At 24.1% G+C, this 72,089-nt stretch overlaps 1 protein-coding gene and 6 non-coding genes across 7 annotated transcripts; 5 read left to right on the top strand and 2 right to left on the bottom strand.

Annotated features, from left to right (window-relative positions):
• The first annotated feature begins 12,798 nt into the window (after positions 1 to 12,798).
• Positions 12,799 to 12,871, top strand: Trnar-ccu (transfer RNA arginine (anticodon CCU)). The gene has a single exon. It is a non-coding gene; the product is annotated as a tRNA-Arg (tRNA).
• Positions 12,872 to 29,922: 17,051 nt separating this feature from the next.
• On the top strand, positions 29,923 to 29,995 carry Trnar-ccu (transfer RNA arginine (anticodon CCU)). The gene has a single exon. It is a non-coding gene; the product is annotated as a tRNA-Arg (tRNA).
• Positions 29,996 to 32,339: 2,344 nt separating this feature from the next.
• Positions 32,340 to 32,412, top strand: Trnar-ccu (transfer RNA arginine (anticodon CCU)). The gene has a single exon. It is a non-coding gene; the product is annotated as a tRNA-Arg (tRNA).
• An 8,830-nt stretch (positions 32,413 to 41,242) lies between these two features.
• Positions 41,243 to 41,315, top strand: Trnar-ccu (transfer RNA arginine (anticodon CCU)). The gene has a single exon. It is a non-coding gene; the product is annotated as a tRNA-Arg (tRNA).
• Positions 41,316 to 51,215: 9,900 nt separating this feature from the next.
• Trnar-ccu (transfer RNA arginine (anticodon CCU)) lies at positions 51,216 to 51,288 on the top strand. The gene has a single exon. It is a non-coding gene; the product is annotated as a tRNA-Arg (tRNA).
• Positions 51,289 to 58,569: 7,281 nt separating this feature from the next.
• LOC145831274 (uncharacterized) lies at positions 58,570 to 61,644 on the bottom strand. The gene is made up of 3 exons (XM_082938461.1): positions 61,572 to 61,644; positions 61,142 to 61,210; positions 58,570 to 60,966 (listed from the first exon to the last, which is right to left on the bottom strand). Exons 1-3 carry the CDS (start codon positions 61,614 to 61,616, stop codon positions 59,962 to 59,964), a joined length of 1,119 nt encoding a protein of 372 aa, XP_082794587.1. The 5' UTR covers positions 61,617 to 61,644; the 3' UTR covers positions 58,570 to 59,961.
• Positions 61,645 to 67,565: 5,921 nt separating this feature from the next.
• Positions 67,566 to 67,638, bottom strand: Trnar-ccu (transfer RNA arginine (anticodon CCU)). Its single transcript has one exon. It is a non-coding gene; the product is annotated as a tRNA-Arg (tRNA).
• Between the last annotated feature and the right edge of the window lie 4,451 nt (positions 67,639 to 72,089).

Raw genomic sequence — 72,089 nt, 5'->3', positions numbered from 1 at the left:
CTTACAAAAACTTCGAAGTCGTAGAACTGCATAACGTTACTCACTTTATCACATTATCGTATTTTGTTTTTTGTTGTATATAAATATCTATTCCATTAAAATTGATTTCTTTACGTTAGCTTAGTAGTAAGATCAAGACATAAAAAATAATGAGCGTTCCATTTGAACTTTTTATAATATCATATATATATATATATATATATATAAATTGATAGTTCATGTCGTCCAAAGGCTTATCGATGGAGGACATAAAACGCATGACGCGGTCACAAACAAAGGCAAAGGGCCAAATCAAACATTTACCTAACCAAACTACGACCGAGCCACCGGTCAGTGGTTATAGGGCCACGCGGTCATCTGACAAAAATACGATTCTAGTGTTTAAATAAATTATTCAGTTCTTCTAAATTTATTTCAAAATAAAGTTTTGCAGTGGTATAACTACCAGTAATCTACAATCAAAATAAACTTAAAAATCACTACATATGGCAATATATATATATTAAAAATTAGAAAACTAATTGGGCGTGTTAATTGTATTTGAATAAAGTTAATTAGTTTGCTTTTAGAGTATAAAATCTTTAACAGAAATTAATTAAAAAGAACAAAAATATGTCACAAAAACATAAGAATAAGTACAACAGACATAATAAATTTTGTAGAGCACTTTGCTTCGGCATTTCCAGTTTTTAAGTAGTTTTTTGTTTTATGTCTGCATTTGTTCATGAGTTTCTTCTGTTGATACCGTTCCATTCTCTTCTAAAATTGTTAGGGTCTCTGTTAAACATAGTTTGCAAGTGTCTTTTCTTCCTTTGGTTTTTTGAATTTGTTTGAGTAGTGTTTAAATATATCAAGTGTATATAAAGTTAAAAAATAAGACCACGCCGGAACTCGAACCCGTAGTTTCCTGATTAGGAGTCAGACGCCTTATCCATTGGGCCACGCGGTCACCAGAAAGAACTGAATCTACAGTGGATTTGAAGTAGGCTATTTTTAAGCTAACTGAGATAATTTTTCTGCTCAGTCAAGCGTTTCTAGGTTTCCGTAGCTAATCACAAATAAACACAACAAAATAAAACAGAAAACTTGTAAGCCTCAAAAAGAATAACTAGATTTAATTATAGTAAGAGGTAATGACACTTCTAAAACAATTATTGTACACTTTTACATTTTTAAGGTGCCGAGTAAATCTCTTTTATACTATTTATATAATTAATAGTAATCATGCTGTTTTTTTTTTTAAATCTTATTTCATATAATATTGTTTACACAAATAAAAAATACTATTTGATAAAGTAAACAAATAAGTTAACCGTGTTAACAATTCAACTTTTATTTTGCTTAAATAAATAGAGTTACTTAAAATATTTTACTTTACCAAACAGGGTCTATTGGAAACAAATAGATGTTTAATATGCTCGAAGGGACACTTTTGCATAAAGGGTCACTTTTTCACGAAGGGACATGTTTGCCCAAAGACACTTTTGCACGGGTTGATTTTTTTTCTACAAACTTTAACTTTATTATTTGTTTACTAATACTAATACCCTTAGCCCTTTGGTTAGTGTTGTTTTTTAACTTGTTTTTAATTATTTTTTTTTGACTAATTATTTTAATTAGTTATATTTTTTGGTAGCCCTAGTTTTTATACTCGGTCGGAAACTTTGTTGTTTTTTTTGTTAACATTTTTATTAATTTCTCGCTTTTCTTTTCACAGTTTTATTTTTTATTTATTATCTCTATTTTTTTACTCTTGTGTAAAAATTAAAACAGAACTAATGTATAATATCTATTGCGCAAAATTCAAAACTTTTACCAACCTACCATTTTATAAGTGCAATTTACATAATTGGAAAGTTTTGCTACCAAATAGTTTGAAAAATAACTTAACATTTACGTGATTATTGACAGATTTTAAAAGCTATTGATATATCTGATTTATTTATTTAAAAAAAATTGATACGTTTATTTGTTTTAAAACAATTAATAAAAATTTACATTTTTATAATAAAAACTTCTCCTAAATAACGAAACTTAATAGATATATTATTATTAAAATACAAGAAACTAGGAAAAAAACAAAACAACTACCCTTGAAAATACAACAAAATAAGAATACTAAAAAGAAAAAAATATTATTTGCTGCAAAAAAATACACGTATCTCTAAAGGGCCCAACTCAAAATACAATCCATTTTTTTAAATTAAATGCAAGTTTTTTATCATAAAAATAATCTTAGTTAGCTTTAAATATAAGTACAATAATTCGATTTAAAATTTGTACTATTTTCAAAAAATGCAAAAAATGCTAATCGAGCCAAATATTTCATACACATAATACATTAATGTTGCTTTGTCTTTTAAAGATACTTTACTACTTTAAAAACACTAATCATTAGATTTCACTGTCGTTATAAAACACAAATTGTTTTTTGGATGTTGTAAATATAATTTTACCGTATAAAAAGAAATACTAATTAAAATCTTATTTGCATAAAAGCAGTACAATTATTCTAGACACATCTTTATTATTCAAAACGTAAAATATAAAACTAAAAACCAGTAGATAAAAAGTTTTTAAGTCGTAACACTTTAAGGCTCGTACAAATAGTTATAGTTTAAGAAAACATTCTATTTTCATATAAACTTGTTAAAAAGGATTTTGAAAATTTACTAAGATAAAAATATATATTCTAAAATAAGAATTTTATTGTTTTATTTTAGCTGTAATATAAAAGAATTAAGAATATTGTAAACCAATTGATAAAAGTTTACTGATATAAAAACTATTAGTTGAAATAAAATAAAAACATTTTCCAAAATTTTGTAATATAAATACTCAGAGTTATGTATGCATTATTTTTTTATTTTAAATAACATCGATAATTAAACATATAAAAGTTCTATTCTCTATAATAGAAATGCCTTTAACACTGAATGCTCTTTTCAGTAACGAGAAACTTTTGTAATTAGGAGATTTATTTATCATACACGTTATCATCTGCGTCACTATTGACGTCATTATCACCATTGGCGTCTGTTTCAGAAATATCAAAATCACCGTAACCCAAATCTTTGTATAGATCTTTTAACTTTTTATAAGTAGCACTTAGCCAACCACTTTCTTTAATAAGACTTACAAGCAAGCTGTTTTCTGGCGATGGCATTTTTACCAGGTTTTCATGATCGAGAATTTGAACTAATATCTCGGCATTTGTCTGAATGTGCTGGAGTTTACACTTTACAAGGAGCTTTAGAGCCACAAAATTTTTGTTTTTAAACAAATTAATTGTTGAAAAAGGATCGTCGCTAGAAATTGAACTTTCATTATAAGCAGAATCTTCACAGCTCGATGCAAAAGCTTCTTTTATCAAGGACACTTTTTTTTCTAGCCTGGCCTGCTTTTTAATTTGAAACAACATTTTGGGCGGAATTTTCCCAAAATCTCTACTTTCTTTAATAATACTGTCTTTATAACTGATAGGTTGATTATTTAAAAATAAATTAAATTTATCATCTTTATCATTATATTTATTGCCGCTATCTTTAATGTTTTTATTATCGCTACAGCCTAAAGCTAAAGGAAAATCAATTAAGAAATCATTGTCATAACTTTCATTATGGTTATAAGAATTAACATTATCATCTTCAACATTGTTTACATGTTCACTCATACCTTCATCTTGTGTACTATTCCCAACAGTATCCTTATAAAAACCACCTTCATCATTACTGCTACCATCAATACTGTATTCTGTACTTTCATCATTATCATCACTACCACCTGTGTAATAATCTTCTGAAACGTTGGATTCAGTAATTTTATCTTTACTGCTGTTATCACTGTAACCATCTTTGCATGTACTGCTACTTCCAACACTATCCTTATTATCATTTTCATCAATGTTACTACTTTCATGATCACTATATTCAGTGTCTTCATCATTATTGCCACCATTGTTATCATCACCACTACTTTCGTCACTACTACTTTCGTGACTCTTATGATCATCATCATCGTTGTCTCCATCACTAATGTATTCAGTATGTTCACTATAGTCATCACTACTACTATCACCCTTATCTGAACTACTGTCCTCACTGCTGGAATCTTCTTCGAGGAAATCCAACTTTGTTTTGAGGTGAGAAATAAGTTTTGTTTTTTCTTCAACATTTATAGTGAGAGTTGCTATTTCTCTCTTATCTTTTTCAACACTTTTAGTAATATCTTTAATTTCTTCTCTGATCTGTATTCTTTCATATTCTTTAGAGCTAGACTCAATAAAATTGGTCAAATCTTCAAGTTCTCTTTTAATTTGAGAAAACCTTTGAGAAGGTGATAGTATACAAACATTTTTATCATTCCAATTCCTTGCCCAATGAGACAGGTTTTTTAATTGATTTTTTATATAACCAAACTTTTCTGATAAGAAAACCTTTTTTGCAGTTATATTTTTTACTGCTGAAGACTCATTTTTACTAACTTTGTTTGTACAAAACATGTTTGGGTCCATTTTTATGTTTTAAAAGTTTTTATAAATTCTGTTAAAGTAATTATTTTATTTAAGTAATAGCAATGTTACTAAATAGTAAATAAAATATCAAGCTTCATATGATGCCAAAAAAATTGAAACTTTAGCTTAGTTTTTTCATTTATTAACAATTATATTAATTTATTTTATAAAAATTAAAATAGCTAGTTTAAAAAACATCCATAAAACTAAAAAGCTGTAAACATTATCACATAATATAAAAAAAAATGTAATTGGTTTGTAGCCATCTAATATAGCCTGAATTATTTGAAGCTACGTGGATAATAATAATTTTGCCTTAAAAGATTAAACAAATTAATTAGTTTTATAAAATCAAATGAACAACATTCATTCCACATAGTTAAGTAGTTTTTTAGTTTGAAATACAATTCTCAGGTTATTTCAGAAGAATATTGAAGGAAATTGAACATTGATTGTTAATTACAGTCCTCTACACTAAAATATAAAAAATGTTTTTTTAAGTTTCCATAAATAATTGCAAAATAAAAATAATTTTTCTATAAGAGTCATATTGAATTAGTGTTTCTAAAGGTATACATCTTTTCATGAAAATTTTAAGATGTAACACCTTTTTGTTATAGGTTCGAAACAATTCTTGTGTAATTTTTAAGACTATATTTAAGTCTATACAACTATAATAATTAACACATATTAATGAAGTTTTTAAACATAATTGTTATTTTGTATCTTTACAAAATTATAGTTATGCTAAAAAAACTTTAAATATATTTAAAAAGTTGAGAGTTTTTACTAAATAAAATTTTTAAAGCTAATTTATTATTTAATTAAAAAAAAAACAGTTATATAATTGAGCAATTCTTTGTAAGCCACAAAGTTGTAATAGAACAAATATCTTTTAAAGAAATTTATTATTAATACCATTAATAAAGTGCTTTTTTTGTGATAAGTAAAAGTTTTTCGCAGTTGTATTTTTTACTGCTGAAGACTCACTCTTACTAACTTTGTTTTTACAAAACATGTTTCGATCCATTTTTATGTTTATAATAGTATTCATAAAATCTGTTTAAATCTCTTTTATAATAAATAAATTGCCATGTTACTAAATATTAAATAAAAATAACAAACATCCATTATTCAAAAATTGAAATTTTAGCTTAGTTTCTTCATTTATTACCAACTTTATCATTTTATTTCATAAAAATTAAAATAGTTGGTTAAAAAAATATTCATAAAACAATATAGCTGTAAACATTGAATTGTGTTATTGATTTTTAGCCAAATAATTTGGAAACGGGTCTAAATTGCACAAAGACAACATTGCACGAAGAAAATTTTTGCACCAAGGGTCAGTTTACACAAGTTACATTTTAGCACAAGAGTAAAAAAATACAAAAAAAAAAAGCTAGAAAAAAGTATTAACTAAAGAAAACTAGTAATTAAAAAAAAAGTTACTGAGCGAGGGTAAGGTTTAGGGGTTAAAGTGATAGTAAATATATAAATTAGAAAATTATTAATAAAAATTATAATAAAAACAAAAGAAAAAAAAACTACCGACAGTGGGTAAGGATTAGGGGTAACAGTGATAGTAAATTAAAAAATATAAATTTAGAAAAATAATAATAAATAAAATTAGAAAAAAAAATTTTACCCTGCAAAAGTATTTTCAAGCGATACTGTACATTTATTCAATCTTGTCCCCTTGTACAATTTTGTACGCTTGTGCAACTATAAACGAAATAATACAGCCTGAATTATTTGAAGCTCTGTGGGTGATAATTTGGCCTGAAAAGTTTAAACAATAAAATATTGATAAGATAATTAGTTATCTAAATTTAAACAATAACTTAAATTTTAATGCATATTTACTTTTAGTTTTATAACATCAAATGTATAGCATTGGTTGTTTAACTAAATGGTATTTTTTAGTTTAAAATACAATACTTTGCTTATTTGAGAAGAATTTTAAATACAATATCTGTCAACTGTTCTTTACAGTTCTCCACACGGAAAAATGAAAATTTTTCTTTTTTAAATTTCAGCAAATAAATACAAACTAAAAGTAATTTTTTCATAGGATCATATAAAGTTTGTGTTTCTAAAGGTATACATCTTTTCATGATAATTTCAAGGTTTAAAACTTTTTTTATAAGTTCAAAACAGTTCTTGTGTTATTTTTAACACTATATTGATAGTAAATTGTAATAAAGTCTGTACAACCATAAAAATTAATATGTAACAAGGAAGTTTTTATATATAATTAATATTTTGTACTTTTACATAATTATAGTCATGTTAAAATAAAATTTTAAATACAAAACACTTTAAATTACTTTAAACAGGTGACCTCTTTTACTAAAAAGTTAAAATTATTAAGCTAATTCAATATTTAATTTCAAATAAGTCAATTTATTTAATTGAGCAATCCTTGGTAAGCCACAGTGTTGTAATAAACTTTAAATGAATAGCTTTTTAAGAAACAATACGACTAGTGAAGTTCTTTAACAAAAACTATTTAAATGCATCATAATATGAATTAAATAAGTTAATGTTAATCGCTTTACATATAACATGATTACTTTTTGCCCCTAAATCTAACTAAAGTAAAATAATAATAATAAATTGTACACTTTAAATGTATTTTTTACCTAAGAATTAACTAATTACATGGGTTAACTCTTTGACTAAAGTTAAACCTGTCTTAATTTGAAGCTAAAATTTACTGAAAGACTTTATATAAAAAAATTATGGACTGAAAAAACTGAGGCTATCTCTACGACACGACTACATGACGCGCCAATTGTATCTATAACATACTTTGAGTATTTACACAATATAACTTTAATTTTTAATAGTATCTTACTCATGTTTTACTGTTTCCAGGAACATGTTTTATAATGAGAATTTGAAACTGTCTGCTTAACTAGTGATCTACTAAATCAAACATTTAAGATCCGGCCAGATTCGGATCTGTTTTTTAAATTATAATCAGGTCAGATTCGGATCCAAATCCTAAATGTTTTAAGTTTAACGTAGTTTCAATAGATAAATGTTAATTAAAAAAAAAGAATCTTTTTTAAAGTTTAAGAAAATTCTATTGTCTATATTTTTTTTGCAGAATTTTTAACCTGATTCCTAAATTTAAGGTATCCAAGTTATTTGGCCACCCTTCATAAAAAATAAAAACAACAGTAGATACAGCATACACTTAAAATACTGTTGCTTCTAAAGTTTTTAAACTGTCTTGAAAGACTAAAATCTTGTAACCTAAAACTAGCCAGATTTATCCTCATTTTTTAATATCCTAGAAAGTATTCCCCTTTTTTACAAACTTTCACCTTATTTATTTAAAAAAAAAATAAATGTAAAATATAAATTCTTATAAATTTATGTTTTTCAAACTTATGTTGTGACAATTTGTCAAAATGTAAAAAGCGATAACAACAGATATAAAATAAAATTAACCTAGCTTTTAAAATCAAGTTTTTTAATAAGGTTGGTCACGTAAAACAAAATAAGTAATAATAAAGTATTATTACTGGTGGATTTCATTCTCAATTAATATCTGAAAAAATTGTAAAGTTTTAATTTTTTTTAAAACTACCAAGAGCTTTTTATAAAAAATGTTTAACTAGGCATTGGTGTCCTGAGTTTCAAAAATGTTTTTACAAGTTAAAAGAAATGAGAGTTATGGTGAGTGTACTTAGTTTACTGAGTTTGTGGCTGCCATTCTTTTTTAATATGAAGATTATCATAAAAAAACACTTTATATGTATAATGTTTATATATATATATATATAGAACAAAGTATTTAAAGTATGAGGTTACTATAACTTAATAAGCAGCAGTATTTTAACAAAAATTTTGATTTTCACAAAAATTTTTATACTACTATTAACTATTTTTAATCTAAACCAGGGCTAAAAACAAGTTTGTTTTGTAAAATAATAATATTAAAGAAATCATTGAACAATTGGTGCCTCTTAAACTTATAGTAACCAAAAATCAAATGAGCTGAGCTGTATTTGTAGAGTTTTTACGTTGTTTAACATATTAACAAAAGAAAATTAATTAAATTAAAATTGTAACGAATTTTTAAGTACTTAAATTTAAATATATGTTTCAGATTAGAAAAACATTATAAGTTTATAAACAGAAATAATTTAATGAGTCAGTAGAAGAATATAATCTTCAAGAAACTTTAAATTAACAATTAGGTATTTTTACTTAAATGGATGTATGTAATTTATACGGATGATTGAATTCACTAACCTTTTATTAGTTTGTTTCGCTTGACTAATATCATATATTTTAAATATTAAAAACGCAATAATATAAGTATATAAAACTAAACGAAGCTAACCACAGAAAACAAAGTCTTTCCAAACTAACTCCGACTAAATCTCAGCTAATATCCGGAGTAATTCAGTATTTCTTGAAAGTTAGGATCTAGCAAGATTCAAATCCAAGCAAAGAATGGCCGAATCCGGTAGATCACTACAGGGGTGCCTTTTGTTTTTTCAAAAATTTTTTCAGGTTTCCAAATTTCTTCCAGGTTTTTAAAAGTACACATTTATGGATATATTTTTAGTTTAAAGTTAAGTCAAAGGTAAGAAACAGTGATAAAAAGTATAAAAACACTGAAAAGATATTGTAAAGCTACTTTAAAGTTGTTTTCTAATAAAAAATTTTTGATGATGACAAATTTTATTTATTTATTTGATAGATATTTTGAGTCAAATTGAAATTTTACTACTGAACATGTAAAATTGTTAAGATTCAAGGTCTTTCCAGGTTTTTTAATTGTTTTTAATCAAAATTCCAGGGTTTTTTAAAATTTCTCAAATTCCAGGTTTTTCCAGGTTATTTTTGCCTAAATTGTCAAGTTCCAGAATTTTCTAGGTTTCTTCCAGGTTTCCATATAAAGTGGCAATCCTGTCACTAGTTCATACATATAGGTTTAAAAAATTTTCATAATTGATGACTTTTTCAAACAGGGTGGCCACTAGTTTTTGATAAAAATTTTCAAGGTTTTTAGAATTTTTCCAAGATGTTTTACAGTATTTTTTTAGTCTATTTTTAGTTTAGAGTTAAGTTTAAGGTTAAAAACTATGTTAAAGAAAATATCAAGTTAAAAAAAAACTAAATGATATTTTTGTATGATAAATAACATTAAGTAAACAGAGTTATAATTTAGTTACTTATAGTTTGTCAAGCTACAAATATTATACAAAAAGCATTTTTCAATATTACAACAAACGTAAAAAAAAAATAAATATATTAAAACAAAATTAATTTTTTCATTATTTCATCTCCAGTAATTGAGATCTCTCTATTTGTTTTCTTAAAACCAAAGAATAAAAAAATAATGAATAAATACTAACTAACTTATATTTTTCTATTTTAATGTACAATTATTGAACTTAATACTCATTTTAAAAAACTATAAACTAAATTGTACAAATTTGATGGAAAACTTAAAGTTATTAAGTACTAAACTACAAACATCTTAAAACTACTTTTGCTTATAAAGTAACATAAGAAAAAGTTGAACTTATTAGCTTAGGTATACAACATTTTTACCAATCTTAAGCTATATAGTTAGCTTATTTTACTTAATTATTTGAATTTGAAATAACCTCTAAAAAACAATTTAGTTTGAGTTTTTGAACAACACATTTATTACCCATCAACAGCTCCTTGATATACATATACTCTAAACACATTGTATATTACAGATAATAAATTAATAAAACAAAATAATTGTAGCTATAACTATAATTAACTATAATTATACTATAAATCTTTTTAAACTATTTATGTCAAATAAAACTTACTTATGATGAGCATTTAAATAAACTTTAAGTTAATTCAGACGTTTTAAATTAGTTCAATAGGTATTATAAATTAAATGTTAATAATTAACACTTTAATGGTTGATGCTCTATAAGTGAAAAGTTTTTCCTAGTTAAATTACACTAGCTTGTATAAATCAAAATATTCAGAAATAGAGCATTAAGACTTTAAAAATGATGAAAAATGTGTTATATGAAATAATACAAAAAGTAGTATTATAAACAAATTAGTTGTCATCAAACATAAGAAAAAAAATTTTAAGAATTAAATTAATAATTTTAAAGCTGTACAACTAAACTGAGTTATGTCAAAAAAATTTAAATAATTTAAAATTTTCTTGAGTTTTAAAATTAACTTTAAAAAAATTGAACTAGTCTGAAATAATTAGATTGTTCTGAAATTTTAAACCAATCTTAGCTTTTAGCAGTTTCAAAATATATCAAAATGAATTATAAACAATATTTAGAAATAAGTCTAAACATATTATAATTATAAATTTATGTATCTATATTTTTTACAGTGATTTTTACTGGAGTTTAAATCAAAGAATAAAAAAAAAAATGATGAGAAAAATATATCAAAGTGAATTATAAAGAATATTTAGATATAAGTCTAATACGTATTATAATTATAAATTTATGTATCTATATTATTTATAGTGATTTTTACTGGAATTTAAACCAAAGAATCAAAAAAAATATGATGAGAAAATAAACATTTATAAGTTGCATTGTCTTTTTGTTTTAAAATGTTTTTATTTTATATTCTTACTAAAAAAATATATTATTTTTTAAATTTCTAGGCAGAGATTATAAACTATTTATAAATTTTTACTAAGAACATAACTTAAAGTGAAGACCTAGTAGAACAAAATCTTTAAGATATTTCATCTCTCAAATAACTACTACAAAAGGTACTCAAATAATCTGGCATGGCACATAAAACTTACTTTGTTTTTGTAGATATCTAATATATATTTAAAAATATAATTGATTCTCTCTTACCCAAACAAAACACAATGTAGGTACATACAATAATTTTACTGAGTTCTTTTCATATAGTAGAAAAAACAAAATAAAAAAACTAAATAGGCCATTTTGTACTTAAAATCCCATTAAAGAGTTTTTTTTAACTTTTTTAACAAGAAATTTAATAGCAATCTTTCTGATATGACTCAATAACTCAAAGAGGTTTTGTCCTACACTAGGTACCGAAATCAAACATTTCAGCAGCTTTTTTGTTGTCCAACAAACAATATACTAATACAAAAAGCTAAATACAGTTAAAGTAACTTACGTATGAAATCATAAATATAATTTAGACATTAAAATAGCTTAACAGATTCTAATTAACTAAAGCTTTAGCAGGATTGCCGAAATGCTAATAAGTTGCTATAAAAACAGACCATAAAACTTATAAGGATTGGTTTAATTTGTGTTAAAATTACATGCTTGAGTAATTTCAGTATCTTTAATTAATAACAGTTTCAAATTAAAAAAAAAAAATTAAGGTCTCTTTTTGCTAAAACAAAGTTTTGAAAAATTAAGCATACAAAACTTTAATTTGCCTTAAAAAATAAACTTTACTACATTCAAAAAAAATATTACAAAAAGTTAAAATATTACCAAATATTTTAGCAGATAGTTACTAAGAGAGACCCAAGAAGTTTTAATACTACGTAAACATTATTTAATAAAAAGAGAATTGTATTTAACACCTTTAATACAGGTTAAAACCGATTTCGTCTGAAAAGATTAAGGACAAAAACAATGTTTATATCTAAAAAATGATACACTCTAACATATTTAGCTAATAATTTTTTTTTTCTAAATTTCGGTCAATCATTTTGTGTAATTTTATTAGGTAATTATTTACACTTTTAAAAACATTATTTTCAATCAATCAGTTATAGTTTTAACTCAACTCTAAATTTTTAGTGTGTAAATATTTTAAATTTCAATAGTCTATATAATTACATTGCAAAACTGGTTCTAATTTAAAATTATTATCAGTAACACAAAAACTAAACAATATAATTACAACTTACTAAAAAATACTTTAACTAGCAAACTCGCTTGATTTAACCCAACAGAGTAAAAAAAATATATAAATAAGTAAAGCATGAAACATCGAAACGGACGTGACAGTTTAAAATCTGGATATTATTAGGATAAATAGCTGAGCGCTAATTTTGTGACGTCACAATACACTCGGTTTCAAAACAGGCCTGCCAATGAAAAAACATGTTATATTACTGTTATTTTTGTTAAACAAACTCTTTAATTTTTAGATTAAGTTAACATCAGTTCATTTTGTTGTACGTTTTAAGTTGTTATTAAAAAAATCTCTTTAATTAGACAAACTATTGATTATTATTTTTAGCTTTTTATATTATTTGCCATATTAACTATACAAATAAGAATTTCTCGTCCGACCGCGTGGCCCAATAGATAAGGCGTCTGACTCCTAATCAGAAGACCCCGGGTTCGAGTCCCGGCGTGGTCTTTTTGTTAAAAATTTACTTTTAACACTTTTTTATTTGTTTTTTATACAGGTGTGTTTGTCAATGACATTTAATTTTGTTTTAAACTTCAAAAAACTTACAATGAAAACCTTAAGTTTAAAATTCACTGATATAATCATTTTTATTATTTAAATTATTTTTTTTTAATTATTTTTAGTTTATCTAATAGAGATTTTTTTTTTAATGTAAAAAAATTTTTATTGGCAAATATGTTTTAGTTTATAACAAGAAGCATTATACTAAATAAAATTTTTAACTCTACTTTATCACCGATATTTTTTTTCTATTACATGTTCTTGTTTCAATATATCAAAAACTTTAAGAAATTCTTTAACTTAATATAAGCAAATATTTTGTATAAAATAATTTTGTTTCATATATTTTTAGTACAAGTAAGAAGTTTTTAGACAAACTCATTACTCAATATATTTTTATGGAAAGAAATGTACTGTAGTAGCATTAACTTATCGAGTTAATCCTTTTGCAAATTAAAGTTGCAAAAAAAAAAAAAACTCAACCTCAATTGATATTGAAGACAAAATAGACATCCATATTTAACTCATCATAATCTCCGTGGCATACTTGTGGTAAATTTACCTTTCTATTTTTCTTTAAATAGTTTTATGACTTTTAATGCAATGAGAAAACGTTTTGCAAAAAATTACTGTAAACCCAAAATACCTACAAACTCCGCTATTAAAAGTTAATTTAGCCTACCTATACACATACATGCCTTTAAGCATTATATTAACTAGTCATGTATGTTTTAATAAGAAATTCATAATATAGTCTTATTGTACCTTGTTAGAAAAGTTCGAAATATGTAATTCAAATATTTAAATATTAATAACTACAATTCAGCTAGTATTCTTCTATAACTATAAGTTAGTAAATAATTTTATAAAACTACCCTCGACTGAAATAAAATTACAATTAAGTTAAAAACGATCAATTTTATAACTGATATTGCATTTTATTAAAACTTAATAAGAAAAAAAAAACTCTACAAGGTTTTTGTTTGTTAAACACAATGTGAGTAACCTCTTTAAACTTGGTTAATTATTCCTTATTTTAGTTTACCTATACACATATATGCTATTAACGATGTTAGATATTTACACACTTTCAAAAATTTTTTTTATTGTATTTTTGTAACTGTTGTTATTTATTTCGATTTAACAAAACTAATTTCAAGTTAACTTTCTTAAATAATCAAAGTATTTAACACAATGTGACTAAATATATTTATATTAATGCTTAATACCTTCAAATCTTGTACAAATAAAACACTTGAGAAAATATTAAACTAAAAACATATATGTCTAAAAATGCCATTGAATGGTTTTATTTACTAGTTGTCACTTTCAAATCTGTAATTTACTTTTTCTTTTTGAATTATACAAAATGCATCTATTAATTATTTAAAATCATGTTTTTTATTTTGACACACTAGATACTTCAAACAGTTAAGGAGCAGACGTCAGCAGAAATCAAACAAACACCTGATCGAGCATCTAGCTGTTGTGAGCTATTGTAAGCAACGTCATTAAGGTACTCAGAGTTTAAAAATATTTAGAATAAAAACTGAAAAATTATGTTGCAAAATTAAAACGACGCATTTTCCACATCATGTTAGTAGACTTTAGAGAGCTTTATTGGTCAGCTTTTGAATTTTTCTTTTGCGAATTAAAACTTTGCTTTTTCTAACTTGATTAACAGAGTACTAGTGGAGTTTTTAATTTTGTATTTATGAAGTAAAAATTTTACTAAAAGCTAATCAAGCTTAGTATTAGCTTGAACTAAGGTTAGATAATAAAATATTAGAAAGTTATAAATTTATATTTCATGATTATTACTTACGTTTTTTATTATCAAGTTTAATATTATTTAATTTTCTTTGATATATTTCAGATTTTTACACCTTTAAGTTTTACAAAATTTTTACTCTTTACAGATTTTGTTAGAATCTTTATTTAATAAAAAAAAAACAATAAAACTTATCAGCATAGCAATAAGTAGTATTATCTTATTATAAGAGAGTTTTTTTTTTTAATATTTTGCTAAACAACAACAAAAATACTTTTATAACTAGTTGTACTAAGTTTATTAAAAATATTACAGTTACACAATTCGCTGATTGAGAAATTAATAGTGTTTATAACTTGAATTATGGTTAAATCTTTTTTTTATCTAATGTTTTTGTTTTTTTTAGTGGTTTCACTAAAAATATCATGGTTTTATCAAAAGGATAAAAAAATGTGTTTAAGTTTAAGAGCTGCTATATTTAACCTATCTATACTTATAATTGTCCTGCTTGAAAAAAATCATTGCGAACCGATTTTTAAACGAAAAGAGAAAGTTTAGTATTATTATTCAAACTATTTAATTTCAAATAGTATAAGTGATATAAAACGTAAGCTGTTACCAAAAAATAAAAGGTTAATATTTTATGAAAAACCTAAGATAAGTGTCCTAGCAGTGACTTTATTTTTATCTTAATATTAATGATATGACTTTAGGAAGCTTTCTTGTTCAGTTTTTAATTTTTTTAAGTTGCAAAGTAAAATTTTGTTGTTCTCATACTTTAATAGTTAAAATTACAGCATATTAGTAGAGTTTTTATTTCTTACAAAATAGAAATATTACTAAAAGCTAATCAAGCTCAGCATGTCATATAAAATATAATCTATTTCTAAAACAAAATAAAAATAAAATGTTTCATTCTGAAACATTGGTCCATGCTCTTTCTAATATTTTTTTTAACTTGATAAATTCATTACGCTGAGTATGTCAGCGATTCAAATTATTGTATAGTGCTTGCAATATATGCAGTTGCTGAACTAAATTGCAGAACTTTTAAAATCACTCAAAACTTTCTTACAATATGAAGGCTTTAATATTTGTATTACACAAAAATTTATATGTTTAAAATTAAATTTTTTTTCTGAATTTGCTTCTCGACTGAAACTGTCCAGATAATTGAGCGTCCGGATAAGTGAATTCCGGACGAGTGAGTAAGAACTGTACTAGAAAAAAAGTCTCAACAAAAAACTAAGACTAATTTGAATATCAATTTTATCAAGCAAACGAGCTGTTGTGTGTTTTGTAAAGTGACGTCGCTAAAACACTTAATAGAAAAAAAAAATAGAATTTAAAAATTAAATTTTGTTGCAAAACTGAAACTCTACAATTTCCAAAGCATGTTAGCAAAACTCTTAAGCGATTTAAAATTCAGCTATGGATTTTTTTTAATCATATTAAAACTTTGTTTCTTTTCAGCTTATACCAGTATAGTTTACACCTCATTCTTATACATTTTGTTATAAAATAAAACTGTTACTTGAACCTTATTAAGCTTAGTATAGTTATCTTCGTTATATAAACTAATAAAGCTATGGATGTAGTTTTTGTTCTTATAACTATATTTTAAATTATTTTTCTTAGTTTTATAAAGATATATTAATCTTACAGTAGTAAAGTTTTCGATTTATAGTTTTTAAAATTTTGATCAGAACAATTTTTTATTAGAGTGAAATAAAATAAATTGTCCGCACTGCAACACAAAATTTAGTCTAACAATAAGAGAAAAGTTTTTTATTTCATGACAAATTTTGCTTAACAACAACAAAAAATGTTTTATAAGTAGTTGTACTTTGTTTTTTAAATTTTCACAATTCACTGATAGACAAACTAATAATTTGTATAACTTGGATTAAGACTTTAGTAATTTTAATTTTTGTAACTCTAATGCTGGTATGTATATGTTTACTGTTGCACTTAAATTATCATGATTTTAATCAAAATGAAAAAAAACCTATATATTTATAAATTTAAGACCTGCTATATTAAACCTTGCCATGTAGTTGCCCTACTTTGAAAAAAACCACTGCGAATCAGATCTGTATTTGCAGAGATAAACTGCGACTAGAACTAGAGTTATAAAATATTAATTAAATTTCAAATATATAAGTCATATAAAAAATAGGGTATTCATAATAATTATAATAGGTAAAAATAAGATGTTTCAGTTTGTAACACTGTTCCACTTTACATTAGTAATGTTTTTGCTTTGTTAAAAATATTACACTGAAACTATCAGCGTTTTAAAAGTTTGGCGTATATATTATTGAAAAATGTCTTAATGTAGTACTTTGGCTTTTAATAAATTAGTATCTTGTCGAGCAAGCGAGTTGTTGTGTGTTTTAGTAAAGTGACGTCACTAAGCTACTTAGAAGAAAACTGTCGCAAAATTATAACGCTGCATGTTTTGTGTAGCATTTTAGTATGTTTTATCGCGCCTTACTGTTCATGCTTTTGTTGCAAATTAAAAGTTGTTTGAACTCACATTCTACTAGTATAACTAAAGCATATCAATAGACTTTTTGTTTTTTAGGTTTTCTTTTTACTTTTAGATTTTTTAATCAAAACTACACTAAATAAAAAGTTTTAAGTAAGGAATCATATTTTTTTCTGTGTCACAAATAATTATATGAATTATAAAATGTTTTCAAAAATAATAAGGTAAGAAAAAGATGCTTTATTATGATAATTAATCAATGCTTTATATTGTTGTTATACTTGGTAAAAGTACTACGCTGTTTATAACAACATTATAAATTTCCTGTGTATGTATTTTAGAACAATTTTTAGATTAACAAATGAGTTTTAACAAGTATCTTATCGAGCCGTTAGGACTTTTTATGGGTAAAAGTAACGAATAGAAGCTAAAGTAGGTGTATACATGTGTTCATTAAAATGAAAATAGTTTCTACAGATTTTTAGGGGTTAATAGTTAATAATCCGTTAACACACAGAAACATATGTTGGTACAATAAATAAAGATTACTGTATAATTTGTTCTTATTTTATATTCCAGTAAGGTTGTTTCACTAGAATCTGTTGCTAACATTCACTTAAATTTATACTTTGAGTAGTTATCTTAAGCTTGTTCATAATTATAAAAGCCAAATTTTAAATGCATTTGATTGCTTTTATGCATTTAATTATTCTAGATTTTACATGTTTTCGATGGTTTAAAACTTGACTATTTGATAGTATTATTATTACACTTTAAAATAAAATTATTTAAATTACACTGCAAGTTGACTATTTAGTTAAAAAGTGGATATTGTGTAGTAATAATAGCAAGTTGTTAACGTAATTTCTTATAATTATGATAGGATTACTTATAATTCATTTAAATGTTAGTTAATTAGTTTAGAAATTAAATCATTCATGTCGTATAATAATAAAAAAAGAGTTTAGTAATGCAACTAATTATAAAAACATGTATTTATATAAGTTACACTGCGAATTATATAAGTTCCAGCTGAAAGGTGTTTATTGACGTCAATAGTTGTTAGTTTTTTAAAAGTTATGCTATAAAAAGTTTTTCAGTACTAAGCTAATTCAGTTGTAAATTACTAACAACATTAGTATTTGGCAAAAAATATCGATTAGGTTATAAATATTGGGTTAGTTTATAAAATTTTCATTCAAAAATTTTTTTTGTAGTCCTGAATTGAGTTTAATGTTTAATGAAAGTTAAAAAATTCTAAAATTAAAACAAATACGATGATCTAGCTAACTACCCGTTTGTAATAGTTAGATAAAATGAAATAAAATATTTATAAAAAGTTTCATATGTTTTACACTTTTGGTAAAACTTAATTTATTCTAAAAAGTAAAATTTGTTATATTTCAAAGCAAACTTTCTAAACTAACACAGTAATAATTTTCTAAACAATCACATACTAATGTTGTAAAAGCAAACAATTAGTTTAAGTGTTTTATAATAGAAAAATTGTAAATAGTTTTACTGCCTGTAACATAATTATTTTGCGTAAAATGACTGATCACTATTTTCTACAAAATTAAAACTTAAAACTAATCAGAAAATAAATGAATTTATGTAAGAGAAACGTTTTGTCTATGTTACTAATTTAACTGCATTGTATTTAGTTCATTTTGTTTTATTTTTTACTTGGTGTTTAATTTCGTTCATTTTTTAAAAACTATATTGGTTATTAAAGCTTCTAGATTTTTTATTATAATTATATGTTATAAATAGTATCAATACTTGGTAACAAAAACTCACATATCTGTAAAATTAAATTAACTATGCGTCTTTTTTTACAATAAATATTATAATTTTGGTGTTTAACTTCAAAAATATTTTATATAGAAAAAAAGAAATACTTAAATATATCAAAATTAGTTGAATTTGTTATCTTTATAATTCAAAACCGAAAATGATAACAGAAGGTTTTGAAGTTTGTAATATTTTTATATTACATGTTTCAAAAAACAATAACCCTTTCTACAATCATTGTTTTGAATTTATCTAAACTTATTATAAGTATCAAGAGTTGAAAATATTTTTCTATTAAGGCTATTGACAATTTGAATTGAAAGAACACTAACAACCTTTATTAAAAATTTGTAAAGAAAAAGATGATAACCTTTCGGCAGCACCGTTCAAAACTTAAGACATCATTATAATCGAAAAAAAAGACTCACTACTGAGTTATACTTCAAAAACATTTTGGGTAAAAAAATGCATCCGACTTTCGTCGAACACCTTTGAAAAAATATAGCATAAAATTTTGGGTAAAAAAAGGCATCCGACTTTCGTCGAATTTGATAGTTATAATTGGATAGCTTTACAGTTTTAACTTAAATTTTCAAACAGAAGTAAGTAAAATTTTTTGAAAAAAATTAACTTTAGAACTGTTATGGCTTGTTTTAAGTATTAACTAAATAAATATGATAAACAGCTTAAAACAATTTACCACTTTACTAAGTTTTTGCTGCATAAACACAATATGAGCAACCTCTTTGTACTTAGTTTATAACTGAAATGGTTATTTATTCCAAAACCAAGTTTACGTGTACATTAGTGGCGTCGCGTGGTAACTTTTTTAGGTAGTGGAGAAATAAAATCCGAGTTGCCGGTGATCGATTTGCCCCTACTTGATTTGTTTCTACTCTAATTGTCCCTGCTCGAGTTGCCTCTGCTCGACTTGCTTCTGCTCAAATCGCCTCTGCTTAAGTTGTCCCTGCTCGAGTAGTCCCTTCTCGAGTTGCCCATTTGCAAGTAACTTCTGCTCTGCTTAGCTTTGTACTTATTTTTTGTTTTCAATCGCCTGTGGAATGATACTTAAGCCTGTATTGTTTAAGGAAAGTTTTAACTAAGCTTACTCACCGCAAGATATTGATTTTGCGGTAATTCTTGATCGAATTTTGCTTTTTTGAGTCAATATGCGGCAGTCAGCTAAGAGTTTGCGGCAGTGTAGTGAGCAAAATGGTCTAAATTTGAGTTCTATAAGAAACTTTGTTCTAAAAAACAACTGAAACGATATAGATACTTAATATTTTCTTACAATATTTTAAGGTGGCGCGAATGCGGCAGTGCAACACTTCACGCGACGCCCCTGCTATACACGTATATGCCTTAAATCATTATATTAATCAGTCATGTATGTAAGAAAATCATAATATAGAAAAAGTCTTATTTCATCATGTTAGCTAAGTTCCAAGTATGTTTAAAACAGTTTGTAATTAAAATTTAAATAGTTTTCTTCTGTAATTGTAACTTAGTAAATAAGTTTACAAAAGTACCCTCGACTCAAATAAAACTACAATTAAGATAAAATCAACCTACTTTATAGTTGTTATTGCATTTTATTGAAACTTTGTAAAACACTGAAAACTAGTTTTCTTTATATTTTTACGCATGTAGTTGTATTTGTTTACAATTACAAACCACATAGAAAGTGTTATTTTTATAGGCAGAGACGCTTATTCATGTGTAAACAAAGATAAAGCTCCAAAAACTAGCAGTACGACTTTTAATGAAGCCAAAATGTTTAATTAACTTTTCAGCGCGGTGTATTTTTGTAAATTTTTTGTATAACTTCTAAAAGAAAACTACCCAAAATAAGGTATGACGTCCACAAAATAATGGAGATTTTTTTTTTGCAAATTTCTGCAACTAAAAGTACCCAGTATCTAAAACCATACCTACCTACCGAAAAGTGTTTAAGTTATATATTACGTGTATTTTAATTTAATTAAACTATTTAACTATCTGAGTCAAACAAATTCTGTGTGATGAGTAAAAACGAAAAACTGCAACAAGTTTTGCTAATGTTATAGTTTATTACTTGAGTTTTAATTTAATTTTGAACTAAAATCCTGACATAGTTAAATCGTTTATAGTATTTGTTAATATGTTAGTCAGCTTTGGTTTGATTGATCCACCTAGCGTTTCTTCTGATGTCGACGAACCACGCATTCTCCCGGACGTCTCTAATGTTCATCCCGACCAAGTACCTGCCTCCGCCCGCGCCGCCTGCGCCGCCTGCGCCGCACACCATCCCCGCTCCCTTGAGCGTCTTGTTGCGGTGTTCCGGTCGGAAATCAATAAAGTTGACCTCATCGACGTTCAAGCGTCTACCGTCTTGCTCGTACCCGTTGAGAGTTGCCCTCTTCCACGTCAGGTACGTGTGCGTTTGGTTGTAAGCAGCGTTCCAGTCCCAGCTGGCAAACTGGCATTCGACCGGATTCAATTGTTCGTCCGGCGGCAAATCGATTTGTTGAACAAACTTGCCGAAGACGAAGTCCTTGGAAACCCTGCACAGCTGGAGTATGCCTCCCGTCGCAACATCACCACATTTGCGCCTGGGGCTCAAAGTTATAAATTCAAAGTCCACCACTCCCGCAAAAACACGCGCGTCCTTATAAGGCCTTGCGCCAAAGCACCCTTTGGCCGACAGAACCCATCGTACGCTCACGATGACGCCCGAGCACTCGAAACTGGTACTTACATTGTTCATCATGAAAATTGCGGTCTGGTAAGGGAACTGGCCCATTACGGCGTCCCTGCCGTCCAGCAAAACTCTCTCGTTGCGCCGCTGCATGCGTCCGTTGATCCAGTCGTGCCAATCGGCGATCCTGACGTACTTCGCTGTAGCTCCCACCCGTCCCTTCGACAAAACACCGTACACCGACATGTGCTGGTTGCGATTGAAAGGTCTGGATGGGGGGTGGCACGAAAGCGGACCGCCCGAATCTCCCTCTCTAGGCCCTAGCATTATATCATTTGTGTTTTGGACGTAAATTAAGGGGTAAGTGCGACGGTAACCCTGAATTGTGGTTCTGGCAAACCTCAGCTCACGCGAACCTATATCCGTTTTATTTTTTTTCGGAGCGGAAACTCCCCACCCGCTGACGTCGCATTCCCATCCGACCTGGCTCCGGCTGTGTGGGTTGCCCAACACGGCCCTGGCTATCGCGGTCATGTCGATTTCGATTTGTTTGCGGGTGTGAATCAACGCGATGTCTGAGCCCGGCACAGTTTCCCATTCACGGTGCACCATAAAGTCTTCGTCGCGATCCACCCGTATTTCCTGCTGGAAATCGTCATCGTCGCGCGAGAGCCCTCCAAAGAAAAGCACGACGTAATGGCGCGTAAGCAGATGTTCTTGTTTCGTCTCTTCATCTTCTTTCGTCTTTCTCTCTGGCACACAGTGGCCTGCAGTCAACACAAAGTGCCTGCTCACTATCACCCCTCCGCAGACGCCCCTCCAACCCTTATTCGTTGCTACCTCCCGGTAATGGCTATCGATGAACGCGTGGTAAGGATACTTTTCCTCGGAATCCACTACTTCTCCCCGCCATACCTGGCAGTTTGCTTGTAAAATGACGAGGAAGAAACAAAAAGCGATTTTTGATACGTCCGACGCCATTTGCTTCTCGTGAGTTTTTTTTTACCGAGTTTTGTGTTTTTTTGTTGAAATTACTGCAAGCTACGTCATAATCAAACTCGACAATCTTTTTTTTAAGTGATTTTTTGGTACATTTTACCATTGGCTTGTATTCATTTGTTACTACGAAAACATATACGCTTCCGTTTTACTTTCAAATAGGCTGCGACAAAAGAACTCAAACGAAGAAGTACTGATGTGCATTTTAACACAAAAATAATCTTTAACTGAGCATTTTTTATTTTTGGTATGTTTTCATATGAATACAAAGTTCTCAAAATTGTGATTTGTGTGATAATAGTTTTATAATTAGAAAAAGCCTTTTATTATTAAACGTAAAGAAATTTTGTTGTACGCTATTGTATACACTGTATTTTCTAGACAAGTTTATTTAAAAGACACAAATCGAAACTAAAGTAAATAATAATAGTCCATCAATTAATCATTTTATTGTCTCTTTATTTACTTTTTCATTAGTTAAACCTACAAAATACTATTTTTCACTCTACACAACCTAGTTAAAATAAAGAACTAAATGTATTTTAAAACTTTAACTTACTGCTACACTAAGTAAACATTGTTAAGTTCAATAGCTATTCTAAACAAATGTATTTAAAAATATTTTACCCTGTAAACTAAATAATAATAGATTTTTAAATACAACTAGATTGATTGATCGATTTAAATAACCACATTGAGACAATTGTAAATGGTATATAAAACAAATTACTTCAAAAACAGTTTAACACAGTAATCATAAAAAGCATGATTATGGAGCACAATCTTTCCGTTATATAGAAAAACAAAAACTGTTATACTTTTCTAAAACTTATGGAACAAAACTTAAGTACTTATTCCGAAAGTTCCTAAGAATGTAAGTTTTATAAATTTTACAATCTAAAACTTTTTATCAATAATGCAACCTTACACTAATAAGACTTTGTAATTTTTTTTTATTACTTTCTATTTAAACGGGTTATACACGATTGATATAACATATAGTAATTATAAAACTTATTAAAAACTGTTACTGAAAAACTTTATTATATGTAAGTGTTTTTTCAAAACTGTACTAACTGCTTTACTTTAAAGTGACACTTAAAATAAGATAGAAAAACAAAAACAAAAATTAAAAATTTCCAATTAAGTTTGTTTAAAGTTAGGTGTATATATAACCATAAACGATTGAAATTTTCCTTCAAGTTCTACTTATAAATATTTGAAGGTTATTTGTTTAGAAATTTTTAAATTTACTATCAATTTCATCATTATAAAAAGTATAATGACACATACAGTATAATGATTTATAAAATAATGCCATACAAATGCAAGCTTTATTTTAAACTTGACACTAGACAATCTTTTTTTTTGTTTAAAATAATCAAAAACTTTAAAAAACATTTTAAATTCATGATTTTATATACGTGTTTTCATTAATTATAAAGAACTGCTCTATTTTTTGCTAATTTTGTATCTCATCATTTTCTAAAAGAGCTTCATATATTAAAATAGTCGTTGTTGATTAAGCTTAAACTGTCTTTCAACTCAACATTATCAGTAACAATGCTTTTAATAATCATGGAATAATAATTTGCATGTACGTTGTAAAATTAAATACTTACATAAAAGCGTGAGTTTTAAATATTTTTGTTGTAAAACACGTGAATATTGAATAAAATAAAATTACGCTAAAAATGTTCCTACGTAGCAACATGATATATCTCAAGACACCAATTGAAAAAAAAAGAAACATGTTAGGAATCTTTATTTTATACTGAAATAACTAAAATAAAAAATGATTCTCCTCAAAAAATAAAGATTTTTAAAATTTACTTCAAACTGTCACGTTCTACTTAAAAAAGATTTTAATTTCCTAATACTTGTTGTTATGTAACATTCGTCTTTTGAAGTTTTATTTAGTTTGAATAACTTTACGATTGAAATTTTGTTTGCGTCTTGAATATACGTAATATCAAATATTTTAAAATATAAACAACTTTGTTTGGTGATTAATAATCAGTTTTAATTACCAGTTACTAGACCTGAATATATTGCTATAATTTCAAGTTTTGATTATAATCAACTTAGAAACTTTCCATTAAAAATAGAATGTTTTGAAATCGATAGAAACGGATGTAAAATAGTTTAATTTTTTAAGTAGTTGAGAAGATAAGTTTATTTACATATATACTAAGCTTTTACAAGTTTAAACACTATCGCTTCGTTTGAAATTTGTTTAGGTAAAGTTTACGCGTTACTTAAAACAACTTTGCTTAGACTAGTTTGCAACGAAATATTTAAACATATTGCTTTTACTCAAGTTGTTTTGTTGAAAACTTAAGTTTAATATACGTTAAAATCATAATAATTTTATTTAATTATCTTTTTTAGAAAATTTTTTTTTAGTAATAAAATCGAAATAACTATACAAACTTGTAAGCATCCAGTTGATTTTAAGTCTAAATTATTTACTAAGTTTTGAGAAAAATATTAAAGCAGAAATTAAAAACACAATAGAAATTTACTTTTTTTTAACAAGCTAAAGAAAGTGAGACCGAAACAGTCAATTTAAATAAAAGCACACGAGATTTCGAAGAAGCAACTTTTAAATATTATACTTTAAAAAAGGGTACTAGTAGGAGAAAATACTAAATAAGCTTAAAATAGAGATAATTTTTTTTTTCTAAATATAAATTATTAAAATAACTCGGTTTTTTACTCGAATAATAATTCATTTAGAAAATAACATAACATTTAAAATTTCGACTTTACCAATTAATTGTTTTAAGGTCTGACCGTACTAAAAAAAAAAGTTTAAATAACTAAGTTTTTTTAACAAATATTTAATCAAAAAAGGAAATAAATAAATCAAATAACATAAAATACTTAAGGATTTTAAATTTAATAACATACTATTAATTAATTTAATAGTTGTATTAGGCTGTTAATGTTTTAGTAACTTAGTTAGTTAACATAAATTCATAGTACTATGCTTAAACTTTACACCGAATATTATATAAAAGAAAGTTGAATTTGTTAAAAGGGTCTTATATGCTAACTAAAACCGTGAATCTTTATTTCTTTTTTGATTAAAAAAAATATATATATATATATAATGTAGTAAAATTCGTTAAACTTAAAAAATTTAACACAAGCTTTATTTATTTTGATTTTAAGTTAACTCTATGGAAATATAAGTAATAAGTGTTTACAAATTATCTTTCAATATTTTTTAGTGCAAACAACTATACTGTAATAGTATTTAACTAACAAGTTGAGTATTTTGCATTTTATAAGTCTTCAAATTCAGTATTAACTTTTATCAACGTGAATGACAAATAAAACATATTCTCTATACTTCATGGTTAAAATTTTTGTGCATAGTTAAGCTTAAAATATTTTTCTTATACAAAGAAAGTTAAGTCAGTAGCATGGATGAAAGTTATAAGTATACAATCAATCAAACTTATTTGAAAAAAATCTTACATATTTACGACAACATGGTTTCTAACATTATGGTGTTTTGTATTTTTTTATATAAACGATTTCTTATGAATAGTTTTTTTTTAGTTTTTGTAGTTTAAGTGTCTCAATTTGTTAATTTTTCTAACTATGGCTGTCTTTATATTTATATTTTATGAGAATTAAAATAGCAAATTATTTATTTTTCAGTTGAAACGGGCAAAAGTTTTCTAAATTTACTACTATAAAAACTTAAAATAGCCTAAAAATTTCCTAATATATTTAGAAAACTTTAAATTTGGATCGCAAAAGCAAGTTAATTTTTATCAAATCTTCTAAAAATATCTTTAATGTAAAATTATTAGGAAAACTTGATGCTTCTTATTACATTTTCAATAAGATTTATTTTTTGTTTTCTTCAATTATTACTTTTTAATTTATAATTTTTATTAATTAAGTAAGCTGCAATAAGTAATTAAAATGGTTTTGAAAGATAAAGTTTTATATAATAATGCTGCTCAACAAATTGATAAACTTATATTGACTATATATAAAAACAACAACATTTAATACGTTAAAATATGTCTATTAACACGTCACAATGTCAATCTGAATACGCTTTAACGCAATGCACAAACGTAATTGCTTTTTTGTGGAACAGTTGTTTGGGTATTAAAGCCTTTTTTAAAGGAAATTTACGTTTTAGACTGAAATTAATTATCTGTTATTTTAGAAATAAGGGAAATTTATAAATGAAAAAACGCTATATTAACATAGTTTAAAGGAACTTACAAAATTTTCTTCAATTAAAGAGTTGTAACAAATAATGACTAAAATTTTTAACTTAAAAGTTTTACATTTCTAAAACGTATTAGCTAGTAAGTTTATTTATGTTTTTTAATTTAAGGTAATAATTTTTAGTCTACTAGAAATGAGTATCCCATCTATGCTTTTTGATATGTGTAAATATATAAAACTTATTTGTAAAACATGTAATTTTAAAACAGTTAGTTTATGTGTGTCATATACTTATATGAGTGATGTGCCAAGTTGTTTTTGAGGTAAATTTTTTATACACAACGTAAATATTTTTCAAATTTATTTGATTAATTTAACTTATTAACCAATTAATCTCATGATATTAATAATTCATGTATTACTAAACAAACAGAATTAGATGTTTCATAGAATAACAAACTAAAAAAATGATTAACTTAAGTATCTATAACCAATAATGATGTTTTTAAAGAGTAATAATATGCACAAATGCAATAGTTGTAATAGCTATAATAGTTATATAAGTAAAACTAATAGCTTTGTTTTAATTAGTTGTAGTACTTAACATTAGTTTAAACTAATATAATAATATGTTTATTCAACTTTAATCAAAAAATTACCTATTTATTCAATTTGCAGATTTGTGCGATTGAGATATAAAAATTCTACTAGTATTATTCACTTAGTGCTGAATTAGTAGTGAATACAATACATTTATTACAATATACATATAATTAAAGTTTAAACAAACAATCTTTAGTTTTGTCCGGGCAGAAAATCTAAAAAAAAAAAAATAATATACATATATAAAAAATATTGTGATTTTAAAATAGTTATTATAATTACATACTCATACTTAAACAAAAATGTTACAGAAATTAAAGTATTTTAGATTAATAAAAAAAGTATATCAGAAATTACACTGACTGAAACTTCTTAATTAATTTCTAGTCGAAAAGTATTAATCTTAAAAGAATTCACTACATACCAACACTAAATACAGTACTGTTTTTATAATGTGTCAGCAAAAATTTAAAAACAAAGTTATGAACTAAACAGTTTATGACGTAAGAAAATACTAATTTCTAAAAATATACTAACAAAAATTTAATTTCTCAAACCTAAAAGTTTTATAAGTATAAAAATAAGACCTTGAGACTATCCAGGATTGCTTTTGCAAAATATATTATTAAACTAAAAGTAAAAATGTATGAAAAATAAAGAAACTTTTTGACAGCTTGGAAGATTTCTGATAAAAACTAAAATGTTAAAAAGGCATAACTAATTTTTAATGACATAAACTACAATTTTTTTTTTATTAGGCACACAACAGATTTACGGCGAATTGTTTTTGCTGCTAGAAAAAAAAATAGTATATATTTTAGTTATTTACTGTAGAAATTTTGTTATGCTAATAAATATTTAAATATAACTACTTAAAACTGTAAAGTTATGAAAAACTTTCAAGAACTGTTTGTAAGTTTTTATTTAATTACCCAGTTCACTAATTTAAAAACTTTCTTTTATTATGTCTAATTAAAGTATAAATAGCTTAAGTTTTGAATATTAAAGATAATAGAAATTAACAGTTTACTTTTAACTCGTTAATTATCATAAGAAAATTTGCTTATAAAACATATTATTAGAACAAACACGTGATTTTATTTTACAGCAATCATATGATAAATTAACATAAATTCAATATTCTAAAAGAGTATTTTCAATGATATCTCAAAAAAAAACAGTAACATGCATTATTAAAAAAACGAAAAAATGCTAAAGAATTTTCGATGCAAGAAACTGGATACGCAAAAAGACCTCTCGGTCATCAAATTGCTTCAATTAATTTACAAAACCTATTTGGTAATAATAAGTGTTTGCATACAAAATTTTTCAAGTATATTCAACTGAATTTTGTAACTGTAAGATTTTATATTTAAATATTATTGTTGCAGTGGTGTTTTATATCAGAACTGAGTTTAGTTTTTAAAAATATAAATTATAAAAGTCTTGTAGATTAGTATTTTAAAAGTACTTTAGATTTAAAATGTTATTTTAAAACGTTTATTTGTTCATTTAGAAAATTTAAACTATTGAAACCACAAATTTATTGCTTAGTTGGAATGCTTCATTAAAATATAAAATTTTCAAAATAAAAAAAACTAAAGTTGTAACTTTAAAATAGTTTTTATTTTAAGAAAATATCATAGATTTTCTTATTGTGTTGTTTTAAAGTTAAGTTACAACAAAAAAAGTTAGTTATTAAACTATAAAACAAGATTTAAATGTTATTTAAGTTTGTTTTGTAGTATTTAATAACAATTGTTAAAAGATTTACTATTTTACTACTTTATCATACTTTTATTTATATAAACGTTTATCGTTATAAAAATAAAAACTAGGTAGAAAGATGTGAAACATAATATCTAACTTAATTCTGGTTCTTATTATCTAATTTTCGTAAAACCAGTTAAATTTAAAATTTAAACTAAATATATTTTAAAGGAGTTGAAGTAGAAATCAATGACATATAAATTTGAAATAGAACTCTACAGACAACAATTTGACAAAAATGTCAAAGATATAATTAGATATAGCTTGAAAACCAAATTTAAAAGAATGTCAAAACGTATGTGGTAGTAAAACAAAAAAGATGCAAAGAAGAATATATAAAATTGTTTTTTAACAATTTTTTTTAAAGTTTTGTAAAAAATCAAACCTTATTGAAATTTAAAATACAAGATTAATCACGTGACGGTAATTAACAAAAAGTGGTTATTATCAGGAGAAATAATTGAGCAATTTTAATACGACGCTACTGTATACACGTTTGAACAAACTACTTTGTACAAAAAAAAATATTCAATCTATTGAAAAAAAAAACTTATAGAGCACCTTGAACTTTTTTTGTTTTAGATGTTTTTATTATAAAATAGTGTCTTTTAAAATAAATTGTTATTCACCAGTCGTTTTTTGGTTTTCGCTATATTTGTTTTAAAATCACAATAAAATCATCTCTCTCGTCCGACCGCGTGGCCCAATGGAGAAGGCGTCTGACTCCTAATCAGAAGATTCCGGGTTCGAGTCCCGGCGTGGTCTTACTTTTTATTATTTTAACTTTCTAAAAATTTTCAAAATGTAGCTTTTATTGTAGTTGATAAAAATTTAGTTTCAAATACTTTAAAAATGACAAGAAATAGCTTATGACAGGTATAAATTATCATGTCAAATATACCAACTTTTATCTTATTTTTAACTTTAAAGCAATCGTTTTAACATTTTTAACAGACCATATTTATCAGAACTTATCGGAATTTCGATAGCTATTTGGTAGCTGTACTTTAATTAAAATATTTTAAACTATAAAATTTAATAATATTTGTTATTTGTTAATTAACAAACACTTATTTGCAAGTATACTGTACTAATACTAAATTTTTATCTGTTTTTCTTCGACTTAAAAAATATTAACGTCAAATGTTATTCTAAAACTGTTGAAATTTTGATCTTTTGAAAGAGCACTCTTTAAACAATTATAAAGTGTATTAAACGAAAAAACCAAAAAAAAACTATTAAAATTAACTTAAATATAAAATAAAACATATAGATTACTGCTAGTTTCGTTAATCTAATACAGATTTATAACCAAAAATTAAACTATAGTTTTATAAATTTTTCACTACTAGCTGAATTTTAACGTAAAGTTTTTCGTATTGACTAAATTTTAAAAAATCTGTTTATTTTTTTTATCGCTTAAGTTTGTGTATAATTTGTTAAACTTGAAAGAAACATTAGGCTATTTTTACAGCTGTACAAAGCTTAACAAGTTTGAAATGTAAAGTTCTCTGTTTTGAATTGGTCTGAAAAGAGTGTTAGCGTTTGCTTATAAAACAAATTTGTTCAGACTAGTTGTTGTAGATTAATTTTAAGAGAATAGTTTTGTTTAAATATGATTTAGCGTATAAATGGTATTTAATTCTTATAATTTATTTAAAATTTTTATTTTATTTATTTACTATAAGATATAAAAACTACTACATGCATTTTAAGGTGTACACAATATTTTAATATAAATAAAAAACGTTCTATATATACTTCTGTAAGCATTGCTTAAATTTAGACTTTTATTGTACTTTGTGATTAAATAATGTAAACAAAAGTTTATGTAAAGTAATAAATACTTATTGCATACTAATGTGCAACTAGTTTTTGTTTTTTAAAAATAATTCTAAATTTTCAACTACCTGTAGACTTATTTGTAAAAAAAACTTAAACAAAATTTTATAAATCATTCTGTCAACTAAAAAAATTCAAATACGTTTTTTTTAACATAATTTTAGATTTTAATATTTTCAATACTTTATCAAGTAAAGAATAAGTAAAATATATGAAACGCATCAAATACTGTAGTAAATAAATATATGTTTACTTATATGAAAACTTAAAAGAAAACAATTATACTTTAGTAAAATTTATTAATTAACTTAGAAATGAGTATTAAATTTATGTTGTTTGATATGTGTGAAAAAAACACTTATTTTAAAATCAACATAACAGTTAATTATGTTTGTCATATACTTATACGAGAGATGTTTTTGAGGTAACTTTTTTTTATAGATCTCATAGAGATATTTCAAAATTCTTTGATTATCTCAATTTATTTAGCAATTAATCTCAAGATAGTTATTAAATGTGTTACTGAACAAACGTTACATAATATTTTATAGCTTAATAATTTATTAAAAAAATTTAAATTAACGATCTAAAACCGAAAATAATAATTACATAGTGGAATAATAGACACGTTTGCAAAAGTTATAACAATTATAATAATCATCTAAGTAATACAAATTACTTTGTTTTTATTAGTTTTAGTACTTAATATATCTTATAACTAGCATAATACTAATGTTCTTTCAAAGTTAATAAAAAAATTACCTATTTTTTCTTTTGTTGACTGATGCAATTGAGATATACAATTTGTATTAATATTATTCATTTGGTGTTGTATAAAACAACGATTAAATTACTTATACAAAAAATATTTTTTGAGTTTTGTCTTGGCAGAAAACTTATCTCTATTTCAAATTTTTTTTGTATATTATTAGATACAAAAACATGCTACCTTTAAACCATTTATTATATTTTAATATACATATTCATACTTCTACAAAACTATTACTAAACTTAAACAAATTTAAGATAAATTCAAAAAGTTTGTATATTACAATATACTCGGTTGAACAAACTAGTATAAATAAAAAACATGTTACCTAATTTGTTTTATTTTTATTTTTCAAAAATGTTTTGTAGATCACATTTAATAATTTTTTGTTTTTGATTTTTTTTTTAAATAACTCTCTTAAAATAACTTTTTATTCACCAGTCTTTTTGGTTTTCGCTATATTTGTTATAAAACCTAAACAAACTCAAATCTCCCACGGACTGCGTGGCCCAATGGATAAGGCGTCTGACTCCTAATCAGAAGATTCCGGGTACGAGTCTCGGCGTGGTCTTTATTTTTATAAAATTTTATTCCTACAGATTTTTTAAATGCAGCTTTTTCGTAGTCAATATAAAATTTTATTTGAATACTTTAAACATGACCAGAAATACCTTAATACACGTATACATATAATGCCAGTTATGTTATTTTTTATATTCTTTAAAATTTAAAGCAGTCGTTTTGATATATTTGGTAGATAATATTTATCAGAACGTTTTGGAACTTTGACATCTATTTGATGGTTCGTGTATAGTTAAATTGCTTAAAATAATACAATGTAAGACTGTTCGTTGTATGTTAATTAACAAATACTTAATTTCAAGTATACTTAAAACTAAGTTTTTATTGGATTTTTTTTGACTAAAAAAATATTAGCGCCAAATATTATTTGAAAATTGTTAATAGAGTTGTAAAAGTTAGTAGTCTTTTAAAAACGCAATATTTAAACACAAACAAGGTGTTAAAATAAAAACTACTTATACTAAAATTAACGTCATAAAAAATAGATTAATGATGATTGCATTATCTAGTTTAAAACTTATTTATGACTAAAAATTTACTACCATTTCATAAACATTTAACTACTATTGGAGTTTTAACTTACATTTTTTCATATTGACTAATTCAATAAAATCAAACAGTTTATTTTTTTTCGCTTAAGCCTGTGTATATATAGCTAGACGAAAAATACACAGTGGGCTTTGTTTACAGCTATACAAAGCGTTTACATGACAATTAAAATTCGGACAATCAAATTCTTAAAAAATCGTTTATACAGTCTTAACACAGTAATATCAAACAGTAATAATAATTATTATGGTAACATAGCAATACAAATTAAGAAAAAAATTAAAAAAGGGTTGTCGATCTATTTGATAAAACGATGTTAACAAATTATTAACTGAAAAAAAAAAAAAACTTAAAAAAATATCCTTTAATTAATAAAAAAATACTACACTTTCAAATGATTTCTAGCTATATCTTTAAAAATGTTTAGAATTTTTTGAAAATAAAAAAATGGTCTGTAGGTACAAACCAGACTTACAGACCATAGTTCAAATAAATTTAATTTTTTTATTTAGGACCCTTTATATATTTTTTAAAGAATTTGAATTTTCCGAGTTTGAATTGTCGTGCACCCATACAAAGCTTAAGCAAATTAAAATTGTAAAACTCTCTGTTTTTGACCGGTCTTAACAGAGTGTTATAGTTGCTTTAAAAATAATTTTCTTCAAACTGGTTTAAAAAGATTACTTTTAACAGAGAAAGTTTGTTTTATTAAATTTTTTATGATTTTTTTTGTAGTCTTTAACAACTTTTTAACAATTGTTACATAATTGTTACTATATTGGATTTTACTTTACAAAATTTAATTTGTAAGCAAGCTCAAAACAACAAACAACCTTAATTTATTATTGAAAATTAGATAAATAAATTGTGAGTAAAATACACATTAAGTCTTATATGTTTTTTTTTACAGAAATTGAAATAATTTATATTAAAAAAAATAGCTCTTTTAAAATTAATTATATAAAAGATATATTAAAATACTTACAGTTAATTTATAGTTATTTGCTTGACTTTTTACTTTGTATTTAAAAAAACTAGTACAAGTATTTTTTTAAATCAAAGCATATAAGGTTTACCGGAAAGAAGCATTAAACATAATTTAGCGTCTAAAAGGTATTTAATAAAAATACTTTTATTTAATGATTTTATCTAAGTCGTTTACTACAAGAAATAAAAAACTACAACATGCAACAAAAGGAGTATACAATATTTTGATACGAAAAAAATAACATTCTATATACATTTCTTTAAGCGTTGCACAAATTGATTAAGTAGACTTTCAATGTAATATTAGAATGTAAACAAAAGTTTATGTAAAGTAATAAATACTTGTTGCATACTAATTTTCAACCAGATTTTGTTTTAAAAATAAAACTAATATTTCAACTATCTATGGACTTTGTTATTATTTAATTTTTTTATAAACAAATTTATAAACTACTTAGTAAACCAAGCAAATTTAAAACAGGTATTTGGTTTTTTGTAAAAAAATATAGGTTTGAATATTTTCAAAATTTATTAAGTACTAAAAAAGTAAAAAAAAAATAATGGAAAATAGCTATACTGTTATAAAACTGAATTAAATGCTAATTTTTTCAGGTTTTAAAGTCTATAGAAAAAAACTTATTTTTAGTAAATTAAAAAAATAATTACTTAGACATCCCCTCTGTATTTATAACTAACTTTTTATCTTTTGGGCGTTTAAAAAAAAAAGGAATACTAACAAAGTTTTGCCTTATAATTAAAATTAAAGTATGTTATAGAGTATAAGTAAATATAGATTGAATAAACCATAATCTTATAATAAAAATGAGCAATAACTTTTTTCTTACTTGTACCTTAGTGGTTATTAATACATTTAATTTTAGTAACCATATTTAGTTATATTTTAAGTTTTGTGTGCAATATTTTCGATAATAGTTTTTATAAATATATAGAAACAATTTGTTCGTATTTCAAATAAAACAAATATAGAATTTCTTATTTTAAAATGTATTTAATTTGAAAAGTTTCCATTAATAATGGAATATTTTTAAATTGATCGAAACAGATGTAGCTTTCAACTATCATGACTTTCTCAAGTTCCAATTTTTAGTTAAACGCTAAAAAAATGCTTAACTAAAACTTTATTTTTAGATCAGCTTAAGAAAAAAGTCTACAAAGATTTTACATTTACAAAATACTTTTAAAACTACTTTTGAAACACTTTGAATTAAAAACAACGGCAATAGGCAGTTAACAACGTTTTGAAAAAATACTTTCAAATAATCAAGACTAACAACTGCTAATAAGTTTTATATTTACTATATATGAATATAGTCGTATATAACCCATTTAAATCAAACTAATCAAAATACTATAATGTCAATCTAGAGTACATTAACACTAATGATAATTATTTTAGTTTATTAATTTGAATAAAATTTATATGTTTAGGAATTAGCAGTCATTTGTAGATTTTATAAAATATGTATTTAAGTTTGTGTTTTTAACTCAAGTTAAAAAACGAAAATATCAATGTTTCTATACAATGGAAAAATTATATTTTGTAATTATGCTTTTTATGATTAACGTGTTAAACTGTTTTTGAGGTAATTTGTTTCACAAATCACGTATGTTTGTCTCAATGTGGTCAGTTACATTGATCAATCAATCACGTGGTAATAGTTAATCTAATATTGTCCTTTGCGGCTTTAAATGTTTGAAAATACATGTGATCGTTCAAGTAATAAAAAACCTCATAGATTTAATACATGTTTACACAGCGTAATACTAAGTACAAAAGTTGCACTTTAATTTTTGAAGTGTCTTTATTAAACAAATAAACTTAAATAGTGAAAATAAGTTGTTTTAAAAAGTTAAGTTATGGAAAAGTAAACAAAAACACAATAGAATGTGAATACTAAATTTTACTTAAATTTTAATATGTGTCCTTTAGAGAAACTATTTAAAAAGTACATTTTATGAAGTAGCATATAACAAAATTCAACGCCATAAAACGCTTTATTAAACCAAAACCCTGTACCATACAAATCATGTACAAAAAGATTAGTATGAAAATTATTTCAATCAAATAAAAAAGAAAAAATAAGGTATTGAAAATATATAAGCGATTTTCAGAAAAAGTATTAAATATTTTTAATAATTCCTAAATATAACTGTATGAATTATTTTTTCAATATTTAACTTCGACAAATAAAGTTTATTTAATTATCTAGCTTATTGTTTGAACAATTACTAATATTATAAATAAATACCTTAACAAAAATCTATTATGAGTTAACACTGAACTTATACTGTTCTTGTGGTCTATCAAAAATTTGTTAATATAAATGACACATTCACAAATACTAATCTAATTTCACAATTATGAGAAAAAAAAATTTTGTGTCGGAACAAGTTTTTTATTAATAGTTTAAACAATATGAAACCGTTTGATATTTTACAATTTATAGCTTTTTAAGGAAAGTGTATTACTTTTAAAAAAAGAATTTTATTTAAATTTAAGTATAATTTTTTTTGATATAAAGATAACACAAAATATTCTTTTTCAATTAACACAGCAGTTTGTAATTGTAAGTTATTTTTTCTCCACAGAAAATAAATTAAAAGAAGACCTAAAAATCTAATAATAAAAAAAGTTTTGTTTATTTTAGTACTATTTATATAACAGTTCTTAAATTAAGTTTGTTTTTAAAATAAAAACTTTTGTTTAAGTATTATTAGATTTTACTGCTGATTTACAAACTCAACTATTTTTATCTAAAACAAGGTAGTAATATGCGAAAATAGCTTTAGTGGTAAATAATAAAAATACTAAACTATATGTTTAATTTATGTATATTTATAACCGTAATAGAATAAAAAATCAAAGTACACTATCAGAAAATAAATATTTAACTGTACTCTTTAGCAATTAAAAAACTATATACATCTAAAATCAATTTTTTTAATGCATTCTTTGACTAAATTAAATACATTATTTGAAATTTTACTAACAAAATTTTACAAATCGTGTTTGCATGAGAAATTTCAAAACAATTTATACCTAAGTATTTTCCTCTAATGAATTTTAGTATCTTAATTTGCTACAACTTTAATAAAAAAATATTAACAGACTTTTAGTAGTTATTAAACATAAAATATTTCATATCTAATACTTAATTGAAAATAGTTATGTTTTTTCAATATATGTAAATATAGTATAAAATATTTATATTGACGTCGAAAAATCAAAACCTTTTATCAAAAAATACTGTTTGAAAAAGGTGGTTTTTTCTTTAAAGTTTTAAATTGTATTAAATACAGCGGACACAAGAAGCTTAAAATTCAAAATACTAGATAGAACATGTTTCTGCAAAAAGTTAAGAACTTAAACAAGTTTGAACAGAATAACGTTACGTTTAAGTTTTGCCTTTTACTCAATGTTACACAGTGTAACACATTTATTTATACTAACATGTATTCTATATGTACAAAGTTAGTAAAATGATTGTTTAAATTGTAAACTAAAAAAGACTTTTAATGATTAAGTAATACATCATGAACCTCCGATTTGTGTTAGTATGACTTTAGTAACAAGTAACATTTAAAAACTAGTTGTCAGATATTTCAAGTATATTATTTGTACGGTATAAAAAAATTAAACTCTAAAAAAAGTGATTACTTTAAAAGTTTTTCAATTATACACTTATTTATTAATTTTTATAAATTTTAACATAGTATTTTTAATTAAATATTTTTTTAATCTTATATGTGTAAAGAATTTTGTAGTAAACATGACTTGAAGAATAAGTTTAAAACTTAATATCCTTAAACACAAAAAAAAATAATATGACATTTAAATTCATTTTAAATTTTTATTTTATTAAATTTGTTCTTATAATACTGCAGTAATAAATAAAAATACAAAGGAGGCAACATTTCAACAATGTTTTTTACAAGTATGATTAGAAGTTAAATGTGTAACAAAGATATTATTAAATATGTGACAGTTTTCAAATGCGGTATTTATTAGGAGAAATAATTGAGCGCTAATATTGTGACGTCACAATACACTCGGTTGAACAAACAAGTCAGAAAAAAAATCTATTTTCTACAAAATTTTTATTTTTTAACTAAAAAGATATCACACCTAACAGTGTTTTATTTTACATTATAAAAACTAGCTTTAAGCTTTAAGTTAAAATAGACAACTACGGTTTCTAAACTAGATAATTTAATAAAAACTAATAAACTTTACGTTTTAGTTTTAAAACATTCAATACTTTATACTTATAGCCACATAAGTTTTAAGCGCTTAGCTTTTTTACAAAGACGACTTATAAATGAGCATTTTCAAACTTTTTGTGAAAATAAAAATAATTGCTAACAATATTTTCTATGGTAAATCTATGATAAGCTATGTGCATCACAATCTCTATTTTTAGGAACATATGATTAACGTTGAAACATTTCTTTCTAATTAAAAGTAGCAAGCTATCTGAGAAACGGTATGATTCATAACATGACTGTACAAAAATTCACATGTTTCAATTGATTTGTATTTGTCATCAAACAGGCAAAACTTTAAACAATAAAAAGCAAACGTCTTATATTTCAACAGGTTTTTTTCTTAAGTAAACTTTTTTAGTTATACATCAAGTAATTATAACTATATTTTCATCTGTACTAATAAAATCTTTATGGTAATAAAATAATTATCTTTAAATGAAATTAAACTGCCAGCTTCTATTTTTTAAGCAGATTAACTCAATTATTTTATTTTGAAGAAAAACTTTTATCGTTGATAATTTGAAAAAAAAAAATTAACTGTTAAAGTATAAAAATTTTCTTTTTAGTTATGTTTAAAATCTAATTTTTTTAATGTAATAGACTACCAAAGATTGATGATGCAAAAAAATATAACTAAACTAAAGGTATAAACAGTAAAAAAAAAAGAACTTTTTGTAACTTATAAGGTTTCTAATAAAAACTTTAATGTTAAAAAGGCATTATTAATCTAAAGAAAAATATATTACAATACTCTTTAAATAGCCACACAACAGATTAACGACATTTTTTTTGCTTTTAGAAAAACTTATTATTTTCTATGTAAAATAGTATTAGAAAAATAATTAAAGTATAGATCCAAAAAAAAAACTCTATTATACTTTATGTACTTTAGTTATACACTTCAGAAATTTTGTTATACTAACAGATATATAAATATAACTACTTAAAGCTGTAAAATTATGAAATACTTTCATAAAATTTTTGTAACTCTCTTCACGAATTTATGTAATTACTCTCTTCACAAATTTATAGTTTTTTATATATCTAATTATAAGTATTATAGCTTTAGTTATGAATATTAAAAATAATTAAAGTAATTAGTTTTCCTGTAACTTGTTATTTATCATAAGAAAATTTGGTTTCAATATATACCATTAAAACAAACACACGATTTTATTTTTCAGTAATATCATGATAAAATAACATAAGGGTAAAAGTCTAAAATATACTTTAATGATAACTCAAAAAAAAAAGTACTAGGCATTAATTAGCCTACAAAACTTATCTGATAATAATGTGTGTTTGCATACAAAATTTTTCAAATAAAATTAACAGATATTTTAAAATGTCAAACTTATATAAAATGTTGGTTTTTGTTTAAATATTATTTTTGCAGTGGTGTTTTATACCAGAAATTAGTTTATTTTCTAAACGTATAAATTATAAAAGTTATAGAGTTAATTTTGTACTTGAAAAATACTTCAGATTTTAAAATATTATTTAAAAAGTAATATAGCTTATTTAAAAAAATTATAATAATGAAAATGAAATTGAAAAATCAAAATCTCAGAATATGGTGTGTATCAAGCCCATAAGAACAAAATAGAACACTAAAAAAATTTAACTACCATAACGTTTTGTTAGTTGTTTTTTATATGCACTAGCAGAACGATATTTTCATTTCCTGGTTTGGTTTACTTGATTTAAATATACAACTATCAAATTAAAAAAAAAGTTGTTAGTCTGAAATAGTTTAGACTTTAAGAAAATATTATGAATTTATTTATTGTGTTTTATTAAATTAACAAAATGTAGTAAGGCATTAAATAAGAAAAAAATATATAGATTTTATAAGTTTAATTTGTAACCTGTTAAAACAGTTGCAGTTTTCTACTTCATCATTATTTCATTAAAAAAACTGTTTATTGTTAAAATAATAATAACTAAGCAGAAAGATACGAAACATAAAATATAATTTCAGCCTTATTATTTAATTTTCGTAATATCAGCTTTCAAGTAAAAATTTAAATTGAAAATATATCAAAGGAGTTGAAGTAGAAGTAAATGATAAATAAATTTTAAATAGAATTATAAAGACAACAATTGGATAAAAATGTCTAAAATATAATTAGGTGTAACTTGATATCCAAATTTGAAAAAAAAGTTAAAAAAGTTTGTGGTCATAAAACATTAAAGATGCAAAAAAAAATATAGGTTTGTTTTTTTTTTAAATTGTTAAAAGTATTATAGAAAATTAAATTTTACTTAAAATTTAAAAAATAATAAAAACTACGTGACCGTCATTAATTTAAAATGGTTATTATCATGAGAAATATTTCAGCAATAATAATGAGATGTCACAATAAACTCGTTTAAACTATCTAGTTAGTACAAATAAATAAACAATCTATCAAGTATTTTTATTTAAAAAAAAAAACATTATAGAGCACCTTTTTTTTTGATTTTGATAAATAAAAAATAGTTTATCTTAAAATAAGTCGTTATTCACCAATCGTTTTTTTAGTTTTTGCTAAATTTTTTATAAAATTATATAAATTCAATTATCTCAATGTACCGCCAAATGGAGAAGGCGTCTCCTAATCAGAAGATTCCGGGTTCGAGTACCGGCGTGGTCTCATTTTTTAATTTTTTAAAAGTAATAAAAAAGTCAAATATATTTTGAAATTTAACAAAAAAGATTAATTACGTGACACTCATTAACTAAATGTGGATATTATCAGGGGAAATATTTGTGCAACTTTAGTGTGACGTCACCGTATAATCGTTTGAACAAACTAGTTTGTAAAAAAAAAGCAAGTTATCTTATTTATCTATTTGTTAAAAATATAGTATTTATTAGATCACCTTTACATTTTTTCGTTTTATATTATTATTTGTTAAGAAATGATCTCTTTTAAAATATATAAATATTCAACAGTTTTTTTTTGCTTTTTGCTAACTCTTATATTAGCACAACAAATTCATTTCTCTCAGCCGACCGCGTGGCCCAATGGATAAGGCGTCTGACTCCTAATCAGAAGATTCCGGGTTCGAGTCCCGGCGTGGTCTTACTTTTTAAAAACTTTACCTTCTTCTAAGTTTTTTTAAAAGCAGCTTTTAATGTAGCCAATATAAAATTTTGTTTTGAGTACTCAAAACATGTCCAGAAATACCTTAATACACATATACATATCATGTCAGTTATATTATTTTTTATGTTCTTTAAACTTTAAAGCAATCATATGGTTTTTTCCGTTTGAAATATTTATCAGAATAATTTGGAACTTTGACAGCTATTTAGTAGTAGTTCTTTAATTAAAATGTTTAAAATAATACAATGTAAGATTAAATGTTGTATGTTTATTACACACACTTTATTGTAAGTATACTGTACTAAAACTAAATTTTCATGAGCTTTTTTTACGAAAAAAATTATAGCGTCAAATATTGTTTGAAAACTGTTAATAGAGTTGAACATGTTCGTAGTCTTTTCAAAGCGCAATCTTTATAAAAAATTAAATGTTAAAATGAAAACTACTAATATTTAATTAAACATCATAAAAAGAGACTAATAATGATTGCATTAATTTAAAACTTATTTATGACAAAAAATAAACTATCATTACACAAAGTTTCGACTACTAATTGAGTTTTAACTTACAATTATTTTCATCCTCACAAAAATGAAAAAAAGCTGAAAAGTAACTAAAACACAAGTTTTGTTTATTAAAGAGCTATTTATAAAATAGTTCTTAAATTAAGTACAGGCTTAAATTAAAAACTTTTGTTTAAGTTTTATTAGAATATTCTGTTGTTTTTTAAATTAACTTTTTTCTAAAAAAATTACTATAAGAAACAGTCTTGCTATTTTTTTTGGATTTTATTTTGAATATTAAAACGTTTTTATCAATAACGAGGTAGTAATACGCGTAAACAGTTTTAATTGTAAATAAAAAAGTACTAAAATGTATAGTTTTATTTAAGTGTATTTACAATCTTAACCAAAAATATAAAAAACATTTTCAAAAAATGAAAAACAACTAACTATACTATTCAGCATTAAAAAAAAACTATAAATACCTAAAATCAATATATTTAATGCATATTTCAACAAAAACAAATACATTATTATAAAATTTACTAACTAAATCTTACAATTTGTGTTTGCATAAAAATTTTTAAATCAATTTAACTTTAAGTATTTTTTTGAGATAAGTTATATTATCTTATGTCGCTCAAACCATGTTAGAAAACAAAATTAATAGATTTTCAGTAGTTATTAGATATATAACTATTCTTATATTATATCTAAATTGAAAAGAGTTATATTTGTTCAATATATGTAAATATTGTATAAAGTAGTTATATTGACATCGGAATATCATAACCTTTTATCATGAAACATTGTTCATAAAAAAGGTTATTTTGTTCTATTAACTTTAAAGTTAAAAATGATAATAAATACAGCGGGCACAAAGAAGCTTAAAAGTCAAAATACTTGATACAACATGTTTCTGCAAAAAGTAAAACACTAAAACAAGTTTGAACAGAATATCGCTATTTCTATAATGTTTAAGTTTTGCTATTTATACAATGTTACGAAGTTTGAAACATTTACTTACTTTACACTAACATTTATTCTATATGTACAAAGTTAGTAAAATGATTACTTTAGTTACAAAAAAAGACTATTTATGAAGTTAAGATACATCATGACTCCTCTGATTTGTGTTAGAATAAATATAAGTAACAAGTATATTTGAAAAAAGTTGTTAGATATTTCAAGTATATTATTTGTACGGTATAAAAAAAGTGATTGCTTTCTTAAACTTTTTTTTTAAACTCTAGTTTTTAAATATTTTCAAATTTAACAAAGTATATTTCATAAAATACTTTTATAACCTTTTATAAAAAAGGTATTTTGTAGTTTACATGACCTAAAGAATAAGGTCAAAGCTAAAGATTCTTAAACACAAAATAAAAACACATGACAATTTAAATTCATTTTAAATTATATCTTCTAAAACTTGGTCTAATAATACTGTAGTTATAAATAAAGTAACAAAGAGGACAACATTTCAACAATGTTTTTTACAAGCATAATTAGAAGTTAAAAGCGTAACAAATATATTGAGAAATACGTGACAGTTTTCAAATGCGGATATAATTAGGAGAAATAGTTGAGCGCTAATATTGTGACGTCACAATACACTCGGTTGAACAAACAAGTCAGTAGAATAAAATAAATCTTACAGAACTTATTTATTGAAAAGATAATACTCCAAACAATGTTTTAATTTTACAGTTTAAAACTAGCTTTAAGCTTTCAGTTGAAATAGACAACAACGGTTTCTATCTGTACAAAAAAAAAAACTAGATAATAAAAACTAATAAACTTTATGTTTTAGTTTTAAAATCCTCAATACTACTTCATACTTGTAGCAACATAAGTTTTAAGCGCGTTACATTTTAACAAAGACGACTTACAAGTGAGCATTTTAAGATTTTTATGTGAAAATAATTATAATTGCTAACAATATTTTCTATGGTAAATCTATGATAAGCTATGTGCATCACAATCTCTATTTTTAGGAACATATGATTAACGTTGAAATATTTCATTCTCATTAAAAGTAACAAAATATCTGAGAAACGGTATGATTCATAACATGACTGTACAAAAATCCACATGTTAACATTAATGTTTGTCATCAATTTTAGTCTAATTTTAGTATTTGTCATCGAACAGGCAAAACTTTAAAACAATAAAAAGCAAACGTCTTATATTTCAACAGGTTTTTTTCTTAAGTATCATTTTTTTAGTTATACATCAAGTAATTATAACTACATTTTATTCTGTGTTATTTAATTTTTTATGGTAATAAAATAATTATCTTCAAATGAAATTAAACTGCCAGATTGTATATACTTAAGCAGATTAACTCAATTATTTTATTTTAAAGAAAAACTGATAACGTTGATAGTTTGTAAAAAAAAAAATATTTAACTGTTAAAGAACAAAAATTTAAAAATATTTTTTTTAAGAATTGTCAAAATCTAATATTTACTAAGCTCTAATGTTTTAATGTAGTTTTTAAAAACTAGCAACTTATTTTACAACAAATTATCAACAGGTTTTTTCTTAAGTATACATTTTTAGTATATAAGTGCAAGTTTTATTATAAACTTGACATTAACAACCTTTTTTTGTTTAAAAAAATTCAAACCATTATAAGACATCCTAAATTTAGGATTTTATGTTACGTATTCTCATTAATTATAAAGAACCACTCTATTTTTGTTAGTTTTCATTCACATTATGTTCTGAAAGTATTAACATGTATTAATACAATCGAACTTGATCAAGCTTAAAAAATCGTTTAATTAAACATTATTGGTAACAATACCTTTTATATTTATGTAAAAATAATTTGCGTATACGTTGGAAGATTAGAACTTACATAAAAACGTGAGTTTCAAGTATTTTAATTTGAAACACGTGAATATTGAACACAAATAAAATACGCTAAAAATACTCCTATGTTGCAACATAGTTTAACATTTTACATCAGTTAAAACAAAAAAAAAAAAAAACATGCTTTGATTTTTTTAAATACTGAAATAACTAAAATAAAAAATAATTCTCCTCAAAAAAATTGTCTTTCAAAGTTTACTTCAAACTGTCACGTTCTACTTTAAATATATTTTAATTACAAAGTGTATGCTTTTATGCAACATGATTATCTTTCTAAGTATTATCTAGTTTAAATAGCTTTACGATTGAAATTTTATTTGCGTCTTATATATACGTTAGCTTTAATATTTCAAGAGATAAACATATATTTTCTTGGTGATTAATAATCAGATTCAAAAATTAGACCTAAATATTTAGCTAAAATTTCCAGTTTTAAATTTATTTAACTTTAAATATTACCATTAAAAATAGAATGTTTTGAAATCGATTGAAACGGATGTAAAATAGTTTAATTTATTTAGTAAGTGAGAAAATAAGTTTGTTTACAGATATAATTTTCCAAGTTTAAACACTATACCTTTTTTTAAGCACTGTTTAGGCGTTACTTACAAAAACTTTGTTTACACTGGTTTGCAAAGATATGTTTCAACAAATAGTTTTATTCAAGTTGTTTTGTTGATAAATTAAGTTTAATATACGTTAATTTTTTTTTATACATGTATTTTGCTAAATAGCTTTAAAATTATTTTTATTTCAGTAATAAATTACTGTATAAGATATAATCATAACTTAAAATAACTTTATTTACTTGTAAACATCTAGTTGATTTCAATTCTATTTTATTTAAGAAGTTTCAAAAAAAAAAATTAATACAGAAATTTAAGCAACATCTTTTAAACACAATAAAACAATTATTTCTTTAACAAACTCAAAATAGTGAAAACGACACTGTCAATTCAAATTAAAGCAGAATAGATTGAAATAAATAAATAAATAAAAGAAACAACTTTTTAAATGCTATTAATTCAAAAATGGTATTGGTGAAAGATAATACGCTTATAATAGAGGTACAAAAATGTTTTCTTTAACATGTAGTTTTTAAACATAGCTTGGTATTTTATTCAAAGAACAATATTTCTTGAATTTAAAAAAGAAAGGAAATATAAATTTAATCATTTAATTGTTATTTAGGTTTGATCACAAAAAGTAAAACTGACTTTTGTTGACAAAGATTAAACTTATAAGGAAATAAATAAGATAAATTATTTTTTTATAGATTTTAAATTTAATGACAGATTAAGGAATTTCCCCTTAAAATTAAAGTTTTAATACAAAACATTGTTTATGTATTTTAAATACATTTACTTACATTTTAAAATTAAACAACTGTATTTTAAGTATTTTTTAAATATTTTTGCGAAGAAAACGTAATTTGTCTCTTATTTTAGTAAGTTTACTCAAGGATTCTAAGAAAGTTTGTAAATGGTTAAAAAAACAATTAAGAGGAATAAACAAACTATTTACGTAAAATGTAGTTTAGAAAACATTAACCGTATTTATCTTAAATAGATAAGCAGTAAAACATAAAACTCTTTGCTAAATATATTTTATTAAATATTAATTTACACATTTTTACTTAGTATGTAACGATACTGAATTTCTGAAAAAAAACATAAAATTAACACTAAATTATTTCTCATGTTATCGATGTCCAAAGGTTTAGTTAACAACTTTTAGATCTAAAAATTTCCCTAAAATGGTAAAAAAGAGTTGAATTACGTGTTTTTTAAAATTAATCAAATCTAAATGTAAAACAAGGTGATTTATTTAGAAACGTTTTTGCTTAACCGACGTGATAAACATGCAACTACATATAGATTTTGTATTAAAAACAAATAAAAACCTGTTAAAATTTTTTGCGTGTCTAGTACATTTTACGTTATATATTATAATATTACTTAACAAGATTTTTGATAGATTAGATGTTTGATTTTTTAAGATGTAAAGTTTAGTCTTACAACGATAAAAAACAATTCAAAATACAGCGTTATAAAGTCTTTATTTTGATTTTATGTCAACAGTATGGCTATATATGTGTTAAGTTTTAACAAAATCATCTCTTATATATTTTGTGCGAGGAACTATACTGTAATAGCATTTAAATAACAAATTACATATTTTGCTTTTTATTAAGTCTGCAAAACAGTTGTAACTTTAATTGAAAATTTAGACATGTTCCCTATACGTTAAAATTAACCTTTGTGGCATAGTTAATTATTAAAATAAAATAATTGGTACGAAGAAACTTAAGTCAGAAGCATGGTAGTAATTATAAGTATACAATCAATCAAAGCATAGTTGAAAAACAATTCTTACATATTAACGAGTACATGTTTTCTCAAACTATAGTGTTATTTATATTCCTTTTATCATAAAAACAAGTTCTCATGAGTTGTTGTCATAAATTTATGTAGGTTAAGTGTCAGAATTTATTAATTTTTCTAGTTGTGCCTGTCTTTGTACTTCTACATTAGGAACATTATTACAAAAAGACTGTGTATATTTCAGTTAAAACTGGCAACTGTTTTATAAGTTTTTCACTATAAAAACTTTATAAAATTTTAAAATGTCCTACACAAAAGTTTTAAGTTTAGATCAAAAAGGAAGTTAATTTCCATCAAACCATCTAAAAATATTTTTCAAGTAAAGTTACTGGAAAAATTCTAATATTCTATTTTTACATTTTAGCTAAAGTAATTACTTGTTTTTACTAAAAAGATTGCCCGTTTTACTGAATTGTAAACAGCTTATGTTGATAATAATATGCAAATAAAATATTTAAGTTGCACATTCATATATACATTTTAGCTTAAAAATAAAAAGATTTGTTGTTTTCACCATTTATAGTTTTAAAATAATTTATCAACAGTTTAAAACTAAAATAGCGACAGTAAGTAGTTATAGTGGTTTTAAACGATAAAGTTTCACACAATAAAGTTACTCAAAAAAAAAACTGTTGATAAGCTTTTATTGATTGTATATAAAAATAACCATATTTGGTACATTGAAATATGTCTACTAAAATGACATAATTTCATTCAGAATACGCTTTAACACAATGCACTAATAATACTGCTTTTTTTTAAACAGTAATTTTGAAAATTGTGGAAATTTTTGTAAGAAAATGTACGTTTTAGACTGTGATTAGTTATCTTTTACACTAAAAATAAGTGAAATTTATAAATTATAAAAACGGCTTTAATAAAATAGCTTAAAAAAGGGTTAAAATTTTTATTAATTTAAACAGCTGTAACAAGTATATTTTTTTAATTTTAGATTGTAAACTTTTATAAATACTAAAAGATATTAGAGCATAACAAGAAATTATTTAAGATTCAGTTTAATTTTTATGCTACTTAGGTATGAGTATTAAGTTTATGCTGTTTGATATGTGTGAAAATAACACTTGTTTTAAAAACTACATAAGAGTTAATTATGTTTGTCATATACTTATATGATTGATGTGCCAAGTTGTTTTGAAGTAAACTTTTTTATAAAACACGTAGAGATATTTCAAAATTTTTTAGTTATCTCAATTAGTTTAGCAAATAATCTCATGATAGTTATTAAATGTGTTACTGAACAAACAGTATAAGATACTTTATAACCCAATAAACTATTAAAACAAAAATAAATTAACGATGTATAACCGAAAATAATATTTACAATTGGAATAATAGGCACGTTTGCAATAGTTTAATAATTATAGTAATTATCAAAGTAAGACAAATTACTTTGTTTTAATTAGTTTTAGTAATTGATATAACTTAAAACTGACATAATAATAATGTTCTTAAAAAGTTAATCAAAAATTTAACTACTTATTCTTTTTGCAGATTTGTGCAATTGAGGTATAAATGTTTTTAATATTATTTAATTAATGTTCTATACAACAACGATTAAATTATTTAACAAAAACTTTTGTTTGAGTTTTGTATGGGTATAAAAAGTTATCTTTATTTGACTTAAACTAATATAACTTATATTAATTTGTTTTTGTATATCAATAGATACAAAACATTTAAATTAAAAAATATATATCATATTTCAGTATACATATTCATAGTTCTACAAAAATGTTACTAAATTTAAACGTGTTTTAGATTTATTAAAAAATAATTTATATAAGAACATACACATGACTGAAACTTCTTAATTAAACTTTAGTCGAAAAACAGTCATTATAAAAAAAGTTACTACATATCAGCATTAAAAACAGTAATGTTTTTATAAATATGTCAGCAAAAAAAAGATTAGTTTATAACGCAAGAAAAAATCCTAGCAAATTCACTAATAATATTTTATTTCAAAAGCCTAAATTTTATTTAAATTAGAAAATAAGATCTTTAGATTATTTAGGATTGTTTTGCAAAAAATATTCTCAAGCTAAATGTATAAAAAGAATGAAAATAAGGAAACTCTTTTTTACAAATTACAGTATGTTTTACGGACACATAATAAATATTATAGAAGGTTTATGAAAAAAACTTTATTGTTAGGTAGGCATGATTTATTTGCAGAAGGAGAAATAGCATGCAATATTCTTTTAATAGGTACACAACAGGTTGACTAAGAATAATATTTTTTATATAAAAAAAATGATTGTATTTTGATTATAATAGTATATAAAAAATAAATTAAGTACACATCAAAGAGAAATTTTACTAATCGTAAAAATTTTAGTTATAAATTTGAAAAATTATTGTTATGCAAATAATTTTTTAATAAAACTACCTTATAATTAAGCTAAGCTGTGAAATAATGGAATATTTTCAAATAGTATTTGTTAAAATTTTGTTTTATTATTCTGTTCACTAATTTAAAATTTCAAAATTTTTTTATAATAAAAATTTGCCCTATTATAAGCACAAAAAGCTTAAGTTATGAAAATTGACTATAAAAACAATTAGATTACTTTAATCTTATTAATTGTTATAAGTAAATTTGACTTTAAAACATATTATTAGATATATATAATGTGATTTTTTTTTAGTAATATCATAATAAATTAACATAAAAGCAGAAATATAAAATAATACTTTAATGATATCTTTAATTAAATAAAATAATAATCGACATTAATTAAACAATGATAAAACTTATCTAATATTAATTAGTGTTTGCATACGAAACTTTATAAATATATTCATCTGATATTTTATCTAACTATGTGTACTTGATTGTCAAATTTTACACTAAGTGTTTTTTTTTTTTGAAAGTAGACTACTGAAATAAAATTGTAACAGTGTTTAGTATTAAATTTGAGGTTAGTTTTTTCAAAAGTATAAATATAAAAAGCTTGCAGTAAATTTAACGTTTGAAAAGCAAAAGAAATGTCATTTCGTAAAATTAATTTTGTTCTTTTTACTTTACTTGTAAATTGTTGAACCAGAAAAATCTCTGTAATAAATATACATCAAGCTGCTAAGAACAAAAAACACTAAAATTAGTTTAAAGTATACAACGTTTTTTTTATATACACACTGTTATATTTTTTAGCAAACAGATTTTTGTATTGCTTAGTTAATATATTTTTTTAAAATATGAAATTGTTAAATTTAGAATTAAAAAAAACTTAGTGTCAAATAGTTTTAATTTTTTAAAATTATCACAGTTATTCTTATTAAGATGACAAGTTTAGTTTAAGTAACAACAGAAATAGCTATAGCCTAAAGTTTAAAAAAATATTTTAATATATTTTAAGTACAATTTGTGATATTTAACAACCACTGTTGAAAAATTTTCTTGTTTTCTAATTAATCATATTTTTGTTAATAAAATCTTTTATTGTTAAAAAACATAAATTATCTAAAAAGATACGAAACATAAAATCAAGTTTAAGTCTTGTTCTTACTATTAAATATAAGAAAAGTCATCTTTAAAATAAATTTTAATCTGAAAATTAAAAAAAAATTGAAGTAGAAATATATAGTTAGCAAATTTTAAAATAATAAAATACTATTATGGTAATACAAAATAAGGCTTTAAGTAGATAAAGCTTCAAAACCAAGTCTGAAAATATGTAGACATAAAACATTATAGATGTAAAAAAATTTTTATAAGATTGGGTTTTTTCAACAAAGCTTTTAATAGTAATAAAAAAAGTTAAATATACTTAAAATTTAACAATAATAAGATTGATAACGTGACACTCATTAACTAAATGTGGTTATCACCAGGAGAAATAATTGAGCAAGTTTATTGTGACGTAACTATATAATCGTTCGAACAAACTATTTTGTACATAAAAATCATTTCACCTAATTTATTTATTTGTTAAAAATATTGTTTTATTAGATCACCTTTATATGTTTTCGTTTTTGATTATTAGTTTTTTAGAAATGATCTCTTTGAAAATAAATAAACATTCAACAGTCTTTTTTTTGCTTTTCGCTAACTCTTTCATTAACGCAACAAATTCAATTCTCTCAGATGACCGCGTGGCCCAATGGATAAGGCGTCTTACTCCTAATCAGAAGATTCCGGGTTCGAGTCCCGGCGTGGTCTTTTTATTTTTACAGAACGTTTTAAATGCAGCTTTGATTGAAGCTAATATAAAATTTCGTTTGAACTCTTAAAACATGACCAGAAATACCTTAATACACGTCAGTTATGTTTTTTGTACTTTTAACTTTAAACTTTAAACTTATCAACCATGAACCTAATATGTTCCATGAACCTAATATGTCACAACTTTCTGGAACTTTTACAGCTAATGGTAGCTGTTTTTTAACTTAAATATGTAAAATACTTCAGTATAAAATTATTTATTGTATGTTAACGAACAAACACTCAATTTTAATCATTTAATCGTTATACTTAATTTGATAATATTTTTTTACTTTAATACTATTAAAAATAAAAAAAACTACAACAAGCATTTTAAAGAGTATATTTTATTATAAATCTAATAAACAGACTTTTATTATACTTTGTAATAAATTAATGTAAACAAACGTAATGTAAAGTAAGGAATATTTATTGCATACTAATGTTCAACCAGTTTTAGTTTAAAAAATAATACTAACTTTTTAACTACTTGTTGACTTGTTTGTAAGAAAAACTTAAACAATATTTAAACAATAAATTTTTAAACTAAACAAATTTTAAATATTGTTTTTTTAAATACTAGTATAGATTTCAATATTTGCAATACTTAATAAAGTATAAAAAGTAGAACCATCTTTTATGTTGGGAAAACAGCTACACTGTAGTAAAACTCAATTTAATGCTAAGCATTTGCAGGTTTTAAAGTGTATAAAAACAAACTTAGTTTAAGTAAATTGTTAAAAATATCCATTTAGTCTCTATGACTAATAGTTTATACTTGTTGCGTTTTAGAAAAATTAAAGAATACTAACGAAATGATGAAATATATTTAAAATCTAAATACAGACATAGAGTATAAGTAATTATAGACGACGATGGTCATATTCAAGACGTTTAAAGGTATCCGTGGTGTGCGACTTGATAATTGAAATTTTTTTTTGTGCACCAGGTCCTAGGACTAAACAAATTGAGCGTTTGTCGTTTAACAAAGTATAAGTATAGATTAAATGAACCATTACCTGTTTCGAAGAGTATACTTAGAAGTTTTAAATAATAAAATGAGTCATAACTTTTTCTACTTATACCTTAGGTAGTTATTAAGATATTTCACTTAAAAGTAACCATATCTAATTTCTTAACAAGTTTTGTGTGTAACAGTTTTGATAATTGGTTTCTATGTAAATAGAAAAAAATTGTTTGTATTTCGCATGAAACAAATGTCTAGCTAGATTTTTCCATTTAAAATGTATTCAATTTGAAAAGTTTCCATTAATAATAAAATATTTTTAAATCGATCAAAATGGATGTAACTTTAAACCATTATGACTTTTCCATGTTCCATTTTTAGCTGAACGCTAAAAAAACTGCTATACTAAAACTGTATTTATAGATTACCTTAAGAAAAAAGTATATAATATATTACATCAACAAAATACTTTTAAAACTAGTTTTAAAACACTCTGAAGTTAAATAAACGGCAATAGGCAGTTAACACAGTTTTGAAAAAAATGCTTTCGAATAATCAAGACCAACATCACTTAATAAGTTTTATACTTATTATAAATGAAAGCAGTCGTATATAACTCGTTTAAATCAACTTAGTAAAAATATCACAATGTCATTCTAGAGTACATTTCCACTATTGATAAATGTTTTAAATTGTTGTCTTGAGTAAAACTTATATATTTAGTAACTACCAGTCATTTGTTGGGTTTGAAAAAAGTGTTTATGTTTTGTCTTGTTAAATCAATTTGAAAAGCGACAATATTAGTTTTTCTATATAGTGGAAAGATTGCGTTTTGTAATCATACTTTTTATAACTAACGTGTTAAACTGTTTTTGAGGTAATTTGTTTTATAAATCACGTACAAGTGTCTCAATGTGGTTATTTGAATAAATATTGAGATCAATCAGTCACGTGATAACAATTAATTTAATATTGTGTTTTACGGCTTTAAATGTTTAAGAAATAAATGTGTTCGTTCAAGTATCTGAAAAGCCTTAATTGATAAACGTTTGCATAGTGTAATACAAAGTAGAACAGTTTTAACACCTTTTCAATTTTTTGTAGTGTCGTTATTAAACCAAGAAACTTATTTAGTGAAGTTAAGTTGTTTTTTAAAGTTTAAGTTATGAAAAAGTAAATAAAAGAATAATAAATAGGGAAGATTAATTTTTACATATGTTTTAAATCCGTGTACTTTAGACAAACTAATTTAAAAATACAAATTGTAAAGTAGCATATAACAGAGTTTAACTACATAAAACGCTTTATAAAACCAAAAACACTTAATCATAAAAATCGTGTACAGAAAGGTTTGTATTAAAACAGAAGTTATTTAAAATATATGATACAAGTTAAAAAAAACAATTAAAAATATTTAGCACTTTCTTAATATATTTGTTTAGAAACTTTGTTTTTTATATATTAAAGTTCGACAAACAAAGTTTATTTAACTCTTTAGCTTATTGTTTGAACAATTACCAATATTGTAAATAGTTAGTTACCTTAAAAAAAATCTATTATCAGTCAACATTTAAGTTATACTTTTCTAGTGGTCTATCAAAAATACGTTATAATAAATGACACAGTCACAAATACTAATCTAGGTTCACAATTATGAGAAAATATTTTTTTGTGTCGGAACAAAATATTTTAACGTACCCCGGAATATTCTGATTGAACAAATTTTAAATTAACAATTTAAACAATACAAAACCAGCTAACACTTTATAATTTATAGCATTTTAACGGAAACATATTATATTTAAAGAAATATTTCTTAAAACAATTTAATTCAAAAATTAAGTAACATAATTTAGACTATGAATATAAAACAAAATATTTATTTTCAAGAAACACAAAAGTTTATAAATGCAAGTTATGTTTGTCCTAACCAAAAATAAATAAATAAATAATTTAAAAATATTTAATAAAAAAGTTTTGTTTTTAAAGAACTGTTTATAAAACAGTTCTTAAATTAAGTATAGTTTTGAAATATTTTTTTCAGTTTAAGTATAATTAGAATGTACTCTTTTTCAGCATCACGTTTTTTATTACCATTTACTTGGTATCAATTAACAGTCTTGTTATCTTGTTGTTTTGGTTTAGAATATTAAAACTTTTTATTTCAAAAACAATGTAGTTATATGCGAAAATACATTTAGTTGTAAATAATAAAAATACTATAATGTATAGTTTTTTTCAAGTTTATTTATAATCCTAAGTAAAATCAAAAATCAAAACACATTATCAAAAAATAAAAAAACAACTAAATATACTCTTCAGCATTAAATAAACTATAAGCATCTGAACTCAATATATTTATTGCATTCTTAAACTAAAAAAAGTGCGTATTTGAATTTTACTAACAAAATCTTACAGTTAGTGCTTGCATACGAAATTTTATAAAAATTTAAGTTTAAAACCTTTTCTTTATTAAATTTTAAAATCTTTTATTGCTGAAAGTTTAACAGAAAGAAAAAACAATATATTTTTCAGTAGCTATTAAAAATCTAACTATTCTTATATTTAGTTTATATTGAAAAGAGTTATATATTTTCAATATATGTAAATATAGTATAAAGTAGTTATATTGACGTCAAAAAATCAAAACTTTTTATCAAAAAACATTGTTCAAAAAATGTGGTTTTGTTCGGTTAACTTTAAAGTTTAAAATAAACTAAATACAGCGGACACACACAAGCTTAAAAGTCAAAACACTAGGTAGAACATGTTTCTACTAAAAGTAAAGCACTTAAACAAGATTGAACAGAATAATGCTATAATTAAGTTTTGTCTTTTCCGTAATGTTACACAGTGAAACACATTTATTTATACTAACATGTATCCTACATGTACAAAGTAAAGTGATTTTTTTAAATGTAGAAAAAAGAGACTTTTTATAAATTTGAAAACACATCATGACTCCTTCGACTTGTATTTGTCTGAATTAAGCAACAAGTAACATTAAAAAACAAGTTGTTAGATATTTGAAGTATATTATTAGTACGGTATAAAAGAAATAAAACTGTAAAAAAAGTGATAACTTTTTAAATTGTTTATTTAACACTCATTTAAATATTCATAAATTTAACAAAGTATGTTTGAGAAATATTTTTTTATCATATATATCTAAGGAGTTTTTGTAGTTCACATGACCTTAAAAATAAGGTCAAAGCTAAATAGCCTTAAACACAATATAAAAACAATTTAAAATTATTCAAATTTATGTCTTTTAAAACTTGGTATCAACAACGTTTTTTACAAGCATGATTAGAAGTTAATTGTGTAACAAATATATTGAGAAATACGTGACAGTTTTCAAATGCGGATATTATTAGGAGAAATAATTGAGCGCTATTGTTGTGACGTCACAATACACTCGGTTGAACAAACATATCAGTAGAATAAAAAGAAAATATTCAAAATTTTTTTAATTAAAAAGATAACACTGCAAACAATGTTTTATTTTTACAGTTTAAAAACTATCTTTAAGCTTTGAGTTAAAATAGACAACAACGGTTTCTATTTCTACAAAAAAAAAAACTAGATTTTTTAACAAAAACTAATAAACTTTACGTTTTAGTTTTAAAATCCTCAATAATATTTCATACTTATAACCACATAAGTTTTAAGCGCTTAACTTTTTTACAAAGATAACTTATAAGTGAGCATTTTCAAATTTTTTGTGAAAATAAATATATATGCTAACAATATTTTCTATGGTAGATCTATGATAAACTATGTGCATCACAATCTCTATTTGTAGGAACATATGATTAACGTTGAAACGTTTTTTTCTAATAAAAAGTAACAAACTATTTGAGAAACGGTATGATTCATAACATGACTGTACGAAAATTCATATGTCTCAATTGATTTGTATTTGTCATCAAACAGGCAAAATTTTAAAACGTCTTATATTTCAACAGGTTTTTTTCTTAAGTATACTCTTTTAGTTATACAATTAGTAGTTATAACTAGATTTTATTCCGAGTTATTAAAATATTTATGGTAATAAAATAATTATCTCTATATACAAGATAAATTGCCAACTTGTATTTATTTAATCAGGTTAACTCAATTATTTTCTTTAAATAAAAACTATTATTGTTGAAAATTTGTATAAAAAAATATAAAATACTAACTGTTAAAGTATAAAAAAAAGTTTTTTTATTAACTGTAAAAATATAATAATTACTCAGCTCTAATTTTTTTGATGTAGTTTTTAAAAAGTAACGACTTATTTAAAAACAAATTGTATGTTAAACAACTTTTAAGAAAAAAAACTAAGGTACTACTGAATAGAATACGCTTATCCAAAGCAAAAATTGTTATTCAAAATAGACTAAATGTATAAAATGTTTAACTACAATGAAGTGTTTTATGGTAGTTCTTATTACGTGCTTCAAAAGTTTAATAACAATAATAACAAACCAATTCAGTTTTTTTACAAAATTGGTAATTAGGTTAAAGTGCTTCTTATTCATTAGTTCGTCTATATTCAAAATGTTAGTATAAAAATACTTAATGACAATACATAATACTATTTCATAAGTACATATTAAAAAAGATTTTATCTAAGTATTAATAAAATAAAATCTTAAGTTTACTTTTATTTTATTGTATATACTGTCTTAAATTTATATAAATATAATAAATACTTAATAATTTTTTTTTAGTCTCTAAATTATTTTCTTTATGCTATATTCTTGTACTTTACAATATAAAAAACAAACATGGCGTTAATAATGTACTCGCTTTTATTAATGATTAACTTTCATGACACGAATGTAAATTTCACTATAGCAAAAAAGCAGTAATGATTTTCAGTTGAAATAAACACATTGCAAATTTGCGTTTGAAACACAAAGTGCGGAAAAAAAAATGTTGAGTAATCTATGATGCAGTATTTGGAACAGAACGAAGCCACATATCCAGCTGCGACTTCTAAGGCGAACAATTACAGCAACAAAATAGAACCGATACAAAATGAGTATTTTGACACTGAAAAGATTGATGGAACGCTTGTACAAATTGTAGTTTGGTCACAGAAAACAAGTTAAAAAAGTTTAAATGATAAAAGTAAAAGTTTTAACTACATAACACATGTTGGTATTTAAATCATAACTAAAAATGTTTTTTTAAATGATTACATATTTAAATTTAGTCAAAAAAAAACAAATGTTCAAATGTGTCAAGTTAAAATTATGTAGATCTTTTAATCATATAGTTAATAACATAAAACTTGTTAAGATGGAAAAGGTAAAGAAAGGCTTAGGTTGTTGCGATTAGTTTCCTGATATCTAAAAACGCTTCTAAAAGATTCAAGAAGATTCTTAAAACACTTTTTATACTTGTTGTTTCTAATTCAGACTTAACTAGCACAATGTTTGAAAAATGCATATTGAAATGTCACAGACAAAGTTACAAATTCAAAGTTGAAGATTTCAAACAAAGTCAAAAAAAAAGTTTAAAAGTAAAAAAAGCCCAATAATTTTGTAAAACAGTCAAAAAGTTTTGGTACAACTTTATTTAAAATGTATATGGTATTGTGACGTCATAGATAATAAGGAGTTACAGGACCACCAACGAGAAGGTTCACAACTTGATCCCGGGGAAAAGGGGGAGGGGGTAGGGTTAAAACCATACTAATATGGGTAATAAGAAGGATAAAGGGAAAGAAAAAAAAATGAAAGGGAGTTAGAAGTTGACGTGGGTTGAAAAAAGAGAAATGTAGAAAACAAACTTAAATGGGTTTTAAAATAGATAAAACATTAAGCTAATTCAAAGATTTTTTCAAAATACGGATTTGAGGGGAATTTTTCAATTTTAGGAAATAATGAATTGGAGTTAAAAAGTTACAAAAGCAAAAATTATAAAAAACAAAGGTTAACATAAAAAACGAATAATGATAAACATAGCTTGTTTTTATATAAAAAAAATGGTATAAACTAGGAGGTCAACTAATAAGGAGATTTTGTTAGAAGGTAATTGATTTATTTTTTAGTTTTTATTTCAAAGTTTCAATTAGTTCTAAGAAAAAGGGGATTGAAAGATTGTACAGGGAACTAACTAAAAGACTAGTGTAAACTACAATTCTATTAAATAGCTTGCTATTTTATCTATAATAAAGTCTAGAATTAAAAAACGCATTAAAGCAAAGGGCAAAGCCTACCTTATATAAAAACATTTACAAATAATATATACAAGTGAGCATGACAAACAACCAGAAAGTTGTTTGCAAACATAAATCTTATAGCAATGAATCTCCAGGCACGGATAATTCAAAAGACAGTTTTTTTACAAAAAGTAGTCAGACTTCTTCATAAAAATGAAAAATATGAAGTTTTACTTTCAAGTTTTGGGAAATGAAAATGCTAAAATTGTTACAAAGTTATTAGCACAAACTTATGAGATTTAACAAAACATGATGCAGTTGAAAACAAACTGCTTCAAAGGTCGGCCAAACAGTTTGGGCCTAAAAGTACACAAAAGAGTTCAAAACTTCACAAGGATGTAAAAAAAAATGTGAAAATTTTCAAAATGGTCCTAATGGACTTTGTATGGCGCAGCAGCATATATAAACAGAGTTTGAACGAATATATTAAAAAGTTTTTTTTTATACTGAAGACAGTCTAAATTGTACTTTTACTTAATTCAAGTGAAAATTGAAGTTAAAGTATTTTGATAAACATACAAATTTTAAGAAATTATGGAAAATAAGTTTAGTTGTATTGTAGTAAAATACGAAATAGATTTTAAAGTTTAAGTAATATAAAAAAGTTATATAATTAAATTAACTATTTTAATTATCTAATATTTTGTCTTCAGTATAAAACTTAAAAGTTGTTTCGGAGTTATTAACTCATAATATGTCGATTATGAATAGAGAAGAAAATCTTGTTGACAATTTTAAACAAAATCAAAAATAATTTTTAACATCAAGTGTATGTAAAATGATTATTTAATGGTTTTGAAATCAAAAAACTTGAACAATTTTATACCAACTTTTACTAATTTAAATTTAGTTTGTATTTTAAGTCAATTAAAAATCTACAAGTTAGACCTATATAAAAGGTTAGTAAGCTACGTTCACTAACATTTTTTGTATTAAATGGATATGTTAGTTTAAATGAAAAGTTGTGGCAAAAAACAAGTACACAAATTTCTTGCACAAAAAATTGCAGTTTGTATTCTACCACTAAACTTTACAAAAATAAAAAGAATCAAGGCTATGCCGAAAGAGTGTGTAACAAATCAAATACCTTTTAATTGCACAGCACAGCACCCGTTTTTCTTGTCGAGCATTGTACAAAAACAACTGCAAAACAACGAGTTTAAAAAGCAAGTAGTGGTGTTGCTTTCCAAACAATTTTTGGAGTGATTAGAGCACAAAAGGTAGTTGTCAAAAAAGTTACTTCACATCGGTATGACTGCATCTCGTTAAAGTTTATTGATTCAAAAGTTTCTTTCTTCAAATCGAACAAATCACGTAGAAACACTGCTGGCCGCCATCTAAATCGTCAGATCAAAAGTGGTGAGGAGAAAACGCGTAATCTAGAGAGAGAGAGAGGTATCCGTTAGTCTCAAGACATGATTGCAAAACGTCACAAGCACAGTCTTGTCTATTCGATCAAGCTCAGTTTTGGGAACTTCAAGCTGCTGATGAAGCCCGCTTTCCAGTGATCCGGGATGTCCGGAATTGGTTTCTTTGGTTCAACGTCGTAAACAGTGCATGCGAATCTTTGTTCTTCCGGCAAGCGTGGTATCCTACCCTTCTTCAGCTTGAACCCTTTCTTGTTGACCTTCACTGATTCGTCCGTCCTGTTGGACTCGTACCCCGAGGTGTCCAATTCAAATGTGCTCTGCACGAGGGCTAACAAATTCACATCTTTCTTTTCCATTTTAGCTTCATTGGATCTGTTCAATTTAGAATTGACAAGCCCTGACAAATTAGATTTTTTCGATTCTTTCTTCTTCAGACATTCTAAGTTTTTGGAATCGTTAAAGTGAGAATTAACAAGACCTAATATATCAACATTTTTCGTTTTTGACTTTTTCGTACAACCTTGTTCATTAGAAGTTTCTAATTTAGATTTAATAAGACCTAAAACATCAACCTGTTTCTTTTCAACCCTAGTTTTACTAAGGTTTTTGTTTCTAGACTCAACCCTTTCTAACTTGTCAACAGTCTCCGTCTCTGTTTTAGTACTACAATCCAAATCTTTACAAATGTTCAACTGAGATCTAAAAAGATCCAACAAATCAACTTTTTTCACGGGAGAACTAACATCCACTTGAGACTTTGACATTTCAAAGGAACCTTTTGAGAGACTCAGAGAAGATTCGAGAGAGGAAACTCCCGAGTCATCCGAAAAATTCATGAGGTTCGAGAGATCCAACGGAGATTCGAGGGAGCTTCCCGAGTCGGAATCCAGACTCTCGAACCCGCTGTCCTGGTGGGTCGGAGACGATGGTTTCTTGCTTCTCCTGTCCTTGCCTCTGCTTCTGTCGCGACGTGCCGATGCGGTCTTGATCGGGGTGCTCGACTCGGTCGGAGCGAACTCTAGCGGCTCGAGCCTTTCTTGGGCTCTTGCCGACGTTGGCTTGATGTTCTTGGTTTTCTGTACCTTTAAAAAGTAGTTTTATATAATTATACGTTATAACTAATATTGTTTTTTATAGTTGTAACTTTCATTGTAACTATCATAATATAATAAAATTAAATTTTTACTCTAGTGTTTTTTTAAAGAATGCTAACTTAATAAGAAACAAATTTTTAGAACTATTTATTGAAAAACTTACATGGTTGTTACTCTTCGAGCTAACTGGTGAACTCATTGTGCATAACTTGGTGTTCTTTGCATTCTGCACCTAGCGTAAAATTGTTGTTTTTTATAAATAGTTTTAAATCAAAGTTTTTTTCAGGTAAATAAATAGTTTCTGCAAAATGATGTTGACACGTAGTATAAACTGTTGCTGTTTATAAACAGCTACGGAATATATTTAATAAATTAATGAGTAAGATATTACTTAAAAAAATATATAAAGTTAATGAGTTTGAGTTAAAAAGAATTGTTTACCACAAAAAATGTCATAATGAAATTATATTAAACAAACTAATAACTTAAAAAAAAACAAAAAAAGTCTTATAAATTACATATAACTATCTAAAACAAACAAACTTAACTCAATTAAAAAGTAATTTAATCTAGTGTTTGACAAAAAAACTAACAATTTGATGAGATCTTCTATTCATTCCTTTTTTAACGGTATCCATTCTTTTTTATAAAAACATATAAAACTCTAGAATGAGATATGTTGTTTTTTTTTTTATACTTTAGTAAATTTACTTTAGCAAATGCTTATAGTTAAATAAAAACATTTATACAGATCATATCTGTAATCCTCTTCAGCCAACTAAAAAAATATTAGTATAATATAATGTTTCTTAATATAAACTAAAGATATTGTTATCAGTAGTTCTTTTTTTTGAATAAACCTGTTTCCAAAAGTTTGTGATAGTAGTAATATAAACTTATTTTAAAAACATTACCATAAATAAACCTTTCGCATTACAAGAAAAAATTATAAAATAACTTCGAAGGAAAGTTAAAAGTATCTTAATGTACTACAAATTTAAAAACAGTAAAATAATAGTTTGTTATTGTCATTAGTATTAATTTATTTTAGTTTGAGATACTATAATGCTAGATTAAAGTAACAAAATCTAATCTATTTACACTGTTCAAACTAGCATACAATGCAAATGTTATTTTTATAATTTCTATATTTTGTTCTAAACACATTTATTTTTTTACAATAATTGTTATTTATTTTTTAAATCTAATTTTTTATGTGAATTATATTTTACCAACAGTTAAAGTTAATATTCTTTTATTTGTTCAAATTTTTGTTTATAAATTTTGAAAGGAGTATTTGTATAATTATAACAAGTATAGATGTTAATAGGATTGTAGCCAACTATTTTTAAAATACTGTACAAAAGCTTTTTTATTATTTTTAGCGAAAAACTAAACAATCTTGAAATTTTCATTTAGTTTTAGCTCATGAAATAGGTAATTAATAGAGAGATAATGAATCTATCTTATTTTACTTAAAACAGCTTTGTTTTTAAAACTTTTCACTACCAGTCTGATCTACATGTCCTGAATTAATTTCAAACAAATCTTTATTTGTATGTTTTAAAACATTTATTAATATTTTATACTCAATACCTCAATTTAAATTTTTAAAGTTTTTGAAAAAAAAACTTGCATTCATGTTTTTAAAATTACCAAAAACGGCTAACATATGCCTATCACTCACTTGAGCTTCAATCTTTTACTTATATATCAAAAATAGAGTACTTATTATAAGCTAAAAGTGTATCAAAAAAATCTTTTTACCATATAAGGTTGCAATTAGATAATTTATATATGTTAGTTTGTCATGCTATTGCTCAGTTTCAAATGTAATTAAAATTAATTACAGTACAGTATGGAGCATCGTCTCATTTTTAACATTTTTTTTTGTAACCTCTAAAGAATTTTCAATTTGGTTAACAATAAGATAAAACTTGTATAAGTTACAGATAAGTAGCTTGTTAAAAGAATAAAAAGACCTATTTCTTATTTTAGAAGAACAAGTGATATACTTTAAAAAAACATTTGTTTATTTTTTAAAATGTTATTCTTTTGTGCTACATAATGTTTAAACTCCATTCTAGTTTAATTGAATTTTAATTCAAAAGTTTAAACTAAAAAACAAAACCTAAACAACAGTCAAAATTTCAATTTGGCAACTATGACTTTGTTTTAGTTTTGAGATTTTATTTATATGTAAAAGAAAACCAAACATCTTCAAAGCTGTAATAGTAAAAAGAAACCTATAAACGAAGCTTACAATGCAGCTTAATATATTTTTCAAAAAGATTATTAAAGCCTTGCTGTAAATTTTAAATAACTTTGATACTAATATTTCAATAAAATGACAACACTTTTTTAAAGTGTAAGCACTCTTTACAATGCAAAATAATGGGAAACTGACTTTATAAAAAGTGAAAACAAACATGAAGCTGCAAATAAAAAAAAACCTTACAAGCTACTTGATTTTATTTTTAACCTACCCAAATATTTTCTTGCTCATTCTAGAACAAACCGGTTACACTCGAGCAAGTGCGAACTGACAGCAGCACAAGGCAAACAGTGTGGGCTGAAAAGTGGCCTCATACCAAAAACTCACTCGTATCAAAAGGAAGTGGGAGAATAAAGAAACACGTAAAGTGATGACATTTTGACACTTGAGGCGGTATGGAGCAGCACTTTCTGCTCTTATCTGTTCTCTTTAAAGCAACTTATGTGTAGCACGCCTGCCATACTCAAAGGTTTTTGTCAAGCAAGAAAGTATGGCTTGGAAACTTGACAAGAACGTTTTTTATCACATGAAAATAAATTTAAAATTTTATTAAGTTTCTGTGTATAGCAAATTTTTCTCAACAAAAATACTGAACTATATTTTACTTAAATCTAAATGTTTAGATATTTTTTAAAAAGTGTAATTTGGATATTTTAAAATAATAAAAAAAACTTAGATAAAGTATAACTTTAACATTGATATGGTCTTTATTGTGATAATTAAAAAACTTAAAATCATAAAAAAAAACTTTTTTAGGTAGAAATATTTTAAGACTTTAAAACATATGCCTATATAAATACTAGCTTAAATAAGCGGTTATGTTTCTCAACACTTATGACGATGAGAGCTTTTCTCATTTCAACGCACAGTACAGTGCATAACAGCTTGAGGGCGAATAAATGCTGATGTGATAACATCTGATGTTGTTTTCAATGACTGCTAATGACTTATAACTCAAATAATATTGTATATAATTGAGCCAAACCAGTTTGGGCTAAAGATTAATATCGATTAAATCTTATACGCTTACCACCATAAAAATACTAAAACATAGCTTATAAAGTAATTTTAACACTATAAAGCTTCAATACCTTTTTTAAGTGTTACAAAATCAAATACAAGGTGTACAAGTTATTATTTAACGCTGAAATTTTTCAAATGTAAACAAACCTATGGTAAATTGAAAGTAAATTTTGATTAAAAGTGTATGTAAAAAATAATGCTTTTTCTTAGAAAGCTTATTAAAAAAATATAAAGCTTGTTTTCAATCAGTTTAGCAGTGATTTCAATTTTGTTAGCAATGAAAAACAAAAGATAATTTCTATAAATAAAATGCTTATAAATTATTGTAACATAAGGAAACATCTTTATGAACGCTTAACTAAAAAACGTAGACATACTATCATTCAAAGAATACTAAGCAAACATAGTTTTCGAGATAATGATTTACCAACACTGCAAGAAATGCTTAAACATTTAGTTGAGACGATGCTTATATACACAATATAAGGAAGTTGTTTGCAAATTGCAGTTAAGATCATGTGGTGAGAAATTTCAACTGTTGCAGCAAATTTGATTCTACTAAGACTTAGTTCATGAAACACTTTTTATAAAGTATTACTTTAACACAGAGACTATAAGAATTTATTGGTTTAGAATTATTAAAAACTGAATACTATTAAGAAATTGAAATAAACTTGGGAGAACTGAGATAATTTAATTTTCTTTAAATCTTGAGTATCATAAATATTTTCACTTATTTGCAAACATCAAGATGGTTATTACATACAAAGCATAAGGAAATAGTTCGCAAACTTGAATTATGTGATAAGAAGTTTCAACGGTTGCAGACATGCAAAATATCTATTAGTATGCAGTGTTTCATTTCAATGTATAAAAAATGTAGAACTATTAATTTAGTCTAAGAAAACATTGTGCACAGTTAGGAATTAAAATTCTTTTAAACAAATACTAAATAGTTTTGGAAAGTTATCTTATGCTATTTAAATGTGGATAAGTAAAAAGTAAAAACAAATTACCTTTTAAGACTTTTGTGTGATAACCAAGTAGAAAAAACATAAATTTATTTTAACACCCACAAAAACAGAGCTATACTTAATCTGTCACTTCGGACAAAGCCTTGAAAAAACTTAATAACGATTACAGTTTGAACAGAAATCTGAAAAATTTAAAAATCAGTTTTATTAGAACCGTATGACTAAAAAATCATGATTATTAAAAATTTAACACTCACTAAAACATTGCACATTGCACGGATAGGTGCAAAGCAGAATATTAAAAAGTCACGCGGTTCATGGTTCGACTGCTTGGTTTTTCATATCACGTGAATTCAACACGCCTTGACAGAAAAATTTTCAAGATGCGTCAATGCATAGTTTTCACTGCATTAGTCATTTTCCAGTTAATAACGAATTTTGCATCGCTCAATGCACAAAGGTCTTGTGCAATAATAAAAAGGATGTTTTGTTTTAAATTAACTACATTCATTTAGCAGTTATTGTCTCGCAAGATAACTTCAACATGCGCCAATCCGTGTAATTAATTTCTTTTATCTTTTTCAAGCTGTTATTCAAGAGTTTTACTTTATACCACTTAATGAGGTTTTACAAAAAAAAAGTTTTTTAAATTTGGTGTTTGTATGACGATCCCAAATATTTATATGTTACAATTGATTAGAAATATATGCTCGACTATTAGCAGTTTAACTTTGTATTAACTTCAGCATGTAAAAATTTTAAAATTGTGTATAAAAAATTCACAAACAATAATGAAAAATAAAACTTCTCTGTTTGCATTTCAAAAGAAAAGGGTAAAAAAAAACTCTAAAATAATTTTAACAAAAACTTTATCTTGTTTAGTTTTAATACAGCACAATCTATATAAAACATTTCTTACTATTTTTTATAACTATTTGAATTTGATAGTTTTACTAAAATTTCTCTGAGTAACTTTGTAAATAAAATCATACTACTTCTGTTTAAAAAATAGCTAAAAACTGAAAGCTTTACAAAACTCATCTGAATATTTTTTCTTAACTTTATGCAAGCTAAAAAAACAATTTTCTTTCTTTACATAAACAATAGTTCAAACTTTCGAGCTGTAACTTTTTAAACGTTTAAACCTTAACTCTTTTAGCTTTTAAACCAGTTTCTGCTCTTTTATTCATCTTATTTTACCATTAAGTATAAAGTTATAAAGTGTGACTGCTACAAAAGTACTAACTTATATGTAAATTCATCTATTTTGAAACAATTTATTCTTTAGAATTTTTTTTTTTTATATCGAAAAGTTATTAATAAAAAATAAAACCTAAAATACTTATTGTTAAATGTACTAAATTTAAACGTTTATATATTTTACATAGAAATGTTATGAAATAAAAGTTATAAATTCTCTAGTTTAATGAAATCTAGTTAAACAAATTTATAGTTTATGTTAAATATAATTTAACATGAAATTATTTATAAGCTTTTAATTAAAAGTAGTTTTAAAATGATTACTATATTCTAAAAATTCAAAATTCTAACTTTTTAAGTCTGATTAGGCTATAGTTGAATTAAATCAGCTTTGTAAATTAACAAAAATTACTTGAGAAATTTACAACCACTTATATAGGATTAAATTTTTTTACTTTTAATAATTTTCTAAAATTAATTTAAAGCTTAACTAAAATAATTAAACTAATTGGTTAATGCTTTATAAAGTATGACTGATATAAATCAAAACTAATTATCTTATTTTATGAAAAAGTTATATATTACATTAAATTAAGCACAACTTAGTACTTTGCAGTTTTTGTTTAACGTTTTTTTTTTTTTTAATTTTAAACATTTTGTTGTAAAAAAGTGCTTAATTTTGCTACCCGATTAACACTTTTATAAAAAAGTCTTTATTTAAACTAATTTTTTTATTAAATAAAATGAACCCGAAACAAAGTTTTAGCATAAGTTGTTATAATTGCAACTAAATAATTTTTTAAACTGTAATCAAAAGTATTATATGACAATAAAGTTCTTATTATACATTAGTTACAGCAAATACTTTATAAAAGTTTTAGCAAAATTGTTATAATGATGGTCAGTGGAAGTTATTATTAGAATGTTATCAAATAAGTTATAACTAATTAAAAATGTACAGAATGCAAATAACAAAACTGGTTTAGTTAGTGAAGTGTAAATTTTAAGACTTTAACTTTATTTTACTTTAATTTTAATACAAAATTAAGTGTCATTGCCAAGAAAATGTACATTAAAAAACGTATAAAAATGCAAATAGGAAATTTTAAACAAAGAGACCACGCCGGGACTCGAACCCAGAGTCTTCTGATTAGGAGTCAGACGCCTTATCCATTGGGCCACGCAGTCATGTGAGAGAGAGTAATTTGCAGTGTTAATAAAACAAATGAAACCTTAAGATAAAAACGAATAATCGAAACTTAATTTGATGAAAGAAAATTTGATTTAATAAAGAACAACTAAAATCATAAAACAAAGCAAAGTAATATACACTTTCCGTAAAAGTTAGAGAATTTGCTTAACAAAAATCAAAATTAGATGTTACGTTTTAACATTGTGCTTACTTGTTTGTTCAGCCGAGCAAATCGTGACGTCACAATATTAGCGCTCAATTATTTCTCCTAATAATATCCGCATTTGAAAGTGTCACGTCATTTACGCATCTTTCATGCTTATCGTATTTTAACTTTAATTATACTTATAAAACCCTTCTTTAAAAATAAGCTATGTTTACTTTTTTAATTTTAATATTTTTTGAGATTAAATTTAAAAAAAAATCTGAATTGGGTTCAATCTGTTTCTATTTATATCTTAATATTAGTCATCATTGCTTTATATTTGAAAAACTATTTTAAGGTTTTTTTATCAAATGTTTTTTCTAACACTAATTAGGTATTTACTTACAATTAAACTTTTTACTTTGACGCTTATTTCCCTAATATCAAATAATAAGAACAGATTTAAAAATTATATTTGAAGTAACTGTATTTTTTTCTTGTTACAAAAAAGCTATTTAAAATTAATAAAACACATAATTTTATAGGTTTTAAATTTATAAGGTAAAAAAAATATTCGACTATGTATAAAATATTGTTCTCAATGTTTCTCTACAACTACAATATTTTTTTCACTTAAACTTTTTACATCACTAAAAGCAACTGTATTAAATAAATTTGTAGTTTGTTATAAACTAAAGTTTTGATACTTACTGATCTAAACATTTACCTTTTTTTAAAATTTTAATAAGTAATTTTTATCTAAAGATCCGTTTTGTTTGTGTGTATAAATGTATTTTAACTATTAAGCTTACTATGATCTCTACTCTTTAAGTAATTTTTGTAAACATTATAGTAAACTGAACGAAATCAACTCCTTTTTAAATTTTTTTTTTGATAAAATGCTTTAATTGTTAAAGGTCAATATAACTATTTTATACTTATCTTTGATATATAGAAGATATATTTTATTTACCAACATTAAAAATACAATACATGTTTTTTCTGTAAACTACTAAAGAATAAATTAATTTTTGTTTTCTAAAAAAGTTTTATGCAACATTACATATAAGAGTTCATTAAAGGAAAATATTTAATATTGTTATAGTTATAATTTTTTATGATGCAAACACCGTTCGTTAGATTTTCTAATTAAATATTTAGTTAATTTATATTTCAGTTAAACAAATGTATCAAAAATAATGATTTTAGATGTTTACAGTTTTTTTTAAGCTTAAGAGCGGTGTTAGTTGTTTGTTATTTCTAAATAATATGTTTCGATATTAAATTTTACGTATGATTGTAAATGTGTTTACAGAAATAAACATTTAAACTGTTTTCAATACTAAAGCTTTTTTGCGTATTAAAACATTTTTTAATAATTAATATTTTAGAACATAACAACAAAGTAACAAGACTGTTGTTCATAGTATATGATTTTAGCAAAACGTGAACTTAACAAACAGCAGTGCATCATAATAACACTTAAACATAAATACTTAATTAAGAACAAAACTTGTTTTAAGAATTATGATATAAAGACTTACTAATAAATAAAACTGACGTTATTGTTACTTTTTGTTTGTTCTGCCGCATTAAAAAGTTTTATTATTTTGTTTTTGTCAAAAAAAATAGCTTTCCGTTACAGGCTGTTGTATTTCTTAAACAGGATTATTTCACGCTTTTTTAATCCTATAAGTTATTCATCTTTTTTTAGATAAAACTATTCCTAGAAAACTTTTTTAAAAATAGTGTATTTCAGTGAACAAAACTGTAATTTTTAATATTTTAAGCCGGTATAATACTTTTTGAACATCTGATTTAAATCTTATTCAAGCAAAAATAATCCACGTACGTAGAACTTTCTTTAAGCAAAAAAAATGTTCTTCCATGTTGTTGAAATAGACTACTGATTATAAGTATACTATTCAAAGATTTTTTCTAATGTTGTAAAAATTGTATACTTTTATATTTTTTTGTAATATTTTTTAATACACTAGAGTAATAATTTAATGTTTACTTGTAGTAAAAAATATCTTGTGGTAACTATTTTATTATAATTATTAGTTCCACAACAAGTTTTACAGTTTAATAAATTATATTTGCCCAAATAAAATATAATATTTCTAAATACAAATAATAATAGTTAAAAATTGCTTAATTTTTGTTTTAGTTTTGCTGAATGTGACTCATATATTTAAACTACCTTTTTCTATAACAATAAATAGATTTGTATATTACTGTCTTTAGATGATTCGTATGATACTAGCTATTCTGCCTCGACAAAGCATTTCTTGTTAAAACGTAGCTAAACTATTTTTTTCTAAAGGGAGTTTATTTTAATTTGATGTTTTCTTCTTTCTTATAATGAAACAAGTTTTTATACAAGTCTATATGTAGAATTTTTGCGTTATACAGCTTTTCTAGCCGGACAAGGATTAATTATTTTATAAAACTAAATTGAGACGATTGTACGTGAATCATAAAACAAATTACTTAAAAAACTGTTTGAAACCTTATTTATAGAAAATATGATAACAAAACACAGTCTATCTATTGTATAAAATATTAACAATGCAATTTCAAAAAAAAAAATTACAAATTATAATTTGAGCATTTTTTTTATAAAACTTACAAAAAACTTTTAAGTTTTTAAGTTTTATACATATTAACATTCTAATATATTTTATCAATGCTGTAAATAAGTTCTACATTTACATGTAATGTTTTTTGTTAGTTGTTTACACGGACTATTTTGAATTTATTTATTTATTTGTTATAAGTATAAAAGTTTTAATTTTTGTAATTAAACAACTTATTAGGTGAAATTTTTGTTTAAAAATTTACTAACTGTTTATAGCCGTTTAAATAATTTTTAACTTTTTTTCTAAAATTTTAAATGTACTTGATATATGTAAATTTCTTATAGAACTATTTATATTCTTAAAGCAATGTATAAGCAATGATAATTTTAGTTAAGTTTTAGACAAGTAATGTTTTAAACGTTTAACTACTTTTTTTTTCTTATAAAGTCATGATGATTGAAACTCATTTTCTTTTAAATCTATTTCTAGATATTTTTAGCGGGGAAGTTGGAAACTTTAGCTAAAAAACTTGTTCTATTTTAAGTAAAATTTGAACATATTGTGATAGTGTATATAAAAAGACAAATTACGAAATAGTTACAATAAATGTAGTAAGAAATGCATAAGGTAATTATTTTATAAATGTCAGCTTACTTATTTTGTTCTAAAAACTTAAAGTGTATAATTTAGAACATAGTTTGATTGATTCAATCAATAACTTTGTTCGTAACCATCATTTGTCATAAAACTTTTTAAGCAGCAGAGTTTAAAGATTAAGTATAAATGTGATGTCTAGTTAGTCATCCGTAAAAGTTAAAGTCTGTTTTTGCAGAAATTGAAACTTGCAAAAAACTTAGCTTGTTAGTTACGTTTTTACAGTATAGCTGTATTTTTTTTATGTTTTTTTATCTTTACTATACAAAATGAAGTGTTAAAAATTTTGAATAAAAAGTTATGTTTAGAAAAAATAAAAGCTATATTTAAAATAATTAAATTTAAAAGATATGTAAAATATTGCAACTTAATAAAAATATCTAAAAATTTATCAACAGGTACATCAATTATTTTGTGGTTTTGGAAATATTTCTCTTAAAACTTATTCACAATTTATTGGTAGAAAATAATAATTTTTGCAATATTGAACTCGCGAACAAGTAAAGTTGATGTTAAGTATCAAAAAGTTTTACAATTCTGTATTAACTGTTCAATAAAAATTATTATAAAAAGAGTAATAAATCAAACTATTCTATTAAAAGTAGTCGTTATAAACTAGTTTGAACAAAGTTGTTTTATAAGCAACGCTAACACTGTGTCCCGACAAATACAAAACAGAGCGTTTTACAGTTTAAACTTACAAAAGCTTTGTAAAGCTGTAAACAAAGTTTACTGTGTGTTTTAGTTCAATAAAGCAACAAAGGTTTTAGCGATAAAAAAGTGTTAGTTTACTTATTGAACTTATAAAGAAAATTGCAAGCTAAAACTGTACTAATTTATCTGTGTTGTTTTAAAATAATATTTTGATTTTTGTGATAAACGTGTTTTACATTAAAGCAGTTATTTTTGATCTCTAAGTTATACTTTAAACAAATATAGTTATCATCTAACATTTTGTTTATCTCAAAGATTGGCTGTGAAAGATTACAAACGTTTCATCTCGGTCTAAAAAGTTTGTAGATGTAAATAGTTTTATTTAGTATTAGTAATAAAGACATTTCCTTAC

The sequence above is a fragment of the Thalia democratica genome, chromosome 3, assembly GCF_965202585.1.
Source record: "Thalia democratica chromosome 3, ktThaDemo2.hap1.1, whole genome shotgun sequence".
NCBI classification, from domain to species: Eukaryota; Metazoa; Chordata; class Thaliacea; order Salpida; family Salpidae; genus Thalia; species Thalia democratica.
The sequence above is the reverse complement of the archived record's forward strand: the minus strand, read 5'-3'. Positions and strand labels throughout refer to the sequence as shown.

What these genes read in the sequence shown, in the direction of transcription:
- LOC145831274 (XM_082938461.1), bottom strand. Translation starts at nt 61,616, where the DNA reads ATGGATACCGTTAAAAAAGGAATGAATAGAAGATCTCATCAAATT. An exon ending in ATAGAAGATCTCATCAAATT is followed by an intron (nt 61,211 to 61,571) that starts GTTAGTTTTTTT and finishes ATTTTACGCTAG; the next exon opens with GTGCAGAATGCAAAGAACAC. An exon ending in GCTCGAAGAGTAACAACCAT is followed by an intron (nt 60,967 to 61,141) that starts GTAAGTTTTTCA and finishes TACTTTTTAAAG; the next exon opens with GTACAGAAAACCAAGAACAT.